This window comes from Triticum urartu, chromosome 6A (genome assembly GCF_056163025.1).
Source record: "Triticum urartu cultivar PI428250 chromosome 6A, HENAU_Tu73, whole genome shotgun sequence".
Classification (NCBI taxonomy): Eukaryota; Viridiplantae; Streptophyta; class Magnoliopsida; order Poales; family Poaceae; genus Triticum; species Triticum urartu.
Genome location: NC_141878.1, coordinates 606434844 through 606506583, shown reverse-complemented (window position 1 = coordinate 606506583; position 71740 = coordinate 606434844). Strand labels below are relative to the sequence as shown.

Sequence of the window (71740 nt, the reverse complement as noted above, 5' to 3'; positions counted from 1 at the left end):
TTTCATTTCTTTCATGCATATGTGAATCATTTTCATGGTCTAGCAAATATTGTTCTAAAGGATCAATGGGTGGAATAGCCATAGAATCAAGACCAATTAATTTGTCCTTAGTAGGCAATTCTTTTTCACGATGATTTCTACTAAACTTGGAAAAATTAAACTCATGAGACTCATCACCAAAGCTAACACCAACAGTTTGTTTCTTACAATCTATCTTAGCATTAACTATGTTCAAGAAAGGTCTACCAAAGATAATGGGACAAAAATCATCTTGTGGGGAACCAAGAACAAGAAAATCAGTAGGGTATTTAATTTTCCCACACAAGACATCAACATCTCTAATAATCCCAATTGGTGATATGGTGTCTCTATTAGCAAATTTAATAGTAACATCTATTTCTTCTATCTCAGCAGGTGCTATGTCTTTCATGATTTCTTCATATAAAGTGTAAGGAATAGCACTCATGCTAGCACCCATGTCACATAAACCATGATAACAGTGATCTCCTATTTTAACTGAGATGACAGGCATGCCAACGACGGGTCTATGTTTATCTTTTCTATCAAGTTTAGCAATTCTAGCAGCTTCTTCACAGAAGTAAATAACATGCCCATCCATATCTTCTTCCAAGAGATCTTTAACCATAGCAATACTAGGTTCAACTTTAATTTGTTCATTAGGTTTAGGTGTTCTAATATAGCTTTTGTTAACCAGAGTTGAAACTTTAGCACGTTCCTTTATCCTAACAGGGAAAGGTGGTTTCTTAATATAAGCAGAGGGAACAACTGGATCAACATTATAAAGTATAGTTTCTTCTTTAACAGGTATCGGTTCTTTAATTTCTTCTTTAATAGGTGGGCGATATCTAAACCACTTCTCCTTAGGGAGTTCAACATGAGTAGCAAATGATTCACAAAATGAGGCTACTATCTCAGAGTCAAGTCTGTATTTAGTGCTAAACTTTTGAAAAGCATCGGTATCCATAAAAGATTTAACACAATCATATTTAATTGTAATACTTGACTCTTTACCTTTTTCGAGTTCCCAATCTTCAGAGTTGCGTTTAATTCTTTCCAAAAGATCCCACCGGAATTCAATAGTCTTCTTCATAAATGAACCAGCACAAGAAGTATCAAGCACAGTTTGATCATTACGGGAAAGCTGAGCATAAAAATTCTGGATAATAATTTCTCTTGAGAGCTCATGATTGGGGCACGAATATAACATTGACTTAAGCCTCCCCCAAGCTATAGCAATACTTTCTCCTTCATGAGGCCAAAAATTATATATATATATAATTCTGATCATGATGAACTAGATGCGCATAGGATAATTTTTTTGGTGGAACTCCAATTTCAAACGATTCCAACTCCATTGTCCAATATCATCACATAGCCTATACCATGCCAATGATTTTCCCTTCAAAGATAAAGGGAAAACCTTTTTCATCACTTCGTCCCTGGGTAGACCTGCAAGCTTAAACAATCCACAAATTTGTTCCACATATATCAAGTGCATATCAGGATGTTCGGTTCCATCTCCTGCATAAGGATTAACTAGAAGTTGTTCTATCATACCCGAAGGAATTTCATATTCAATATATTTTCCGTAGGTGCACTAGGTTGAGGGGTAGCTAATTGTGGTTTTGGACGAGGTGAATATACCCCGAACAAACCCCTCAAAGGATTGTTTTCCATAGTAACAAGTGACAATAAATTTCAGCACACTATATAAATGTTTCCTTACCAAATGGGCTTCACTCCCTGGCAACGGTGCCAGAAAATAGCCTTGATGACCCACAAGTATAGGGGATCAATTGTAGATCTTTTCGATAAGTAAGAGTGTCGAACCAAACGAGGAGTAGAAGGAAATGACAAGTAGTTTTTAGTAAGGTAATGTCTGCAAGTGCTGAAATTGTAAGTAGCTGAGTAGTTTGATAGCAAGATAATTTGTAACGAGCAAGTAACGATAATAGTAACAATAGTTCAGCATGGTAGCCCAATCCTTTTGAGGCAAAGGACAGGCCAAAACGGTAGCTTATGATAAGCAAAACATTCTTGAGGGCACACGGGAATTTCATCTAGTCACTTTCATCATGTTGGTTTGATTCGTGTTCGCTACTTTGATAATTTGATATGTGGGTGGACCGGTGCTTAGGTGTTGTTCTTACATGAACAAAACTCCCACTTATGATTAACTCTCCCGCAAGCATTCACAACTACGAGAAAAGTATTAAGAATAAATTCTAACCATAGCATTAAACTTTTGGATTCAATCGGTCCCTTACGGAATAGCGCATAAACTGGGGTTTAAGCTTCTATCACTCTCACAACCCACCATCTAATTGCTACTCAACAATGCATTCCCTTAGGCCCAAATATGGTGAAGTGTCATGTAGTCGACATTCACATGACACCGCCAAGGGAATAACAACATACATAGTATCAAAATATCGAACACATATCAAGTTCACATGATTACTTGCAACATGATTTCTCCTGTGACCTCAAGAACAAAAGTAACTACTCACAATTGATAAACATGTTCATGATCAGAGGAGTATTAAATAGCATAATGGATCTGAACATATAATCTTCCACCAAATAAACCATATAGTAATCAACTACAAGATGTAATCAACACTACTAGTCACCCACAAGCACCAATCTATAGTTCCGGTAACAAGATTGAACACAAGAGATGAACTAGGGTTTGAGATGAGATGGTGTTGTTGAAGATGTTGATGGAGATTGCCCTCCCCAAGATGGGAGAGTTGTTGGTGATGATGATGACGATGATTTCCCCCTCCGGGAGGGAAGTTCCCCCGGCAGAATCACTCCGTCGGAGGGCAAAAGTGCTCCTGCCCAAGTTCCGCCTCGAGGCAGCGGCGCTTCTTCCCGAAATTCCTCCCCTTATTTTTTCTAGGTCAAAATCACTTATATACCAGAACATGTGCACCGGAGGTGGGCCGAGGAGGCCACAACCCACCAGGGCATGGCTGGGGGGGGGGGGGGCTGGAACACCCAGGTGGGTTGTGCCCACCTGGTGGCCCCCCTCTGGTGGTTATTGGCTCTAGTGTTTCTTAAATATTCCATAAAAAATATTCGTGAAGTTTCAGCTTATTTGGTTTTGTGCAGAATAGGTAGCCTGACGTAGCTTTTTCAGGTCCAGATTTTCAGCTGCCGGAATTCTCCCTCTAGGTGTGTTCCTCGCAAATTATGAGAGAAAAGTCATTAGAATTAATCCAAAAAGCATTATTATGGATAAAAATATTATAAATAACAGTAAGAAAACATGATGCAAAAATGGACGTATCAATCTACATCTGGGCTCCCCAAACCATCACCAAACCGACCCAAACGGGCACCTTAAACCAGCCTCAAACGCCCAGGCTGTCCAGCGCCCCTCATATCCAGCCCAAATGTAGGGCGGATATGGGGCAGCCCGGGCGCATCTGCCAGATCGGCTTGGCCTAGCGCTGGCGTACCTGTGCCCCACAAATATCTCCATCCAGAAAACCCTAGATAGGAGTCAATCCATAGTTCACTTCACTCCCCTCTCCGTTCACTACACATCCAGTCCCCACCAATCCAAATCTATGGCCGGCATCGGAAACAGTACGTGTAGAATCCGGTGGCTCCAATGACTGGGCGAACCTGGTGCACAAAGCGAAGCCCGAGGACACGACCAGGGAAAACCCTATGGATAGACGCTTACTAGTAGCACTCTATATTTACCAAGGCTACTGCTAATTACTAGTAGCATGCTGTATTAACCACTCACTACTAGTAAATATTAATGCTAGTGCATGGCAAAAAACGCGCTATGGTAAGTATCTTCCGTGGATATATAGGGCATAGTAGTAACATGGGTTGTAGAACCTGCGCTACTACTAGTTGAATCTAGTACCCCTATAAAAGCACGAGAGGGCAGATCTAACTAAGCATATTAGTTGTCTAATCAACGATCTAAAGGCCTAAAATCATCGTTAACGAAAACTATCGTTATGGAAATCTCTCCTTCGTTAACGAAACCTGCTACCCCGCTACTTCTTTGTCTCTCTCGCCACCCGCACGCCCCTACTGGCCAACCGCTCGACCCTGTTGTCGCCCCTTTTGGCCAGACGCTCGACCCCCTCGCCGCCGCGCCTGCTCGGCCCCTTCCCCCGTGGCGCTAGACCCCCCGCCACCGCGCCTGCTCGGCCCCTTCACCCCGTGGCGCTTGACCCCCCGCCGCCGCGCCTGCTCGGCCCCTTCCTCCCACGGCGCCCACGGCAGCCGTCTTACTCACGCTCACCGCATCACTCCCCCTACACCTGCCTTAACCCCTCCCAACCTCCGCGCTCCTGCTCCCTGCCCCAACGCAATCCTTCAACGGCAAAATCTCTAATGCCCGAGAGGAGTATGTGAGGCAATGGAGGTGGCAGAGGCGGGCTGATGACGAACATGAGCCTGCGGCGGCTGCAGTACTACTGCGTGTTGGGTGCATTTGCCGGGGGCATCTTGTTCGACACGCTCCGTTACATGCCAGCCGTCGGCAGCGGCGCGTCCCTCTCCATCACCTCCTCCCTCGCCACCGCGGCGGCGCCTACCGGAGTCGTGTCGGGTGAGCACAGGAAAAAGAAGGGCATGGCGCCGGCGCCCATGAAGGAGGTCGCGAAGGTGGTGATGAAGCTGATGGAGTTGGTGGTGTTCAACCTCGGTGACTCCAACTCGGGCACTGGTGGGGTGGCGGCACTAGTGCAGAACCGGGATGTATCACCAGTTCGTAAGGGCCTTTAGTGCCGGTTCTGCAACCGGCACTAAAGAGTGCAGACTAAATGTCCCCCCCTTTAGTACCGGTCCTGCACAAATCGCCACTAAAGGGCCACCACGTGGCACGAGCTAGCGCCGGGGGCGGGGAGCCCTTTAGTACCGGTTGGTAACACCAACCGGTACTTAAATATTTGGGTGGTTTTGGTTTTATTTTTATTTTTCCTTTAATTTTGTGTTTTCCATTTAATTCTTTTTTCTCTGCTAGTATTTTACGATATATATATATACATATATCATCGAATGTCTCACAACCACCATTATACACATACACATGTATATATATACAATTTCTCCTACATGTCGCCTTGATGCCTTCGGAGCACGATGACAATTGGGAGTGGTTCATGGGGGCGGTAGCGGGTAATATAATAGTATTCTCCTTTGGGATCTATGACCTGGTCGAGGAAAAATCCCGCTATTTCCTCTTGAAGTGCTCGTATGCGCTTCGTTGCTAGGAGCTTGTCCTGCACCTCATTGAACTGTTAAGAAGGAGATCAATATGCATGTGTATTAGTTGTGTGACTAGATATCGATAATCATGTAAAAATTGTGAATAGTGTTCTGGCAAACATACCCATTCCTATCTTTGAGATTTGCTCCTTTCGGACGCCATCATGCGAATGTTCTCGAAAACGTTCTGCTTCAGGGCCTTTACGAGAATAGAATTTAATCAGATAATAATTAATCAAGCATGATAATTAATTAATGGTATTGAAACAAGAATTAAAGAGATAGTAGCCAGTTAGTAGTACTTAATTACTGACCTTGGGTCGATGCCACAACAGCTTTTTTGCCATTTGCCTGGAGTCACCATGATGAACTTTGCCCAAGCACTGCCCTCCGGGAAAGAAAATTAATAAAGGGGTTATTAAATATAGTTGATATCAGGAAATGACGAACTAAATAGGCCAAGATATAGTTATTAATGATTGAAATTACCTGTCGAGTATCCCCTTCACAATGGTGAAGTCACCTTCTTTCTTAAGTAGTGAATCAAGTACTTCAACTTTTCCTTCTTCAACTTTAATGTCTAACAAAGACTCAGTGGTAACTGCATGCGCACACGTTTGCATGTCTTAATTAAGCGGGCATGTGCATAACACGAATGAACTACCCTAAACCATATACACTTAATTATTAACATCTAGCTAGCTAGTAAGCAAAACAGAATTTGTACTACAAGACAGTGTGACACACCTAAAGTTGTAAGGAAGTAGTATATCTTCATTGCTATTGAGGCGCTTCAAGAACTCTAGAATTTTATTCTCTACATCCTGTTTACAATGATCATTTGCCCATGTCTTTTCATTAATGATATTTGGGTCAATGAACCCAATGCCATAGCATCCAGCTTTTTTCATTTCATACATCTTGATCCTGCATAATACCACAAAAATGAATATAGTGAGGATAATTACAGGTAATGATCGATCAATGAGCACTAAATCTAGCTTGAGACTTAAATTACAGAAAGAAATCACTTACAAACAATAGCAACTGGCGAGAGATCTGTCGAGTGTATCTTGATTGAATAACAGAAATAGTTCTGAATACTCAACGCACAGAGCTAGCTTATGGAAGTAATGCTCTTCCTTGACCTTCACCATGAGGGACTCTCGATTGGAACTCTTGGTTATTTTCATGTACCAATCATGCAATTCATACATTCTCATTGGGAGGTTCTTGACCTCCTCGGGCTCGACCAAAGGTTGGCCGCTGACATATTTCCGTTTTATTTCCTCCTCTCTAAGCGGAGACATGGGCTCGATCTTGAGGAGTTGTCCAACAGTGATATTGAGGCTTTGAGCCTGCATTATATGCTCCTCAGTTATTTCCAGATTGCCTAGCTAGGGAACGTAAACGGTTTTCCCACATCTATATAGGGCGGCAGTACTCTCATGTGTTGTTGGCACAACAAGTGGAGGGATCGACTGCGCCGCCTGTTCTCCCAGCTGGGGAACGGTTTTCCCGCATTTTTTGCCAGCTGCTTGGCTCGAGCTCGAGCTCGACTCCTTCTATAGTCGTGCTCGATGTGCCTTTCTAATTTGGTGCTCATAGTCTGAGTCAATAGGCTTGGGAGCTGGTGGTCTAGCCATACGAATGAAGTGGTCAATCTTTTCCTCACGCACTTTCTCCCTTGGCGGGGCGTCCACTTGGGCCTTCACTAAGGCCGCATTTTTCTCCTCGGTCATGTCGTAAGGCCTCTTAGGAAGAGAACCGAGGCTTGGACCATATTTATATCGCTTGCCTCTGCCTGTACCTCCTATACTAGCTCGACTCGTAGCGCTACGCACCATAGCTGCGGCGGCTCTCTTCTGTGATTGTTGAGGCGGCGGAGACGGCTGACGTGGCTGAGTTGGAGCAGGAGGAGTGGCCTGACGCTGTGCCTGACTTGGAGGAGGAGGACTGGACTGACGCGTTGGTGGACTTGGAGGAGCAGGAGTCTGCTGACGCGGTGGCGGACTTCGAGGAGGAGTCTGCTGACGTTGTGCCGGACTTGAAGTGGGAGGAGTGGCCTGGCGCTTTGCCGGACATAATGGAGGAGGAGTGGCCTGACGCTTTGCCGGACTTGGAGGAGGAGGAGTGGCCTTATGCGGTGGCGAACATGGAGGAGCGGGAGTCTGCTGACGCGGTGGCGGACTTCGAGGAGGAGTCGGCTGACGCGGTGTCGGTGGCCTTGGAAAGATGATGCAATCCTTTCTCCATAGGATGATACGATGTTTGGCCTCTCCCTGTGTGTGCTCCTCATCACCTCCAGGAATGTCAAGCTCTAGGCCCGAATATTGGTCCACCACTTCATCAACCTAGACACGAGCATAGCCGGCTGGAATCGGTTTGCAATGGAAGGTTGCATCGGGGGAATTTGTATAAGCAATGGCGTCTGCCACCTTCATGGATATGTTCTTCATTTTGAAGTGTAGCTCATAGTTAGTGCTCTCCATGATGTCATCCACAGGGTATTTATCCAGCAGTGTGTCGCCCGGGGCGAAACCAATGCTGCTTCTCGGCATGGATGGGACGGTGCTATCCAATGCTGGATCATCCGCTAGCTGCTGCCACTGCTGAGACCCCTTTTTCTGGCTAAGTGAGTCGATCTGCTATTGCTGCCGCTGGAATTTGAGTGCCAAGTCGGCGTGCGCTGATTCTAGGCCTTGAAGGCATTTTGCTTCCTGCTTCCTCTGCTCCCCCTCCAGCTTCCTCTTCTTCTCCTCCTCCATCTTCCTTCTTGTATGGGTTCTGTAGTCTGTGTTCCATTCCGAAAAGCCCTCATACCACGGAACAACGCCCTTGCCTCGTGTTCTTCCCGGGTGTTCAGGATTTCCCAGGGCGCGCGTAAGCTCGTCATTGTCTCTGTTGGGCCTAAACACCCCCGTTCGAGCATCTTCTATTGCTTGAAGTAACTTATCGTCGGCTCCTTTTAGACTTGCCTTCTTCGAAACCAGGCCTGTCTTCGGGTCCAACGCCCCCCATGCGCATAGAACCAAGTTCTGCACCTGGGGGGCCAGCTCCTAGTAACTGGATCGACCCCTGCATCCTGCATCTCTTGCTTAGACTTATCCCACTTAGGCATTGCCACCACGTAGCCACCTGGCCCCAGCCTATGGAACTGCGTCTTTTTTGCGGCATTGGCCTTGTTTTTTCCTGACCGTTCCTTAGATAATTCTGATTCCTTGAATTTCACGAAAGCGGGCTAGTGTTCTCTTTGCTTCTCCAGTGTTCCCTTGAATTCTGGAGTCTTCCTTCCTCCTTCGACGTACTTGGCCCATACAGTTTTCTTGTGGGTGTTGAATGCAATTGATCTTCCTAAGAGCAGCTGTCGGTGTCAAAACCGGCGGATCTCGGGTAGGGGGTCCCGAACTGTGCGTCTAAGGCGGATGGTAATAGGAGGCAGGGAACATGATGTTTTACCCAGGTTCGGACCCTCTTGATGGAGGTAAAACCCTACGTCCTGCTTGATTTATTCTTGATGATATGAGTACTACAAGAGTTGATCTACCACGAGATTGGAGAGGCTAAACCCTAGAAGCTAGCCTATGGTATGATTGTATGTTGTCCTATGGACCAAAACCCTCCGGTTTATATAGACACCAGAGGGGGCTAGGGTTACACAAGGTCGGTTACAAAGGAGGAGATATACATATCCGTATTGCCTAGCTTGCCTTCCACGCCAAGTAGAGTCCTATCCGGACACGAGACGAAGTCTTCAATCTTGTATCTTCATAGTCCAACAGTCCGGCCAAAGGATATAGTCTGGCTGTCCGGAGACCCCCTAATCCAGGACTCCCTTAGTAGCCCCTGAACCAGGCTTCAATGATGATGAGTCCGGCGTGCAGTATTGTCTTCGGCATTGCAAGGCAGGTTCCTCCTTCGAATACACCACAGAAGAATTTGAATACAAGGATAGTGTCCGACCCTGCAAAATAAGTTCCACATACCACCGTAGAGAGAATAATATTTCCACAAATATAATCTGCTGACACGTTTTGGCAACATGACATTATGTCATGGCCCAGTGATTATTCGAACCGTTTCCTTTAACTAGCCCCACACATAACGCGAGGCAGTTTCTTGACACGTCTTGTCAAAGCAGAGATCGTGTCCCCCTTATTATGGGATTCTCATCAATACGGGCGTGGGTAAACCAACCACGCTATCGATTACGGTGCTTGGGGGATAAGTGAGTTTTACCAGGCTAGTGGGGGCGCATAGTTTTGGCCGCCCTTATAAAGGGACAAGGTTTAACCTTTTTCTACCCACGCCTTCTTCCTCCTTCCTTATCCATTCTTGCGCACTCGAGCTCCAATGCCCAAGTCCACATCCTTCTCCTCAACCTTCTCCAAACATGTCCGGAGCGGGAGGCAAGTGGATGGCGTCCTCCGTCATGGAGGGACACATCAAAAAGCTACGCGGGGCCAGATACCTAGCCTCGAATATCGTGCATCGGCTGCCCGCTGCAGGGCAGATCGTCCCTACCCCGGAACCTCACGAGAGGGTAGTTTTCCTCCACCACTTCCTCCGCGGACTGGGGTTTCCCCTCCATCCATTCGTCCGTGGTCTCATGTTCAACTACGGGCTGGACTTCCATGATCTGGCCCCAAACTTCATCCTCAACATTTCGGCGTTCATCGTCGTGTGTGAGGCTTTCCTCTGCATCCGGCCCCACTTCGGCCTATGGCTAAAGACCTTCAATATCAAGCCGAAGGTGGTGGGAGGCCAACAAGCAGAATGCGGCGGAGCCATGGTGGGCAAGATGCCCAATGTTATATGGCTTGAAGGCTCCTTCGTGGAGACCATAAAGGGGTGGTAATCGGCGTGGTTCTACATCACCGAGTCATGCGACACCAATTGGGTGGCGGCCCCTGAGTTTCGATCTGGAATCCCCATGCGGCTCACCTCCTGGAAAGAGAAGGGCCTGTCCTGGGGTTCATCGGTGGAGCTGGACGGACTCCAGAAATGTATCCAGAATATGGCAGGCAAGAAGCTCAAGCTTGTCAACATAGTCCAGGTCATGCTCATCCGCCGGATCCTCCCGTGTCAACAACGGGATTTCAATTTGTGGGAGTTCGACCCGGCCCAGCACCGGACTCTGAGCGAGCTCTTCGACACGACGCACAAGGACGTCTGGAGGGTGCTGTTCAAGGGCGCCGAGGTCCCTCCCTCTCTCACCGAGGACCGCGGGCTAAGCGCGAAGCGCCTAGCGCATTCGGTGAGTTCTACACATCTGGTAGGATATTTATTTCCCCTAGCTTAACCCTGTGCGGGGTTTGAGCTCCATGCCTTTGACAGGAATGGGTGGAGACGTCGGGGCAGATTAACTATCCGGCCCCTCTGCCTGAAGACACTGCGGACGCTCTCCTGACAGAGATGCTGACTCCGGCTCCTTACAAGGTGCGAGAGAAGACCAAGAAGGCCAAGGGAACCCGAAAGAGTTCTCGATGCCAGGTGTTATCGGACTCATCGTCCAATAACTCCGCGACGCACTCCTCCCCCGAAGACGAGGAGGAAGATGAAGGTGCTCCCCCTCCACACGGGGGAGACAAGAAAAGGAAGGCCGCCCCAACTGGGGGGCCGAAGGGTCCAAGAAGGGAAGGACCCTCCTTCCGGACTACTCCACCGCCGCCGAAGGCAAAGACGAGTGGCTGCTCAGGGCCAAGCCCCTAGTGAAGTCGTAAGTATTTGGATGCTAGAGTAACTCATAACATACCTTTGTCGCACTGCTTCTCCTAACGCCGAATTATGATTATGCAGACCGCCACGAGCCCGTATCGACGTATCGTCGGACGGCTCCCTGGGCTCGTCGGATATGGAGCGATCCACTTCCGACCGCCACCTCCCCTTGCCCTACGGACAACGCTAAGGTATTGTCTCAAGAGGCACCGGGTCGAGGGGAGACAGTCTCGGAGGTGCCTCGAGGCGACCTTTCGGATTCCGGGAGCAGAGGGAGCAAGGCTCCCGAGGGCTTCGAGTTCGGCCCTCAGCCGAACACCGCGCCGGAACCTCCAGTGGTTCCGGACTCAGGCAGGCGGCCTCCTTCCAAAAGGGGCAAGACGCCTGTGCCGATGACCTCTGTCCATCCAGAGGCACCGGACAATCTGCTGGGAGCACTTCGCAGCGCTTCCGTCGACGAAGAGCACCGCACTATTATGAGTGCGGTGATCCAGAAGGTTCAGTCCGCCAAGAGCGGACTGACTCAAGCCTGTGCCAGCCTTCTGACAGGCTTTGAGGTAAGTATTTGAAATATAGGAAAAATATTACCGCATAGACAGTAGCCCCTAATGCTCTGTTCGGGGTTCACAAAGAAAAGCCGAACAGAGGATCAAACAATATCGCAGGAGTCTAATATAAGTATATCTACATGCGTATGCAGGCTTCGCTGCTGGCCTCTGCCACACTGACTGCGGAGGTCGCCGCACTGAAGCAGGACCTCGATGGGTCCAAGGAAGAGCTCGGCCTTCCCAAGAGGCATCTCGAGGAGAACAAAGGTAAGTAGTACCTAGTCTATGGATATATATAAAAAGAATGTGATTGCAAAATGACAGGATCATCGTAAATTTGCCAGGGGCCACAACCGAGGTGGTGACCCTGAAGCAAGCGCTATCCGAGGCCAAAAACAAAGCGGCCAAGGAGCGCGCCGAGCGGGAAAGGCATGAGGCACGGGTGGGCGAGGTGCAGCAAGAGCTCCACACTCTCGTGACGAAGCACAAGGCGTTGGAGCTTGACTTGAAGACGCGAGAGTCCGAGCTTGCCACGGCCCTTGAGAGTGCAAAGAGTGCCAAGGCCGAAGCCCAAAAGGCCCTTCAGGAGATTGATGCGATGAAGAAGATAGTGGCGGGTAAGGCATTCTATATGCAAAGCAAGCATGTGAAAGTGAATTACTTGTTACTTACCTGAATCCGGAGCTCTCCAGGAGCATTCGCAGATTTCCCCCGCAGCGTGTCGGATGTCGCACAGTTTTACCAGGCCGAGGAGGGAAGCTCAACGAAGAAGCTGTTTTGGTATCAGTATACTGGGACCGAACACCCGATGCCTCTGAGCGACCAGCTGAAGCAACTGGTCGAGCTGCACAAGGCGGCCGAACAGGCCATGAAGGGCTTTATAGTCCGGATGTGGCCTGGCGACGCCCTTCCCAACAGCTACTCCGTCTTGGTGAGGCGGCTTGTGGATGCGTGCCCACGGCTGGAAGTCATCAAGCGGTCCGTCTGCATCGAAGGTGCACGCCGGGCTTTCGCCCGTGTGAAGGTACAATGGGCCAAGATGGACGCCGTGAAGCTGGTGAAGGAAGGGCCGCCGCAGGGCAAGGAGGATCGCCACCCCGAGATGTACTATGAGGGTGTCCTGAAGGGTGCCCGTCTCGTAGCGCACGAGTGTGCAAAAGATGTAATATTTGAATGAACTTGCTTGTGTAATCCTGTATTATGAAAACTTGTTCATATGCGCTATGCAACGCTTGTCTAAATTTAAAATATTACCTTTTGTTCGGTTGTTTATGAAATCTGAGAGATGGCTAGTCATCGGCTTCTGCCCCCATGCCACGAGTGCTGGGGTGTTCGGGATAAACCTGAGCACTCTTGTTCCCATTGTTGGGTCCTTCGAGGGAGGTGCTCCGCACAACGAACAAGGCAATCAGACTATAATGCGTTATCACCCTCTCTTAGCCATAGAATTCTATAATTTTAAATTTCGGCGAAGCCCCTAGTATTCGGAAGGCCGAATTCGGGGCGCGATACACGCCTTAAGCCGGACAGGGCCGACTCCTCGCTCTAAGCGGCATAAGCCTTTAGGGACTTGAAACCTCTCGAACAGCGACCAGTCTCTCGCCTTATCATGACAGTCAGTTTTAGCTTTCTCTACTGAGGTGCTTAGTCCAGCAGAACCGAGGCACAATCGCAGTAGTTCTCCCAGTGCTACCTTAGCCGATATAGCGGAACGTAAGGTACCAAAACATGGGAGCCGGGAAAACTCAACTATTGACCCAAGACATGATTCGGAGCTGATGCATATAATGCTATAAGTTTGGGGTGCCGCACTGTCGAAAGTGTTCGGACTTCTCATGCCGTATTATGGGGTATGCTTAAGCCCCTGGCGTATTGGCCGTACCAGAGTGTACGGGTGCTAGATGTTGTGAATGAACATATATATAAAAAGGAAGAATGCAATAATAGTCTTAATGCTATGCATTGTTTATTCAAAAAGGTGCGTTGAAGAAGAATGATACAAGTAGTGCGATAAGCAAAAAGTAGGACTGTTTGACATGTCCCTTCCAAGGGCAAGCTGAGGAATAGTATTAAAGCAAATATTTCACTCGTTATCGTAATCCACCTGGGAGTTCTGTGGTGTGATGTAGCTTTCTGCCTCCTTGGTTGCTGCATCATGTGTTCGGAAATCATGCTGCCGGACAGGGTTTCCAGAGATTAAAGTCCTGAAAGAGAAAAATAACAAAGCGGGAAGCCCCTAGTGCGGTTTAAGCCGCGACTTGGGGCGTGCCGCAGTCGTGCCCCCCTCCCCGCCTGTGCCCATGGTATTTTTAATGCGTAATTATGTACGCGTGGCACGGATTTCGCCGTTTGGCTGGGACCGGGGTGGGGGTCGCATTGCTATGCGAGCTCGGAACGTGCCAGGTGGTCCTGTTGCCGATTACTCCGGGCGCACTTGAAGGTGTCCGGGTCCTTAATCGGTGAACTAGTTGATTGCCTTCAGAGGCTGCTTTGTGCTTCTGCTGCGAGGGCCGCAGTGTGCTCCTCCGTGCGAAGAGAGTGCTCTGTGTTTCCATTGACTGTGATGACCCCCCAAGGTCCTGGCATTTTATGCTTGAGATATGCATAATGCGGTACCGCATTGAATCTTGCAAATGCGGTTCGCCCGAGCAGTGCATGGTAGCCACTGCGGAACGGGACTATGTCGAAGATTAACTCTTTGCTTCGGAAGTTATCCGGGGATCCGAAAACCACTTCCAGTGTGGCTGAGCCTGTGCAATGGGCCTCTACACCTGGTATGACGCCTTTAAAGGTTGTTTTTGTGGGTTTGATCCTTGAGGGATCGATACCCATTTTGCGCACTGTGTCCTGATAAAGCAGGTTCAAGCTGCTGCCGCCGTCCATAAGGACTCGAGTGAGGTGAAATCTGTCAATGATTGGGTCTAGGACCAATGCGGCGAATCCGCCATGACGAATACTAGTGGGGTGGTCCCTGTGGTCGAAGGTGATCGGACAGGAAGACCATGGGTTGAATTTGGGGCGACTGGCTCCAACGCATATACGTCCCTGAGCGCACGCTTCCGTTCCCTCTTGGGGATGTGGGTTGCATATATCATGTTCACCGTCCGCACTTGAGGCGGGAACCTCTTCTGTCCTCCGGTGTTCGGCTGCCGGGGCTCCTCCTCGTCATCGCTATGTGACCCCTTATCTTTATTTTCGGCATTTAACTTGCCGGCCTGCTTGAACACCCAACAATCCCTGTTGGTGTGGTTGGATGGCTTGTCGGGGGTGCCGTGTATTTGACATGAGCGATCGAGTATACGGTCCAAACTGGACGGGCCCGGAGTGCTTCTTTTGAGTGGCTTTTTCCGTTGGCCGGGTTTAGAGCCTTTGAATCCGGCATTGACTGCCGTATCCTCGGTATTGTCGCTGTTAATGTGGCGCTTATGTTTGTTGCGACGTGACCTGCCATTGCCGTCCTTGGTATCCGAAGTACCATGGTTCTTTGATATGTTATTACTGCAAGCCAACCAGCTGTCTTCTCCCGCGCAAAAGCGGGTCATGAGTGTTGTGAGGGCTGCCATAGATTTCGGCTTTTCCTAAACAAGGTGCCGGGCTAGCCACTCGTCGCGGCTGTTGTGCTTGAAAGCTGCTAGGGCCTCTGCATCCGGACAGTCGACGATTTGATTTTTCTTTGTTAGGAACCATGTCCAGAATTGCCTGGCCGATTCTTCTGGCTGCTGAATTATGTGGCTAAAGTCATCGGCATCTGGTGGTTGCACATAAGTGTCCTGAAAGTTGTCGAGGAATGTGGCTTCCAGATCTTCCCAACAGCCAACGAACTCTGCTGGCAAGCTGTTGAGCCAATGCCAAGCTGGTCCTTTGAGTTTTAGTGGGAGGTATTTGATGGCGTGTAGGTCATCACCGCGGGCCATGTGGATGTGCAGGAGGAAATCCTAGATCCATACCGCAGGATCTGTTGTGTCGTCGTATGATTCAATATTTACGGGTTTGAAACCCTCTGGGATTTGATGATCCATTACTTCGTCTGTGAAGCATAGGTGGTGTGCGGAGCCTCTGTACTGGGCTATGTTGCGACGCAGCTCAAATGAGTCTTGCCCGCTGTGTTCGGCCCGGCCGGACTTACTTTTACTGTATCTGACGTGACGATTATCGTCTCGCATAGTGGCGCACCCTCGTGATCCGTAGATCGATCTTGCAAGTTTTTCTTTGTCCTCCGAGACTTCTCGCAGGTCTGGCGTATTTCCCCATGACTTTTTATTTGAATGGCGTCGGGGTGCGGGCTGAGCTTTTGGCTGGAATGTTTCTCTATTGCGGCCACGAGGTGGCCAATCAGCCGCGTCATACGCCGGGGATGTAGGTTTCGATGCTTCCTCCTCCAGTCGGGGTAGCAACCTGCACTTTGGGTAACTCTTGGAGGGGCGTTCGAGTTTATATTCCTCGGCCTCCGGGGCTTCAGTCGATCTGTCGGCTAGCAAATCTTGATCAGCTTGAAGCTGCTGCTGCTTTTTCTTAAGGCTATTTGCCGTGGCTATAAGCCGGCGCTTGAAGCGCTCTTGTTCGACGGGATCCTCTGGCACGGCGAATTCGTCATCGTCGAGGCTTGCCTCGTCTTCGGAGGGAAGCATGTAATTATCATCCTCCGCCTCTCCATCTGCTACTCTCTCAGGAGGGCTGGCTCCTCCATCCTCCTGCTCTAAATCTTGTTGGAGGGGATTGTTGTTGTCTTCGGCACTGTTTGGAGTGCTATTATCTCCGGTGCCGGTATCACCACTTTTGCCTTGGCGGGACTTAGAGCGGCACCGCTGACGCCGGCGCTTGGGTTGCTTCTTGGAGGGGTCATCCTCCATTGTCTCATCAGCATTGCCTTCTTTGGGTGTGTCCACCATGTATATATCGTATGATGAGGTGGCTGTCCAGTGCCTTGTGGGCAGTGGTTCCTCTTCGACTCCCACATTGTCATCCATACCGTCAATGTCTTCAGAGTTGAAGTCGAGCATGTCGGTTAAGTCATCGACAGGGGCTACTAAGTGGGTGGTGGGTGGGCAGCAAATTTCTTTGTCATCCGCGTCCCAATCCTGCCGGACGTAGTTCGGCCAGGCCTCTCCTGACAAGGAGAGAGACCTTAATGAGTTCAGTATGTCGCCAAAGGGCGAGTGCTGAAAAATATCCGCGGAGGTAAACTCCATGATCGGCGCCCAATCGGATTCGACAGGAACGGGCGCAGGCGGTTCAGAGTCCGTGGCTGGAGAAGGATCCGGCAGTTTGGCAACACGGCTCTCGTGAAGGGTAAGGTCGATATTTGGCTCGATCACCGCTGAGGTACAGCCTCCGTGACGGGGTCCATCCACCCGTCCATGGATGGCGCAACTGGCTCCGAATTGAGGCTCGGAGCGGCTGCCGGTGCGATCTCCTGGATACGGTCCGATGGTAGAGCTAAATCGTACTCATCGTGACCGCGCGGCGCACAAGGCAGGGGCTCGAATCCGTCGAAGATCAAGTCTCCGCGGATATCGGCCGTGTAGTTTAGGCTTCCAAACCTGACCTGGTGGCCAGGGGCATAACTTTCGATCTGCTCCAGATGGCCAAGCGAGTTGGCCCGCAGTGCGAAGCTGCCGAACACAAAGATCTGTCTGGGGAGAAAAGTATCACCCTAGACTGCATCGCTATCGATGATCGTAGGAGCCATCAAGCCTAACGGCGACACAGAGGAACTCTCAATGAGAGCATCAATGTCAGTGTCAAAACCGGCGGATCTCGGGTAGGGGGTCCCGAACTGTGCGTCTAAGGTGGATGGTAACAGGAGGCAGGGAACACGATGTTTTACCCAGGTTCGGGCCCTCTTGATGGAGGTAAAACCCTACGTCCTGCTTGATTTATTCTTGATGATATGAGAATTACAAGAGTTGATCTACCACGAGATCGGAGAGGCTAAACCCTAGAAGCTAGCCTATGGTATGATTGTATGTTGTCCTATGGACCAAAACCCTCCGGTTTATATAGACACCAGAGGGGGCTAGGGTTACACAAGGTCGGTTACAAAGGAGGAGATATACATCCAGCTGTCCGGAGACCCCCTAATCCAGGACTCCCTCAGCAGCGTCCTTGACTTTCTGCACATCTGCATCAGTGAAATGATCGGGTAGGGTGAAATGTTCCATGAGAGATTCCCAAAGCATTTTTTTGCTCTGTCGTCGACCCAAGTAACATCTGGATATTTATTTTTTGGCTCATTCCATTCTTGAATGGAGATCAGTAGTTCGTCCTTCACAAGAACTCCGCACTGACGAACGAACTTGTTCGCAATGTTCTTAGGCGTGATTGGTTCTCCATTAGTTTTGATGGCATCGATGTTGTACTTTACACCGTCCTTCAACTTTTTGCCCGGGCCTCGCTTTGTCCTGCTGTCTGTAGAAGCAGATTTGCTCGATCCGGAGGGCTGAAAGAAGAAAGATCGATTCATTGATATATCTTCAAATCAAAAAACATGTGATGATCACCAGATTCCTACTTATATAAATATACCTCGCCGGTCTTTGTTATTTGAAGATTGTCTGCGTCATCATAATCATAATCATAGTTCATGACTTCATCAAGTCGGTCGTCAACATCGAATATCTTATCATCACCCTCCCCGATATTGTTCAAATATTTGGAGCCGTCATAATCTTCATTCTGATCATCTGGCCCGCGAGGGCTGCGTATGATCTCGAACATGGTCTCTTCTCCCTCTCTACCGGTATTGTCAGCCGTAGCTTTTATTTAACTAATCTAGAAGAAATATAAAACAATTTAGTATTCAAATTACAATGCATGGATGCAATCAATAAGGAAAAACTGAGTCATAGTACATAATATGCATAATATGCATCGTACATAATATGCATCGTCTCGAATAATATATAATCTCGAATACATCGTCTCGAATAATATATAATCTCGAATACATCGTCTCGAATAATATATAATCTCGAAAACATCATCTCTAATAATATACATAATCTCGAATACATTGTCTCGAATATTATATATCGAATACATCACTAGCTAGCTAGTTAATAAAGATCAAATACTACAGAAGAATCTAGGCCACTCGCGGTTCCTGAGGCACGGGCGGTGGACACCCAAAGAGAAGGAACCATCACAGGATCATATCTCCGGTCATCTGCCCAAAGAACCTGCCAGGTATTGGAGAACCTGACGTCCATAGCAGCCATGTAGAGACGGACGTGCTCGTCCTCCTCCCTGACACGGCGACGCACCACCTCCGGCGGGGCCGGCTCCCTCTGCACCGAATGTGGCCCGCGCGAACGCCACCAAAGGAGATCAGGGTCGACGACGGGACCCGGGGCCGGGTTCCTTACCAATTGGCGTGCCCCTGATGGTAGCACCTCCCAGTGCCAGCCCGATGGAGACCAGTCCCGGACATTGTTCCTCTGAAGCTGGACGTCATCGCGAACGGGTCGACGGCGAGGATGTGGGCCGGGTATCGTCGAAAACAAATACTATATGCCCGCAAAAAGTAACATTTTTTAAATGATTGGATTGTGATAACTAAAATTCTATATGCAAATTCTAAATTTTTCTATAACTAAAATTATAAGAAACTAATAAAAACATCGATCATCGTCTAACAATTTGACATTAATCTAATTTATCTAGTTAAACTAATTCTAAAATTTCTGACATTTCTATATATATAACTAACATTTCCAATATTTCTATAACTAAAAACAGAAGAAAAAAATGCTAACATTTCTATAAATATTTCTATAACTAAAAAACAGAAAATTTTATAGCATTTCTATATAACTAACATTTCTAATAATTCTATAACTAAAAAACAGAAAAAAAAAATTATAACATTTCTATAAATATTTATGTAACTAAAAAACAGAAAAAAAAAATCTATATCTAAAATTTATAACTAAAAAACTAAAAAACAATGTGTGTGTGGATATGGCGGCCGGGGCAGGAGCTCACCGGCGAGGCGAGGCGACGGGGGGCGGCGACGGGGACGGCGACGGGCAGCGCCGACGGGGATGGCGATGACGGGGACGGGGCGGCGACGATGGGGACGGGGACGGGCCGGGCGGGGACGACGGGACGATGGGGCGGGGTGCGGCGACGGGGACGGGGACGGCCGGGGCGGGGGCGACGGGGGCATCGACGGAGGCGGCGGCGACGGGGGCGTCGACGAGGGCGGCGGTGACAGGGGCGTCGACGAGGGCGGCGGCGACGGGGGTGTCGATGGGGGCGGTGGGCGATGGGGCAGAGGCGAAGAACCAGATGAGAAACTGAATTTTTTAGAAGTGTTTTCTTATATAGGATGGGCCTTTAGTACCGGTTGGAGCCACCAACCGGTACTAAAGGTCAATTTTGGCCAGGACAAGCGGCGGGAAGCGCCCCCCTTTAGTACCGGGTGGTGGCTCCAGCCGGTACTAAAGACCCCCAACCTTTAGTAATGGTTGGTGCCACGCCCCGATACTAAAGGGGGTGCGCTAGCGCGGGTGCGGTGCTGCAAGTTTAGTCCCACCTCGCTAGACGAGGGGCGTCCACACTGGTTTATAAGCCCCAGTGCGGTAGCTCTCTCGAGCTCCTCTCCAAAGTAGGCCTACTGTGCCTACCTGTTCTGTGCTGCCCTGTGGGCATACTGGGCCTTTATGGGCCTGCATCATGGCTCAACAACAGGTTGGGTTTCTAGTCGTATGCAGGCCGCTGTGGCGCAGTAGGTGGGATTTTTTATTTTCTTATTTTTTTGCTTTATTTATTTTTGAGTTGTTTTTTTCTGTATTTAGAGTTTCTTTGTGAATATTTTTGCTTTAGGTACAAAAAATTACAAACTTTCTGTTAGTGCCGGTTGTTTTCAAAATTGAATAGTTTAAATTTTGAATTATTTGAAATTTGTGTGAATCACTAGTTTGTGAATAACTTAACATTGAAAATAGATTTTTCAGTGATTCTTTTTTATTATGTTTAATATTAGTGTGTTTTATCATTATATTCAATCTGGTAATGCTTAGGTTATTTAAAAAAATGAAATGCCTTTGTAACAGATGAGTTTTCGTCTGAAACCCTGATACTTCGAAAGAGATTGTCCATTTTGTACACGAAGTGCATCCAGTTTTTGCCATAACCCTCTGTACTTTTTGCACATGCTATGTGGGTGAAATTATGATACCATGCCAACTTTCAACCTTTTCTGAGTTTATTTGAAGTGTTTTTCAATTTCAAGGTCATTTAGCTAAAAAATCAGTAAATGCATGAAACAATTTGTTTGTACATAAAAAAATTTCGCGTTTCAAATGCCAAAACACATAACTACTAACTATTACACATATTCCCTCCTGGGTGTGAAACACAGAAGAAAGTGATGATAGTGAAGCCAATCACATCCCAGATCTTTGGGTGTGAAACTTTTTCTCCGCGTGTGTCCCTTTGCGCCGTAACCATGGAAAATCTTCATCATTTAACTGGATGCTCGGGTCAATATTCACTGTGAATGGAGCAATTGCATCAAACTTTTCATAATCTTCTGACATGTCTGTCTTGTCATCCACTCCCACGATGTTTCTCTTCCCAAAAAGAACTATGTGGTGCTTTGTCTCATCGTATGATGCATTCGCTTCCTTATCTTTTTGTCTCGCCTTGATAGACATGTCCTTCACATAGAAAACATGTGCCATATCATTGGCTAGGACGAATGGTTCGTCTGCATATGCAAGATTGTTGAGATCCACTATTGTCATTCCATACTACGGGTCTTTCGTTACCCCGCCTCGTGTCATATTGACCCATTTGTACCGAAACAAAGGGACCATCAAACCACGTCCATAGTCAAGTTCCCATATGTCCTCTATGTAACCATAATATGTTTCCTTTCCCGTCTTGGTTGCTGCATCAAAGCGGACACCACTGTTTTGGTTGGTGCTCTTCTTATCTTGGGCGATCGTGTAAAATGTATTCTCATTTATCACGTACCCTTTGAAAGTCATTATATTCGAAGATGGTAACTGGGACAGCGAGTACATGTCATCTTCAATAGATTTTTTTCAAAACTGTGATGATTTTTATAGCAAATTCGGAATCTATACGTCCTCACGCACCAAAATCAAAAGTAGCACCCTGTTGGCCTCCAGTTGGCCGAAGAGGGGCTCTTCGGCCTGCGGTTGACCAAAGTGGGCTCTTCAGCCTCCCGTTGGCCGAAGAGTGCCCCAACTGGGCTGAAAAGGACTCTTTGGTCTACCGTAGGCCGAAGAGCACTCTTTGGTCAACCGTAGGCCGAAGAGTCCTCGGGCCCCAACTTTTCGCATTAACAGGAGGCTGAAGCTGCATGGTTGTGCTATTCTGCCTATGCTAGCCCTTGGGCCCCAAAGAGTACTCTTCGGCCTACGGATGACCAAAGAGCACTCTTCGGCCTACGGCAGACCAAAGAGTACTCTTCGGTCCAGTTGGGGTACTCTTCAGCCAACGGGAGGCTGAAGAGCCCACTTCGGTCAACCGCAGGCCGAAGAGCCCCTCTTCGGCCAACTGGAGGCCGACAGGGTGCTAGTTTTGATTTTCTTGTGTGAGGACGTATATATACCGAATTTGCTATAAAAATCATCACAGTTTTGAAAAAAAATCTCTTCAATAGAGGTGTCATGCATGGTACGTGTCTGTAACCAGTCGGCGAAAGTCCTCACTTATTCACGTGTAATCCAGTCATCAGACCGCTCCGGGTGTTTGGAGCATAGAAAATTCTTGTGTTCATCCATATGCGGAGCCACCAAGGCGGAATTCTGTAGAACTGTGTAGTGTGCTTCAGTGAGAGAATTTCCGTCCATACATATTATTTGATCTCCTCCTAGCGTGCCTTTTCCATCCAGTCTGCCCTTATGCCACGATTCAGGAACACCAATCGGCTTAAGGTCGGGAATAAAGTCAATACAAAACTCAATGACCTCCTCATTTTCATGGCCCTTGGAGATGCTTCCTTCTGGCCTAGCACGGTTATGAATATATTTCTTTAAGACTCCTATGAACCTCTCAAAGGGGAACATATTGTGTAGAAATACTGGACCCAAAGTGTTAATCTCTTTGCATAGGTGAACTGGGATGTGCATCATGATGTTGAAGAAGGATGGTGGGAACACCAACTCGAAACTGACAAGACATTGCACCAAATCATTCTCTAACCTTGGTATGATTTCTGGATCGATTACCTTCTGAGAGATTGCATTGAGGAATGCACAGCTTCACAATGGCTAATCGAACGTTTTCCAGTAGAAGCCCCCTCAATGCAACCGGAAGCAGTTGTGTCATAATCACGTGGTAGTCATGAGACTTTAGGTTCTGGAACTTTTTCTCTGCCATATTTATTATTCCCTTTATATTCGACGAGAAGCTAGACGGTACCTTAATACTGAGCAGGCATTCAAAGAAGATTTCCTTCTCTTCTTTGGTAAGAGCGTAGCTGGCATGACCCTGATGTATGCCGCCTTTTCCGTGCATACCTTGCTGGTCCTCCCGTGCCTCAGGTGTATCTTTTGTTTTCCCATACATGCCCAAGAAGCCAAGCTGGGTCACACAAAGATTCTTCATCACGTGCATCACGTCGATTGCGGAGTGGACCTCTAGCTCTTTCCAATAGGGCAGGTCCCAAAATATATATTTCTTCTTCCACATGGGTGCGCGTCCGTCAGCGTCATTCGGAACAGGTTGTCCGCCAGGACCCTTTCCAAAGACTACCTTCAAATCCTTGACCATATCATGTACATCAGCACCAGTACGGTGATGAGGCTTCGTCCGGTGATCCGCCTCACCTTTCAAATGCTTGCCTTTCTTTCTTACGGGATGCCTGCTCGGAAGAAATCGACGATGTCCCAGGTACACATTCTTCCTACAATTATCCAAATATATATTGTCGGTATCATCCAAACAGTGCGTGCATGCGCAGTATCCCTTGTTTGTCTGTCCTGAAAGGTTACTGAGAGTAGGCCAATCATTGATGGTCACGAACAGCAACGCCTTTAGGTCAAATTCTTCCCCCATGTGCTCATCCCACGCACGTACACCTGTTCCATTCCACAGCTCTAAGAGTTCTTCAACTAATGGCCTTAGGTACACATCAATGTCGTTGCCGGGTTGCTTAGGGAGCACTGGCATCATAATGAACTTCCGCTTCATGCACAACCAAGGAGGAAGGTTATAAAAACATAGAGTCACAGGCCAGGTGCTATGGTTGCTGCTCTGCTCCCCAAAAGGATTAATGACATCTGCGCTTAGACCAAACCATATGTTCCTTGCGTCACCTTCAAACTCCTTCATGTACTTTCTCTCGATTTTTCTCCACTGCGGCCCGTCAACGGGTACTCAACTTTCTATCTTTCTTACGGTCTTCTCTGTGCCATCGCATCGCCTTGTCATGCTCTTTGTTTTGGAACAAACGTTTCAACCGTGGTATTATAGGAGCATACCACATCACCTTGGCAGGAATCTTCTTCCTGGGGCGCTCGCCCTCAACATCACCAGGGTCATCGCGGCTGATCTTATAGCACAATGCACCACATACCGGGCAAGCGTTCAAATCATCGTACTGATCACCGCGGTAGAGAATGCAGTCATTAGGGCATGCATGTATCTTCTGCACCTCTAACCCTAGAGGGCAGACAGCCTTCTTTGCTTCGTACGTACTCTCGGGCAATTCTTTGTCCTTTGGAAGCATATTCTTTACCATTACCAGCAACTTCCCAAATTCCTTGTCAGATACACCATTCTCTGCCTTCCATTGCAGCAATTCCAGTGTGCTGCCCAACTTTTTTGTCAGCTTCGCAATTCGTGTACAACAATTTCTTGTGATCCTCTAACATGTGCTGCAACTTCTTCTTCTCCAAATCACTTGCGCAGTTTCTCTTTGCATCGGCAATGACCCAACCTAGATCATCAGCGGGCTCATCTGATGCCTCTTCTTCAGCTTCTTCCCGCATTGCTGGTTCAGCTTCTTCCCCCATTGTTGTATCATCGTATTCAGGGAACCCATGGACAGGATAGCTGTCGTCCTCCTCTTCTTCTTCATTGTCTTCCATCATAACCCCTCTTTTTTCATGCTTGGTCCAAACATTATAGTGGGGCATGAAACCGGACTCAAACAAGTGGACGTGAATGGTTCTTGACTTAGAGTAATTGTGATCATTCTTACAGCCAGCACATGGACAAGGCATAAAACCATCCGCCTGCTTTTTGCCTCAGCCACAAGCAGAAAAGTTTGCACGCCATTAATGAACTTGGGAGAGCATCGGTCATCGTACATCCATTGTCGACTCATTTTCATTACACAACACCGAAAATACCAAATTAATACAAGTTCATACATAAAGTTCATACATATATAAAGTTCATACAACACTTAAATGCAACAAACAAATAACTCTCTAGCTATAGCACTTAAATGCAACAACAAATGCGATCAAGATCGCAACTAAGATAACAATTGATCCAACAACATAATGATACCAAGCCTCACTAGGAATGGCATATTTTCTAATCTTTCTAATCTTCAAGCGCATTTTCTCCATTTTGATCTTTATATATGTATGAACTTTATGTATCGAATCTTCAAGCACATATTTTTTTCGTTGTGTGAGAGGGTGACGCATATTTTCTAATCTTTCTAATCTTCAAGCTTCGCAACTCGGGTACAACAATTTCTTGTGATACCAAGCCTCGTTTTCTCTTTCAACTAAATTTAACCTCTCGACAATAGGGTCGGTTGGAATTTCCGGTTCACATACCTCCTACATACAAATATCTATGTCAACTTGATGGGCATAATTTGTCATAAACACGAAATGCAACAAATAGTTTTAAAAGAGAATATACCACATCCGAATCATAACAAGGACGAGGGCCGACGGGGACGGATATCAAAACCATGGCACTATGTATAACAAACAACGTACGGGTAAGATAATATACGAGTAACTATATATCCAAATCATACAAACATCAATTTTTTATATAAAACATTCATGAACAAGGGGCTCGCCACAAGGTGGTGCCGGCGACGGGACAGTGCGGGCGATCGACGGTGGTTACGATGGAGATTTAGAAGGCACTAAGTAAACCACACCTACATATGCAAACTAAGTGTTATTTTTGACCTCAAATTGCATATAAATCAAATACTAGCACATATAATTCCTCCCAAATTACTAAACTCAAAAATTAATCACTATATAAAGCATTGCAAGAGCTAATCTAACAATGAGAGATGAAAGGACAAAGTTGCTAACCTTTGTGATCATTTGAATGGATGGGGGCCTTCAAATCTTGACAAAATTTGGGCAAAATGTGTGATGAGCTCGAGAGGAAGAGGGGAAGAACAGAGAGGAGAGGGGAAAGGGGAAGAACAGAGCGAGCTTGGGTGGACGAAGGGTTTATGTAGGACGACCTTTAGTACCGGTTTGTGACACGAACCGGTACTAAAGGTGCTGGAGGGGACCCAGACTGACAACATCCTGCCACCACTCTCTTTAGTACCGGTTCGTGGCACGAACCGGTGCTAATGGTAGCGGCACGGCTAGCCGTTGGAACCGGCACAAATGGTCACATTGGTGCCGGCTCAAATTCAAACCGGCACTAATGTGCTTCACATTTGACCATTTTTCTACTAATGCGGCGATAAGGGGGCTCTGCATCGCGCCGCCGGAGGGGCGCGTGCCTTCTTCCACCACCCCACTGGGCGGCACTCTGACGGCCACGTCGTCCTCGACTTCATATGTGAGTGCCTCCCATTCCCCTCCCCTCTCCTTTCGACACCAATTAAGAAGAAATTAGTTTTGAGATAATTTAGTGATGAAAAGATTAGTCAATTGGTTTTGTTATTCTTGTGATAATCTCTATTTCTAATGGTGCAGTTGGTAGGATTGCGTCCAGGTTTTTTTCGTCCCACCACTTTCGTTCGGATTTTTTTCGACTGGTTTTTTTCATCCCCTCCCCCACCTCACCGGTTTAGTTTTGCGCCACCCTCTCACACAACGAAAAAAATCTGAACGGATCAAAACTTTCCATGTTGGCGCAAATTATTTAGTAATGTCTTTACATGAAAAGAATTAATCATGATCAATCTCTAAAGATCAAATCTAAATTAATTAACATTACCTTAAATCGCTCAATCACATTAATTTGGAAACAAAATAACTGATTTTAAGAAAATTAATGTGTAAATAAAGGTTCTTTTTCCTGCCCATGACCGTGTCTTGCCCTTCCTTCGGCGACCCACCCCGCGATCGGTTCCTTCCCCCCTCGCCCCCACGTCGATGGAAAAAATCCTATGAGACCGGGTCTCACAGGCCATCACGTGAGACCCACTTTGATGGATGACATGTGACATCAATCTCAAAGCAGATAATACTACTTTGCCCATCAATTTTCATTCCCGACAGCTATTCCCCATTGCGATTCCTAGAGGTACTTAACACAGGTACTACTAAACATGACCTAGGGTTTGCCTTGTATGGCTGTCGTTCATGACGGCCACACACCTCGTCACCGGCGGCCGCTCGGGACGATGAAGTGACAAGTTATTGTCCATGGCTGCACTGAAAGATCTTGTCACCGGCGTCCTTGCGAGACGATCCTGTCAGCAGCCACGCCGTATGACCTCGTCGCTGGTGTCATTCATCCGAGTGGGTCTCACGTGATGGCCTCTAAGACCCGGTCTCATAGGATTTTTTTTTTCTCTGGCTGACCAAGCCCTATCCCATCATTGTCTGGTTTTCTTCGTCTCTCCTTCCGTCATCGTTTGGTTTTTTTTTCGTCTCTCCCGTAACCGAAAAAAATCAGCCAACGAGCCTCCCCTCCCCTCCCCTCGATCTGTTTCCTGGTTCCATCGTCAAGGACGCCCCAGCCGCGGAGCCCTTCGCCGCCTCTGAGATCCGAGAGGAACCGCCGCCGCCGCCGCCATCCGGCTCTCGCGTTGGCCGCCACCAGTCGATCCCCAGCACCTCCTCGCTGTTCCCAATCCCATCCTATGCGCGCCCCTGCGGCTAACCCTAGCCGCCAACTCGTGTTGCGGGCACTGAGTATGGGAGCGGGGCGGCCGCGTCACTGAAGGGGTGGAGCGGCTGGGGCGTCACCGCTTGGGTGCAGAAGCAGTGGCAGCGGTGGCGCCGTGCTGGGGCGGAGGACAAGGATAGCGATGTGGTGGTTCGAGCCTGGGGCAGATTGAGGTGGACAGGACTCCGGTGAGAAGCGCCTAAACAAGCTTGGTTACAAGGAAGAGCTCCGGAGGGAGATGGTACGTACATCATCATTCCCTTCATATATTTTTACCCTGCAAATCGGCTTCGTATTGCTCTGTATGTCATATGTCTGGCAAAAAGAATTAGGCACTTGCGGATTGCATCCACTTGTATTTTCTGATGAGATATGAGATCTGGTTACATTGCGTGTTTCAGTAAAACTGTGGCAACGGTGGCTATTTTCTTCGCCTGTAGAAGCTTGATGCGATTGTGCATGACCGGCTTGCGAATTGCGTTCCGTTTTGCCAGTCGTATTTTTCTGGTTTCTCAAGAGATGGGAGATCTTTTGTTGCATGTGCTGCAGACGCTGTTGAAGATGCTGGCCATCACTTTCTCCAGGATGATGATCTTCACTGGGATCACGTCTTTCTACGGTAGCATCCTCCAGTACGCGAGGCCGTCCAGCCTCGTGCGGGGCTGGGTCAGCGTCTCCTTCTTCGCCTGGTTCATCGGTGTCGTCATGTTGGGGATTTCTCCTTCCCTGTAAGCACACACCTTCCCATAACTTGCCAGATTCAAGAATCAACCCTATCTGTGATTGAAATTTAGTGCTCTGTTTATCCGTTGCTTATAACATTCTGTTTGGTTTGGTCCGTCTCAGTCAAAATGATGCCACTGATATACATAATTCTTGCAATTTAGTTCTGACTCGTCAAAATGATGCCATTTTTCCAATTAAGAAATTCAGCCTGCATCTTAAATACAAAAATGATATCTGAATTATCATCCTAAGTGTCACTCTCAGCTATCAATACAAACAGATTGAAAAAAAGATACAGAGATAATATGGCACAGTAGACGCCTTTGGTACAAGTTACTAATCTATTTCTTCATTTCTTTTGCGGTGGTGACGCTAGTTCTAGGTGTGACCTATACAACTGATGTGTCAACATGGCACCAACAAAACATTCTGAGACTCATGCACAGTTCAAATTTAAACATTGCTTCTATCTAACCCAGATTTCAATGATCACACCTATTTTTGTCGGAAGGCTACTTCTTTAGCATGTGATAGACCTTTTGATAAAAGTTCCCTAATAACTGCTTCCCAAATATGCTGGCCTCTGAAGAAGAAAGTGGTGCCTTCCTGCATTGATCACAGAGGATCATCACTCAGGATATCAGATATCTGCTAAGGAACTGAACTGTATGAAGTAGGAATTGACAAGCAAGTTACAGAAGGTTCCGCCAGCCTGAAATTCGTCTTCGACGTTTCCAGAAAATGACACACCATCACAGTATCTTCACTTTAATTATAAAAATCTGCAGGTCTAAATGACTATTTCTCAGCAGATGTGAAAGTGTAGTGCCTATATCACTACAGACTGAATCAAAAAGATCGCTCACACATAAAAAGGGATTCCTAAAATCCACCCAGAACAGCAAGATATTATTCTATCTCAAACAAAATTGAACAATAGGTCTATAGCTCATTATTACAACAAACTCGACTGCCATACAAAATAACAGGCGTGACAGAAGCTAGAAAGTAGAAATCTTACATCTTTTTCAAAGCTCTGGCGGTTGTTGGCTTGGAGCTCCTAAACCTGCTTTTCGCATACAGTGCAGGTCAAATCTCAGCCTCTTGTCATAGTCACAGTACGATCTCCCCTGAAATCCTCCTCACGGGCCACCATCTCCAAACCTTCATGGGCCAAAGAAGAAGATAATAAAACATGCCAAACAGATTGACAAAAGTGTCGTGATAAGCATATATTTTTAATTGCGGTAGAAAGATTGAGCCTAGGAGTATCTATTTTTTGTTTCTTTGTGTGTTGCATTTGCACCTGCACAAAAATTGATCACTGCAATATTCTTCCTAATCTAGAATGTGCAGTATTTGCCAATCTAGCTCATTACAAAATCATCATATAGGGAAGCTCAGCATTGAGAAAAGAAAGATACAAGAAAAAAAAAGAGGAATAGACAAAGAAGAAATTATTATTGCTATATTTTTTCTAGAAGATAACCTGGCCTATATGATTACATTGATCTAGGCAAAGATCTTTACCCAAGATCCTTATCTCTAATTATCAAATATTCATGCTTGGAGTTAAAACCAAACAAACTTGCATCTTGATCTACCTAGACTTTTTACTTACAACACCGACCGTACAGTGCACTTTATCCACAGTGCAAACTGAAAGACATGCAGTTCTTGTTTCAGAACCGAAGAGATATGCACGCATATCATGGTACTGAAAGATAGTTACTGGAAGATGATAGAGTTGTGATATGTGACATATAACAAAGGTTGCAACGTGGAAAATCAAAACACAAAATTCGAATTGATCTAGTGAGCGAATGATGCTTACACAATCTGAATCCATTGCTGTCGATGCGGGTCGGGCTCACTGCAGTAGAAGGTGCAGCCCCTGCTGAACTGGAACGGCAGCCCCTTCCACTATGCACCCATTGCACAGATCACAATCATACCCTGCTCCACCAGCTCAAGCATCTGAATTTCCAGAACAAAAATGGCATAGCTAGGTGAAGAAGGATTTAATTTGCGTACCAAGGTGGCAGGTGTCGTGGTCGTAGATGTCGTCGATGACGAAGTGGAGATGAGGGCTGACACGCCCACGAAGTCGGCGAAGAAGGCCACCAAGCACAAAATGCTAGAGTCCAGAATTACAGGCAGGTTAATTCTACTAATGTTTTAAGATATTGAAATCTTTATGGTTTGATAACATGTGAATAGAAATTTAGAAAAAATGGTGGCAAGTCATACAGCAGACAAATAAATTTGTCCAAAAACTGATCCTCCATGTCCGGAGAGAACAATCGCAGCTACATGGAAGATTTCAACATGTTTAATTGAAAAACTTTGAGCATATTAACATCCACCAAAGTCTGAAACTCTCCACCTTCTACTCTATGGGCATCGTCTTCCATGTGATAAATGTAACTACTTTGCATGAAAGGTATAATATAAACTCCCAACAGAAGGTCAGAATAAACTTGTTCAAATCCTGCACTTGTATTGATGGACAAAAGGTTCATGACTTGCACACAGACAACTCTTGTGGGCAAGAAAGGGACCCATCCGTTGCTGCTTCTTTGTTTCTCTGATCAGCTTTTGCTAGGACTGAACTGAAGAAGAGGTCATTTAGATTCAGATCCTAAAACCTTGCTTATTATAGAATCCCTCTCTGAATTCCAAACTTTTTGCAAGAGCAGTCATTGTACATCATAATTTACCATGTGATGCAGCGGGAAAAAAAGGAATGGAAAAATGTCATGCTACAAACATAATATAACTAAATATCGCATTGTCATATACAGTAGGGATTATAAGACGCATAGCTCTAATATTATCATTTTGCATAGGGAAAGGCTTTAGACTTTTAATGCATTAACATCAAAAGATAGAGCTAACAATAGAAAAGAAGTGGCTTATATTTAGAGAAGTATTACATGAATAAAAGGGAAGCAATATACATAATAGCAAGATATTCTATGATACACACACACATCAGGTTTCTGATGGTCCACACAGTATCAGAAATAACAATATATATCTAGAAAAGAACTATGTGGGGTTCTGTCTGATCAATTGAGAAAGCCACAACCTCCTTCCCACGAGAGAGCATGATCCGTGAATTGCAGCAGCTAGTCACTACAACATGAGAGGAGCATAGTAGCACGGCAACCGTCGGTGACCCAACTATAATGGAACTAACTGCTTCTGTGACCTTAATACGAATTAAATTGATGTACCAAATATGTTTGCCAAGACAAATCCGAAAACAAAACTGCTTGTGCGACCTTAATACGAATTAAATTGCTGAACCTCAGTGTAGTGGAAAAGATATTAATAACCTACAGGGTAAGACTCCCAATCCTAATGTTTGCTAGCATGCATAGCAATGTGACTCCCAGCATGCACCAACAATACGAAAAGATTAGAGCTGGAAGGCATCTGAATTCCTAATACAAAGAACATGATGAGCAAAAACTAATTCAAGTTGAATAGAATCAAATCCTACAGCTCACCCATCTTATGAGGTATGGTTTCCTGCTTCCAAAATATAATATTCTCTGCAAATTCGGATGACCATTACAAGAATAATTAATACATGGCATGGCCATAAATTATATCCGGAACAAAATTTGTTGAAGCAAGATTGAGCAACAATTTTCAACTGTGTGGGTTACCTCTGATCTCTGTGGGGATGAGAAGGTCCTCAGTGAAGGACGAAGCAGACAGAGTGGATCCATGACCTGAGATGGCATCCTGTAGGTGCCAAACCATATAATATAGACCATGTTTGCCAAAAGACCGCAGCACCTCCGATAGCTCAATTCGGTCGGGTGAAGGTAAAGAACAATTCAAACTACAATGGCGCAGCAAAGATAAACGGAAAACAAGGCACAGCAAAAACAAAAAGCATGCATATACATCTCATTATGAGCGCCCAGATCTTGTTGGAGCTGCTGTGTCTAGGCAAAGAAAAAGGTCAACACCTAACTGTAACTTCTTTATACGATTATAGAAAATCTGTAGATATATACTCCCTCCGTTCCAAAATAGATGACTCAACTTTGTACTAAGTTAATACAAAGTTGAGTCATCTATTTTGGAACGGAGGGAGTATTTGTGAAGCAATAGGAACCGGCGTACCCATGTGTCTTTAGACTCACATGATGTAAATTAATTAACTCCCACCATCATAACATTTTTTGAATCATATCGGAGGAGAGTTACTCTCATGATGTATTCATGTGGGAGTTTACCTCAAGGATCTGTGACTGGAACTGGCTCGGACAAACACACAAACACCTTGTGTGCAAAAAATAATTGAGAACATCCACAAACACATACGCGTACAAATTTGTGGTGGAGGGCAGTGCAGAGGGGACTATCAGGTGGCCGGCAAGTGCAACAACGACCAGCTGGCGGTGGCTCTGGTCGAGCGGCGAGCGCAAGCCCTCCCGAGCGGCGCACAACGAGGAGCTGGGGCGCGCGCGAGAGAGGAGGAGTTCGGGCACGCGGGGAAAAGGAGGAGCTAAGGTGTAACGGTGGTGTAGGGTGCTGCGATTGCCGTCGTCGGCCGGCGGCCGGCGCGTCACCGGATCGAGCGCCGCGCGGCCCGTGTGCCTCCTGGCGGCTGGGAGGGAGAGAGGAGAGCCCGTGCAGCCGTGCTCGTGTCTGTTCTTTTTTTTATATTTACAACCCCGAACGAAACGTTTTCTCACTTTAAAACAGGGACTGCGGGTTGATTTCTCAGAAACGGAGCGACATTTTTGCAAAATAGCCGATGACGGACGACTAGAAGCAATCGCTGGTTTATTATTATGGAAAGATATTTGTGGCAAATAGAATTAGGCATTTGCGGATTGCATCCACTTGTATTTTCTGATGAGATATGAGACCTGGTTACATTGCGTGTTTCAGTAAAACTGTGGCAACAGTGGCTATTTTCTTCGCTTGTAGAAGCTTGATGCGATTGTGCATGACCGGCTTGCGAATTGCGTTCCGTTTTGCCAGTCGTATTTTTCTGGTTTCTCAAGAGATGGAGTTCTTTTGTTGCATGTGCTGCAGACGCTGGACATCACTTTCTCCAGGATGATGATCTTCACTGGGATCACGTCTTTCTACGGTAGCATCCTCCAGTATGCGAGGCCGTCCAGCCTCGTGCGGGGCTGGGTCATCGTCTCCTTCTTCACCTGGTTCATCGGTGTCGTCATGTTGGGGATTTCTCCTTCCCTGTAAGCACACACCTTCCCATAACTTGCCAGATTCAAGAATCAACCCTATCTGTGATTGAAATTTAGTGCTCTGTTTATCCGTTGCTTATAACATTCAGACAAATTCAGTTTGGTTTGGTCCGTCTTAGTCAAAATGATGCCATTGATATACATAATTCTTGCAATTTAGTTCTGACTCTCGAGTGGCAATATGTGTGCGACAATTACTGAATCTTGAATGTACTGTTTTCCTGTATTTGTGCTGCATGAATGTGTCATATTAAGTTGGAAAGACTCATGGTTTCTGATCACGGCTGGTGTGCTCTGTTTTAAACTTTTTTATTTTTTGTTTGACAACAGACAACTGGTTCCCTCTATTTCTGGCCAACTCATCTTGCTGCCCGATCTGGGGTCAGCGTTGCTTGCTTGCTTTTCTCCCATAGCCCCATAGATGAGTGTCGACGCCGTCTTCACCTTGGCTATCAGATGCGTCAACATTGTCATCACCTGTGCCGCGGACCAGCCAGTGGACGCTGATGCTTTGGCGTATCTGATGGGGCAGTAGTACCAAGTCTGCTTCAAGTCACGCGTGCAGTAACTACCCTTTTTTTTCAATCTTCCTCCTCGTGCTTGTGCGTTGGGATGCACCTTTTGCCTAGCCAGTGACTTGAAACTTATTTGGGGATGGAAGTAGCAAACTGATGCAGATAGTTTCATAGTTTTGGCATACTTAGTGTCAAATCTGGTTTGACTGCTTCATAAAAGAGGCAACCACAGAGTTCTTCTTCTGTTTTTTTTTATTTAATACTATGTGTCTGATTGACCTGCTTGGTTGTGGCTTGTACAACTTTCTATTCTCCATTAACCCTTTGATTTATGTATGTTGATCTTTCTCAGTTCTTTGGACCTCTAACTACTGAAGCTGAAAATGAAGTTCACGATTGTTTGTATGGCAACGGTTCAGGGTACGTTTCATGACATGCTTGCATCTTGTTTGAAGCTTCCTATGTGCCTTGCTAACACAACTCAACATTGCTCCTTTTCACTTACAGTAGCAAAGTCCTGGTGCTGCATGAACCGTCTAACATTCAGGTTAGCAGGGGAAAAATCAGTGTTTGAAACCACATGGCAGGTTAAATGACGAGCTAAATATTCATCTTACATGTACTAAACCATCCTTATTGATTGCAAACATGTAAACTTTGCACTGATGTTTTTATACGTAATGGGGAAAGTGGGATCCCTTGTCTTCAGGTCATTAATATGTACCTTGAATTATTAAAGGAGAGGGGAATAAAAAAACCCCAAAGGTTCTCTAAATGCAGCTTCTTCAATACATTTTATTGACAGTTGATGGATGGATCCAGTAGGCCTTGGTAGTGCTAAGCGTGTTTGAATCCACTATAGCTAAGCGTGGAAACCACTATTGCTTGAGTCGTTCTTCCGATCTCCCATTGGTACGTGGGGCGTACCCCATGTAACATTATGTTCTCTGATAAATTTACTGATGTGCAGGTCGGACCATTCCGAGAATCAGACTTGCCAATATGAGAGGTTAAACGCAAGAAACGAGAATAAGGTGAATACGCTGACAGCGGTTTCACGCCTTTCTTTGATATTTCTGTGGTATTTTTTTCCCATTCACTCCTTGTGAAAATGAAATCTGTTATTTGAACTAAAATTCATATCCGCATCTACCATTATACTTATCATCGTGTAACATTATGGGGACAAATGCAAAAGTTGTTTCTGTTTTTCATCCATCTCTACGTTTTCTGAATAATATTTTTTTCCTTAGCATAAACAACAGAGAAGCCCTCTGCACTGAACAAAAAAGGTATTGAGTTAAAACCTATATCTGCCAAATACGAATAATTGTCATCAAATCATGTACAGTGCTTGGATTTTATTTACCGAGAAGACCGTCATTGTTGTGTATACACTTCATCATTTTTTTCATTGATGTTGGCTGCAAATGTTTGACATGAATTAAGATTTCTAATATGTATTCCAGTGATGTTTTTGTAACATTTTCAGGAAGTAGTTTTCTTTGATGACGAAGATACAAAACCCGCTGAATCCGTTGATGTCAAGGTGGCTAATAAATGGCAAATTGGTAACACGATAAGTGATAATAATTTTGCCTACTAACATTTCATCACTATATGTTGTAAAATAGTGATCAATCATAAAATGTAGTACTAATTTGCATTGTTGGATAGATAGTTACTATGAAGGTCGGTTGGTATTACAGGTGGTGGTGGATGAAGGGGAAAGTGTCACTAGAAATGGAGGTGCACATGAGAACTATTTTCATAGATTTTTTTAAAGTTACTAAATTGTGTATGGTAAGACAAGATGAGACTTTTGAACGACAATAGTGCTAGAGAATGGGCAGATCAAGCGAATGAAAGTGGAGGAAAAGTAAAGGTAGGGAGAAAGATGACGCTTTGTCTTTTTGTAGGAGGAGGATGGTTACCGATGCTGGATGACTACCGGGGAAGAAAGAAGCGGAATAGAGAGTTGTTAGTGCTCATTATATTGACGACCTGTTGTTAGACCCTGCGTCGCTGCTCCAGCCAAAGCGTGCTTCTCTTTGGACAGCAGAGAAGTCTCAAGGTGGAAGGTTGGGCTGAGAAGCACTAAGTTCTTTGTTGGCTTATATACTGCTAGCTATCAAAGGTGTTTTCATATTGGCTGCATTTTGGGGAGCCCGGACTGTCTAAACAGTTGAGGGAACTCACCGGGCGCCCTTTTGAGGTCTGAAAAAGTACATATGTGAGGGAGAAATGATCTTCGACCTTGGAGACAACCTTAATCATTTGTTTGTTTCATTTATATGCATTGTAGCCCGACCTCTTGTCGTCTTTCTCCTCCGCTGCCACCCCTCCGCACCGCTGCCGCCTCTGTCGGACTGATCGAGCGTGCCCTGGTCGAGGGCCCCGAATCGTGGGACGATGGCGCAGACCGCCGCAAGGGCATGGCGCCGTAACCCCAGGGCCGGGCGTGGCGCCGTTGCCGCCAGCGAGTAGCGCCGCAAGGGCGTGGAGGCAATCGCGTAACCCCAGGGCAGGGCATGGCGGCGTTGCAGCGAAGATTCGTTCTTGATTTGATTTGGCGGTGTTGTCTTGGAGTGGCGAGGGGGGCTTTCGATTGGGGAGATGGGTCGAACTTCAATCTGGTGCGGCCGCATATGGCCGCGTCTGAGTTTTCTCTCGCCAAAGGTGAGGCTACTTTTCCTCCCTCTTTCGTTTTGCTAGCCTAATCTCGCGTTGAAGGGAATGGATACGTTTCATTGACTGTAGATCGTGAAATGGTAGAGAGATAGATCGAGTCTGCTCAGTAAGAACAAATAAACCAACTTCATGCACATTTTTGGTCAAGCAGTCTGACAGTTGAGTCTATCACCAAAGAGCTAGCTATGGACAGGGGTGCGTGGAAGCTTGCTATCCATGTGCCAGAGCCATGAGTTGGTTGCAAGATCTTATGGGTTTCACCTCTAGCCTACCCCAACTTGTTTGGGACTAAAGGCTTTGTTGTTGTTGTTGTTGTTGTTGTTGTAGTCTTACAGTTGAGTCGTCCATGGGTAACTACATCTGATTTTTGTTGGAACTCTGGGTGAATTGCTTTTGTAGATTTGACAATTGAGATGCTAGGGAACACAAGAACCAGGTGCTATCAGCGACTGACACCTGGCGAGCAGTTGAGGTAGCCAGGAGCCATCCTTGAGAAAAGATTGGTGCTGGAATAGTGGAAGGAGCCTCTGTCGCGGGATGCCGATCAGGTGACTGGTGTGGGAATTGGCAGTTCTCAGTCAACGCAGGATGGCATGATAAAAGAAGTTGTTAGCACCGAGCCACCGATGGACGAGCAGATGGATTTCGTGATCCGGGCGATAGCAAGGATGCTTAAGAGCATAATGGACAAGGGACAGACAGAAAAGAGTTGCAGGATGGAGAAGGGATGAATGAAAAGGAGTATAGCAGAAAGCAAGTTATAACAAATATGGATCTGGTGCATCAGAGAATAACATTGCTGGAACACATATTACTGCAAGCTTACATCTTCTTTCAAAAAGGTAAAATTTATTAGAGAAGACCAATATATTGCTTGACAAAGACGATCAAGCCCTTTCCCCTTCTAAGGGTGGTGGCATATTACTGGAAGTCCGTGAATCCCCTTCTAAGCGGGTAAATTAGTGGATGAATATGTATCATGGATACATAGCTGACATGTCTGGGTCATCTTATTAAAATGTAGGACACAAAATTAACCTAGGAATGAACCTTGTTCCAGCACATCTATATTACTACTACTCAGTATCTAACCTTTTGTGTGTGGGAAAACTCAGTATGTAAACTGATACTTCGTATCAAGGTAAAATATTTGTGCACTGAATGAACTGAGAATAGAGGTGATATTATTTTTTGTAAAAATCGAAGTTATTCGATGACTTCTCCCGAAGACGCTGCAGCCATGTTAATAGGAAAACTCGATCAGACTTACCCAGAGTATGCTATTCTCTCTCTAACAATAATTAATTTTTGTAAGGAGACATTACCGGGATGTAAGGAGACTTACCCAGGGTATGTTTTCTCTCTCTCCCTCTAACAATAATTATTTTGTGTACTACTTAGAGAACTGGTTAAATGTTTTGTACTGCTCGATCACACATATCATATTTATGTGGTAAGAAAGGAATTGTTAGCTGAAACAAATAATGTTGTGTGTTGGTGTCATGTAGATGATTGCACGGCAATGGGTGTCATGTAGAAACTACATATTGTGTGTTTGATATTTTTTTTCTGAATTTAACTCTTTGTTGATAAATTTTCTTTTTATTTGTGAAGAATTTATTCACATCCTGTATCATGAGCAAATTATTTTGACATATAAAAATATATTTTCTACACGCGGATTATATTTCAAGATCTATGATAGAAACTGCTAGAGCATCTTTGACAATTGGTTTTTTTTTCAGTTACTCTTTTTATGGGTTTTGTAAGCTCTGTTGATAGTGATGGTGAGTTAGGTTCATTCGGAGGTAAATACAGAAAACTGAGATAAGATACTATCACTTCCTTTTATGGGTTAGGGTTATGGTTTTTATGTGACTGATTAGGAGGGTGCAAATTGGGACAACTTTCTTTCAACCATCTGAATGTGTGATACATGACTGTGGAAGGATCGGATACACCAGATAAACAACATGTACCTATCTGATTTCACACTTGCGCTCAAGTCCCATTTTAAAATTATGTTTCTTCACAACCTGGTTGACACCAATGCGCTCAAGTCACTTTATTTAGTCGAAACATGAAACAGCTCAACTGAAGAGAAGAACATGATTTTTCCATAAGTACAACCCCAAGCATGTATATTAATGACTGACGTTATTGGAAATTATGTTACATAGAAGATGGGCAACTATCTTTATAATCAGTATCTAATTTTCTTGATTTATAATTTATCTTATTAATCTCTGTGGTCGAGCTTCTAGCCCCCCCCCCCCCCCCCTCTTTCTCCGGATGAAAGTCTTGCCTTTTGGCAGGACGACGGAGGCGCTCTCACGTCTCGGTCCTCCCCCGAGGCGTCGTTCAAGCGGTGGTTGGGGGTTGTGGTCCTGGTGCGTGCTGGTGGGTGGCGGTGGCCGTGCTCGGCTCCTCCCCTGATTGCCGGTGTTGGTCCTTTCACAACTTTCAGCAGCTCCTCGCCTTGTTTGCTGGTTGGTTGCCGGCCGGTGGTGGGTGTCCGCCTGTTCGCATGGTCTGGACAAAGGGGAGATAGTTGTCTTCCCTCCGGCAGTGGCCCGAGGCAGCAGGCGGCGGAGTTGATGTTTTTGTTCAAGCGGTCTGGCTCTTCATGTCCATGCCAATTGATGTCGTCAGGTGGCTTTGGCCCTGCTGTTCTGGCTGCGCGAGACCTCCGGCGGCTCGATCGTGATTTCTCCTGGTGCTTTGTTCGCTGCTGCCCCTGAGTGTAGTGAATTTGGCTTGTAATTTTTCAGTTTTTGGCAAGTCTTTGCCTTTGTCATCAGCACCACTATATCCAAGCTGTTTGATGGCTTCATTAATTTGAAGTGGGACCTTCGTGCCTTTTCTCTCCAAAAAAATTCCCTCACATTCCATTCCCTCACATTTCGAATAAAAATTTCCCTCAGTTGCAGAAAGGCATTGAGCTTCTGCAGGTATGGGTTTACACCTTGTCAGTAGTACTTTTAGTATGATTCTGCATTACTTGACTACATTTTTTTTACAAAACCACCGGTTTAATTTAGCATTAGTAAGGTAACCATGTATTCCTGGCGGGCAAGGATCAGGAATTTGATAAATGTGTAGTAGTGCTTGATTGAATGTAGAGCATGCGTACTCACGGATTTGTCTCCTGCTTGTGTGTTACCTAGGATAATGATAGGCTTCTCCTACAACAAAGTGTGACTCATTTTCTTTTGTCTGATCTAAATAGGAGGGAGTTTAACCATTATTCAAGCAATTCTCGGTTAGGTGAACACTTAGTATACAATTCTATTTGCTTGTCAACATGCAACATATTTGAGGACTTATTTGATAGTATTGCAATATGGTCGAAACTGTGTTACTTCTAAGAACTGAATATTTTTAGTTGAAATACTATGTAAACATTGAATAATAATGTTGGACGGGAACATCTACTTATTCGAAAGTATGTCTTTTGTGGCTTAAGCATAATATTCCAAAATTCACCGAGTTTTATGCAACAATACGGGTATATATGTGCGATTAGAACAAAAATTAAAAAGCCCATAGCAACGCACGGGCATTCTACTAGTTAGCTATAGTTGGTCACATTTGGAATAGTTTGCAGAATCGGAAGCGTGTTGACAGTTTGCAGAATTGGAAGCGTGTTGACAGTTTGCAGTAGTTGCCGGCTGGTGGCTACTTATGTGTTTTCTGAGAAACGCATGTGAATAGCGTGACAGATCGGTGGAAGACAAGTTCAAGCAGGCCTTGCAGAAGGCTTCCTCGGTTACATCATGTGCTGCACGCAAGATGCCAACTGCTCCCTGGGCTACAAGTTTCTTGCTCTGTACCTTGGTAAGTAGTCTGCTGTCATGACGCAACAAGGAAACAGTTGCTCCTTGTTCTGTCATAAATTATATTCTAAAAGGATTACCAGTGTATTAGTGATTCAAGTTTAATCTTTGGCAATTTAGTCTGAAGTGTTTGGAATTAAACGTTCAGCTTTTTGTTACAATATCATTCACGTAATTCATTGAATTTTGAGCTCCTACCAACTACCGCTACATCCAATTCTCAGCTAGAATGAACATTTGCTAATACAAACTAAAGTTAGTAACTTATTAGCATACATACGGGAGATATACTTGCTGACAATGTTTCTGTGTGCTGCTCCTGGCCATTATATGCATCCACAGTTCCACACAATTCAAGTTTATATTCTGGATGGATGTTGATCCACCAACCTGATAGTAATGGACTCGATGTGTGTTCGTGCTTTATTACATTAACGTATGCAAGTTGATTCTTGCGTACCTGCTGTCTGAACCTGTCTAAGTGTTGCCTGTTGCAAAAATCTTCCTTTGCTGCAAATATTGCCATTGCCCTCCCCATTCTCCAGGTAAATATCTAGGTCGAGAATACTAAGGTCTCAGGTGCATGTTTCAAGGCTGATAGCAGCATCTTGCATCTTATTTTCTAGGGTCAGGCTGAGTCAATGCTATTTGTGATCCATATGGCGGGTTTCAGCTTATCAACTTGACAGATGTATGCAGTCACATCCCCATTTCCTCATTCTCTAATTATTTGGACCAGTTTCTAAACTTCTGATCGACTAATTTATTGCATTACATAGTGTTGAGGATGCTCAAGGATTAGAAGATAAACTTTTTATTATTGCAAGTGTATCTTATCTATGAAGCTAATATACCTTTTATTTTCTTACATAGTGTCGCAACCAATCCCGCTGGCAACCGCTAGCACCCTCCCTGACACCCACACAACAAGGTAAGTCGCGGCCTCCTCTGCCAGTTATGACCCCTCCTCTCTCTTTATCTTGATGTTGTTAGATTGATTCATCATGATATGACATTTTAACTAAGGATTAGACAACAATTATTCTTCTATATGGATTTTTTGGTGTAACTACAATATTTTACAAGATGAATCATTCTTGCATAGTAATCTCAGGGCATATTTGTATTTAGATAAGTGTGTATGCCCAGTTAATAGTAAAATTTGGTGTTTTTCTGTTCCTCTTTCTGCAGTTTTCTTGCTGCATTGGTCATGATTTCTGTTGCTTTCTAACATTTCAGTTTACAAAACTATTACACAAGTATGTATATGCCCCATGTCCCATGGACATACATGGAACTTCCCATCTATATAGCAAAATCTATGTGTTTATGTCATTTTCAATCTTGACATAAAGAATGCTCAATACATGATCAAAATATTTTTATGAATTAGTGAATTAATAAGCTAGACTATAAGGTGCTCATCTGAATTGCTTGATCGGTTTCGGTAAACTTCAAAATAAGAGTTGACAACAAATTATGTCCATGTGTCGTAGAACACTTATTTTGCATGAATAACCTTTAGTTTATCATGAGTTCTCATGATAGTGCCAACTCCAGTTTCTCCAATTTTTTAGCCAATCAGGAAGTAATTATATATTAGGTTGCACTGATCATTGACTTGTCGAGGATGAAGTGGGAGGCGTCATGTGCCCAAGCCATCAGGTAGTCCTATGCTTAGGTTTTTTTCCTTGGCATTGGTACTAATTATGATGATCTCAGTGCCGACAAGCAGTTATTGGGCTCTTCCCTCTGTTCGAATGATAATTTCTTGATTTGAAGTTTAGTAGTGCCACGGGCAGCTGACGTGACCTTCATGTCCATAACGGGGGTGATATAGTCAATGGCTCTTTTCACTTGTTCATTTCATAATAGCTATGGAGTAATGTGGTGCACACTATACTCAAATAGATTGGAAATTACTTGTAATCTACATTAACATATTGCTTCAGTGATTATCAGTGCGTGCTTTGCCATGCCAGATCTCTCTACGCCGATGCTTGGTGTAGTGTAGCCCAAGGTGGAAGCGACTACTCACACATCTCTCTACGCTTATTTCACATGAAATGTTATTAATAGTTGATTTTCCTATTGCCATCTATTATTTGTTGTTTGTTTGTAGATACCAATACGATGCGCCAATTGTAGTTGTTGAGAGTGAGTGCAATACTGATATACTATGATGTTGAAGAGGATATGTATCTAAAATGTTTACAAGATAAGTGAAAACCATTATTTTTCATGTGATGTTGATGTATGGGGGTAGGCACAAATCGAAACTTTGCTAAATCTGATTTTTTTAGATGGTTTAATCTGATTTATAATACTGTTCTTGAGCCAAATAAAGTAAATGATCTTTTTACATAGCTTCAGTTCTACTTGATGAATTTATGTTAGTTGAGAAGCGCATTGAATAGGATATATGACATTAGAATGTTGCTACAAAGTTTTCCTATAAAGTTATCATATTAGATATGATGAAGTAACCAATGTGCATACAAATATCGATCCACATTTATGATTCATTATCCTTGTGTGAAAATTCATCCATCTATACTTCTTTAAAAGGGGAAACAAATGTTGTGATACATTTGGTTGCATTGAAATGCTAAAATTTGAGAGCTCATATATTCGCATGAGAAAGTAGTGGGTAAGATGCCTAAAATGCTGACGTGATACATGTAAGAGAGAAATCTTATGATTTTGGCAAGTTTGTGAAGTGGTACATCTCATCAAGATTAAACTTGCAAGTCCATGGATATAATTTCAAATCATTGCACATGTAGAATTACAAGTAGCTATGTGTAGATTGAAACTATGTATTAAAATGAGACACCCCACGCTACTACTGAGTGACTGCCGCACCACCCACCACCAGATCCACTCCCACCCCACCAAACTCTTCGTGAACACCCCACCACTCGGTCGAACTCCTCTCCCCCACGATCTGGTCGCTGCCACTACCACCCACGCTGGCAACCCACGCGTCCCTCTCCCCCGATTCTCGATTCATCCTCGCGGATCAGATCTGGATGACTGACTGACTGACGGACCGGTTTCTTGTCCTCGTGATGGATGTTGCTTTGCAGGTGGCTAGGGTCTCCGCCTTCAGCGTCGGCATCCTCTACGGCTCTGTCAAGCTCGGCATCCTCAAGGTAATCCCGCCCCCACCCGCGCAGCATTCCTTCCTCTGTCGTGCCGCGTGATCGATGCGATTCTGGTAGCGTCAGTGTTGGCCGGTGGCCCCATTGGTTGCTCGGGTTAGGAGGGTTCGGTCCTAGGGCTGGATCGATTGGATTGGATGAACTACGTGTCTATTGTTTTTTATCGCAGTTCAGTATCTATTGCTACTCCTTAGCAATTAGTGCTCCACTTGCTTGTCTCTTCGTTGGCCGTAACTACATTTAGATGTGTCTTAATGTGATACTTTTGCATTTATGTTTATTTCTGTAGATTCAATGGATTTTACTCATTTTTCTTTCTTTCTATTTTACGGTTTCTGCAGAAAATTCCAAAGGCCGTAGTGTATCCAAGAAAAAAATCAGTGGTATGTGACTCTACCATGTACTACTTAAATTAGTTCGGATGTTCACCTACGTCAGTTGTATGTGATTCATCTGCTTTTTGTTACTGCCAATCACACGAACAAACAAAGATGACATTCCGTTTATGTAAATTTAGCAGTATGAACTAGTAAGAGCCTTTTGCTGAACTGAAGATGCTATTTGCTTCACTTTTTTGTCGGTTAAACTGTCCCAGATTATATAAATTTAGTAAGAACTAGTAAGAGTTAAATCAACTGTATGGGCAGCATTAACATAGGTGTTCCTCTGTCGTGCTGCTACGTACTCGGTATTCCGGCCTTCTCCACTGATCAGTGAGCTCGGCCACCGAATGTAGCTCATGTGCTGTGTTGCTGTTCTAGACAAAGGTTTTCTCTCAATTTTTGTACATCTACATCCCCTCCTATGATGCTAGCTTAAGCAGCGTGTTGAGTTATTTCGGAATCTTTTATGCACTTTTCTGTTGAGTGCCTTTGTTTTAAACTATGAGATATGCCAATGTTTAATTCTGAAATCTAAATGCAATCTTATGTTGTTCCACCGTGATTAATTTTCAAATGTGTATATCTAATGTTTTTACTGCAGTTTTAAGCTTCGCTGACATCTAACTCTGTGTAGTTAATTTTTGTTATTTGTCTTTGAACCTATAAAAATGGGTGATCATTAGACTTGTCATTTCCTACATGTGTGTCCTGAACACGTCTAAAGTTTTTATAAGAAATGCAGTTCTGAGCTCGAGCATTCGTAGGATGACTAGACACGTACTACATATGACTTCAGATGTATATGTATGCAATTTCACCCTTTGCTAAAATACATCCTATACAATGTCAGATTTTGTGAAGCCACGATGAGCTAGGGGTTGCACCGCAGGAGCATAGCGTGTACAAGTACTGAACATTGAAGATTGCATTGCAGCTCATCAGTATGCCTTACTTGCAATCTTTGAAGCCTATTAAATTCGGAAGTGTTATTTTTTCCTGTACAAGTTTGTTTGTGTCAAGTACTGCTAATTTATGTTTTTGAGGGGTGTTCATATACTTCCTCGGCAACATGGGAAGCTTTCACATTTGGTCTAGTTGTCTCTATGGGTTAGCGACTTAGCATGCATGTTATAATCAGCTTTCACATTTGCTTCTCTGACAAGTAAGGTCTGTTTTCATTCATTGGTACTCCCTCCATTCGGAATTACTTGTCGCGGAAATGGATGTATCTAGATGTATTTTAGTTCTAGATACATCCATTTTCGAGACAAGTAATTTCGAACGGAGGGAGTAGAAGGTAGCGACAGAGTGGGAAGCTTTGTGCAGAGATCTTACCTCAAGGTTATCACGGATGCGCACAATATGACACGGAATTGGCAAAAAATAGGGAGCTACAATATGAACTTTCAAAGGTTGGTTCCATTTTCTGTATATGTCCTTGTACACTCCTATATTCTCCCATGATTGAAGTCTGCAATGCTTACAGGACAATCTTTGTTTGTAGGTTAAGACCTCACTGACTGCTTCAATGAAGAGATTTGAAGAGTTGCAAAAGGTAATTTTGGGGCAAATTTCCATTGCTGCAAGATAATGAGATGTTGAAGCGGCAAACTGAATCCTTGACACCGAAGTGCAGTTGCGGCAGATTATCTATATTTTCCCTTTTTCATTTTTCTTATTATTGGAGTGAGAACAGGTCGAATGAGGAATACTGTGATAGTAGATACAACAAATGTAGTAAAAAGAAACTTATGTTTGCAATTGTTAATGACATACATACTTGCATTTTTTTTGAAGTGGTCATTCGTGAGTAGCAATGCATAATGAAGGTTTTTGGCTCATTTATGGACTGCCTGATCCGGAGGCTTTCAGGGCAAGCGTGCTCTAAGAACTCCGACCGGACGGACGGCTGCACCTCCAGCTCCAACGAAAACGCACCGCCGCACAACGACGCCTACATGGAGGAGGGCCACAGCCGCGCCGACAACCATAAGAGGAAGGGGCCGTCGAGGAAATGGTGATTTCCTCCTCCCTTCCCCATTTTATTTATGTTTTATCTATGTTTTAAGTAGTTTGTACTATGGATTTGTACTGTCCGCCGAGGAACTCCGATGAACTATGGTCCTTTTGTCCGGCGATGAAATGGTGATCCGATGAACTACGTGTTGATCGTGTTTATACGTAACGTTCCATGGATTGCATGGGTTTGGGGTTTTGGATACGAGGGATGCGGCTGTGGAAGCTAGCATATGAGGCGTGACCGGTCGGGCGTGTCCGCGGGCATTTGAGGACCCGAATTAGCTGTCATGGCTGTAGATGCTATTATAAGACAAATAACCTAACTCAATGAGATGGATGACCTAAGTGCTTATGTCAATGTCCTAGATGACACCACTGCTGATCTCATGTCCTAGGATGACATCATGGCTGATCTCACTATTTTAGACAGGGTTTAATCATACACTAACCATATATCTAGGAATGGTGAAGGGATGGACGTCTATCAGCGAGGTTCACGGAGGAGGGACGGGTCAATTTCTGTCCGTGCATGGCTCACAGTTGGGAACAACGACGGAATTTCGCTGGGGCTGGGCAGTTATGACTGCCCGCGGGCTAGGTGTAGTCACCTGCGACCATGATTTGACCCATTTCGGTAAATCGTAAATCTCAATATGGTGAATCGCTTGCTAGGGACGGGGTAAATCAATGCAAATAAGCTCAGTGCCATAGTACACAACCTGGCACACTGAACCACATACCACATTGGACCCCAAAACACCTAGCACGAACTTGCATGAATTCTGACCGGAACTGGCACCCCTTGTTTTATCCGGGAGAATTAATGGAGTGAATTGCACTATATTAATTGAAAAAGTAGGTTGCGTGTGTGTGAGGAGTGCCAAAAGAGGGTGCGTCGGCCGCGTGATACAGCTTGTACACACTACCGCAGATCGAGCGGCTGGTTGTAACGTAAGCTTCTCCTCCCACCCACCCCTCTCCATCTCCATCTCCATCTCCATCTCCATCTCCTTCTCCATCTGCGGGGAATAATCTTCTCAGTCATCACACCGCGGTAGGGCTGGACAAGTATGACAGGGCAGGCGCCAAGTCTCCTGTTCCGGTTCACCGACACGGAGGTCGCCAAGATGGAGGAGGTCCTCCGTGACCTCAACGCCATGCCCAAGCATCCTGTCATCCAGGGCCTCACCGATGATTTGAACGCCTCCCCGGACCGCTCCGGCAACGGCAAGGTCCCTGTCCAGTACAATCAGGTACTAGGCTTTCCCTCCAAAACCCAAGATCCGCATCCACCCTAGCTATTTCCTTATTCAGATCTATATTATGTGGATTTGTGTTGGGTGGTCGCAGGTGAGGAATTGGTTCCAGAACCAGATGTCCGCGCAGTCCAGGAAGATGATGGTCCCCCCAGTGGCCGAGGAACACCACCCAGTGGCCGGATCTTACTCAGGTGCTGCTTGAATCCCCATCTTAACTTAATAAGCTGTTTATTTCCTTACAATGTAATTAATAACTGCACTGATCTTACAATGTAATAACTGCACTGATCATACAATGTCATAAGCTGTCCACTGGTGGTGCAGAATTTATGCATATCAGTGCTATGCTCCTAATATATGTTGACGCCCATTCGGGAAATTGTACGACACGTGGTTCGTGCGCCATTACTCTTTTGCATGTGAAGCCTGTTGCAATGCTGTCTAGTTAACTTGTTGAAGCCCATTTTGGAAATTACAGGACACGTGGTCCGTGCGCCGTTACTCTTATGCGTGTGAAGCTTATAGTGATGCTATCTCAATAAGTTGTTGACGCATACAGTTAATTTTATGCAGAACTACGGGCAAAAATGACAACCCAGTTTATTTTGATGTGTTTTAGGACTTCATATACAGCCTAGCCTGTACTTTTTTTAGGGCCCTTCAAAACATGTCGTCCCGCTGTCCTAGTCGTTCAAGCTCATTTGGGATATTCCAGGACACGTGATTCGTGGGCCCATTACTTTTATTGAGAACCGCAGGCAAAATTTTGAACTCAAGTTAATGTTGTCGGATTCTAGGACTTTACAGCCTAGCTCATAGTTCTTTGTCTTTGTACGTCCATCAACACTTGTCGCCGTGCGGTCTCAGTCATTGAGGTTCATTTCGGCAATTGCAAGACACGTGGTCCGTGTGCCCTTTATTTAATTCATTCAGAAATCTAGGCCACATGGCGCAATTTTAGTATTTGATGTCTTTCAGAAGATTTTAGTTTTGTAACAGACCAAACATATACCATGTATCTTGTTGATTGTGGATTATTGATACTGTCGTTGCCAATCAGGGAATAGTTCTTCGGATGGTGGCCATGTCCAGTTTGAGGCAAAGTCAGCAAGAAATGGCGCATGGTATGCAGATATATATATACATATTCCATGCTTTCCTCTTTTGTGGCGTTTGATGTCTGTTTTAATTTTCCACGTGAGTGTGGGTAAGTCTGTATGGGGTAGGAGGGTTACTTGCATGAACCTTTCAGTTTTACATGCTTGACCAATTCTTGTTGTTACAGGTACGATGTTGCTGCCTTTATGTCCCACAGGTTCATTGAAACGAGGGACCCGGTAATGACCATAGAACTTTTTGTTAAATAGGATTGATGTTCGTAAATTCATTTCTGCCATTCTTTGTTCAAGTAGTTTGCTAGAGATGATTTCGTTTCTTCTCTATTTATAGCTGGATGACAGTTGATGTTATAACATTTTGAACACCTGTCTTATCCAACTTTATGGTGTACGAGTCCTATCTAACTTTATGTTATACGAGTCCTGTGTGTTGGGGAAGTATCACTACAAGATAGTACTAATAAGATATTGAACAGTTAAGAAGACATAAAGAATCTTGAGTATTTGCTACTTTAGGCTCATACGGAAAGCTGATACTTGGTGGTATAAAACTTACTTTCACAATCTCTGTGTTTTATCATGTAAAACAAAATATAAATTGAATGTTTCTTTCAATGATTATATAGCTGTGTAGACATGTCAGAGTTTTAGAAAGAAAAAAGTTAGTTCACCCCCTTCAGTTATCATCCTTGAACTGTAGAAATTGAAGCGAATCAAACTACAATGGTGGTTTTCATGACAACTTCGTCATGTACTGAGCGCATTCAGCTGCATGCCACCATGGAACCCCACTCTACCAATCTCATGATCTATAATCAGCATAGGGAAAATAATAGATTTTTTATATGGTGTGAACGTGCAATATAACATACCAAAGTGCCTATTTAGGTTCTTGTACTTGTACATTTCCTTAAGGAAAGAAGTAAGAGAAATAGTACTGCTAGTTTGCTAGACTGCTAGTTTTCAGACAGTAGATTGCGCGATTGCTGTTTTATTTATCCTCTGATATTTTACCCTATATGAAGAAGGGCATTAATTGTTAGAGATATTGCCACATTACTATTTTGTTAATACTATGGGTATATGGTTATTTTCAAAAACATGGTATCACTAACGAGGGTTCCTTGTATTTAATCTTCTACGGGGGGAAATGAAACCCAAAGAAGTGAATGGTGATTTTGTTTTATCAACCTTTTCTTCACAAGGGAAGAAAGGGTTGATACAATGTGCAGCAAAGCCAGCAAAAACATATATAATACAACAAATGTGCAGCAAGCTAGCAACAACATTCGGTACAAATATCATTGCATAAGAGTTTTTTTCAATGAATAACCAGGTGAAATTTTTCAATGGATAGCCAGGCGCAAATTCCAGACCCATACTTATGCGCATTCAAACTGTAAAGCATATGCATCTATGTTGTTTTAATTTCCAAATTAACTAACAACCATTCTCTGTTAATTTCCAAATTAACTAACTGATCCATTGACCTCTATGCTTACTACATGTCATCCACACCATGGCGGTACCGGTACTAGCTGCCAAAAGTTTGTTTCTTGATGTGTCTGCCCAAGTTGGATGATTTGCCATAATTCTAGTATTTCTTTCTTCCAATCATCCATGGAGAATCACAACAGCAGTAGTATTATTGTTTTAGACTCTTAGCCTCCACACACACCAAAGGAAGAAGTCACAGCCATAGTACGGAAAGAAGTTTGCATCATGTAGGTCTAGTGTATGTAGCAAGCACGGAAGGCAAACGTGTTTGACGGACACCAATGGGCTGGTGGGAGTTGCACAAACCATCGAGTACTAAGTGATACATGTGGTTAGAAATGATTTGAGCATTTGTTTTCACAGTCAAGGGTGAAAACTGGACTCCATTACTTTTTGAGAACTACGCAATACCCATGTTCCTCTTGTGTTTAATCACTCTCCACTGCGGGTTCAGTACGTGTGCATTACGTGAACTGTGCTTGCACTTATTTATTTTTTGTGTTTCAGGAAGTACTAGTTCGATTTACTTGGCTTGGACCCGAGGAGGATGAATGGGTTGATGTTTGTAAATGTGTGAGAGTGCGTTCTCTTCAATGTGTTGATGTGCTGCCTGGGGATCTCATTATGTGTTTTAAGGTATCCATCTGAAACAACTTCTCTTCACCTGACTTGGCAAGTTAGCAGCTCACAACTTGATAATTCATGTCTTCCTGAAACATGACAGCTGCTCCATTTTGTTGTTGTTGTGCACTTGAAAATTCTGCTAGTTAACTTATTATTCCACGGTTATTTTCTTACTGTTACTTGTTGGCGTATGATAGAGTAGTGATGGGTATGTCGTTTGGGTTTCACTCAAGTTTCTTGTTGACACTCAAGTTTCCGCAGTTTATATAGGCTCTATTTCTTGTTTGTATATACTTATAAAAGTTATGATTCCAGTTTGCGAGTTCTCAAACTATTGTGATTGACAACACTTATTAAATGGCTTTACTTTAATACTTTAAGAATTGTAAGTTTCAGTACTTTAATAATCTTTAATATGATTACATCAAGCCGGCTCCGGTAGGGGAGCGGCGACAGCGGCGCGTCGGCGGCTCGTTCTGACAGCGGTAGTGGTCGTTCGGTGGTCTCGGAATCTCGATATAATTTTATTATGTTTGAGGTGCTTTGTACTTTCGGTGAACTTTGACAATAGATATGAATCATTTTTTGCAGAAAAAAAAGATTACATAGGACATTTAACTATAACTCTGTGTCTTTCCATATTCTTGGTAATCGTATTACATAGTACATACCTGTGATGCCACTTGGTCCAACCGGCACCATTGATTTGGCTATTTATTAGTCGAGACGCGAATGACCAAAGGACCGTAAAATCAATGCATTTTATTATGTCATACTTCTGAGTACTAAAACTGATTTTCAATCTTAAATTGGGTGTGAATTTATCCAATAAATATTATTATTACTTCATTATTAAATTAAGCACTGAAAGCTTCGTGTTGTTTTTCAAAATGAAGGCTGTAATGTAACCTATCTCTGGCCATTTATAAAGTGGATAAATCAACTTTCATTAAATAAGGTGCATAAATTAGAGCATTGAGAGGAAAAATGCATGACTTTACTACTCTTTCAAGGCAGCATTATATACTCAAACTAGAGTATTGTTGAGGGTCTGAGTAAGGATTTTTGGTCGCTGGGAAAGTTGATTTAGCTGTCTCGTAATGTAGTGTTATCATTTAATCAAGTTGATTTCTGTGCTGAATTGAACAGGAAGGTAAAGAGCAGGCCCGCTATTTTGATGCACATGTTCTTCAAGTTCAAAGGCGCAGGCATGACGTAAGGGGGTGCCGCTGCAGGTTTCTTGTTTGTTATGATCATGATCACTCTGAGGTAATTCTCCTTCTCTCTACACTGTGGAGTGTCCATGCATTTACTCTGGTTCCATTGTTACATCATGGTTAGATGTCAGAATTAATTCAAGCTTGGGTCCTGGAATTATTTATCGGGCTGTTTGCCAGATAATAAATTGGATTTTGGACTTCATCTTGGACTCCATGAAAGTTATTAGCCAACTACAACCGAAGTTCCAAATCAGACCTCCAGCCCTATAATTTATATGTAGTTGGCTGTGGTTTCGTTCTTCATAACATGCCTGGACATCAATAAATGAGTAGCTCGCCACGGTCTTTTCTCTACCCATTAAAATCCATCCCACTTTCTGTAGGAAACCAAACTTACTTCAAAGTATCCATGTCATTTCATTTCCAATCAGCAATTTTTTTGGCGACCAACAAAAGAAATCTGGTTTCTATAAGATTGATTGGGAAAAAAACAGTCCCTCCATTTTTATATACAAGGCCACAAATTCAGATTACAGGTACGAATGTAAAATTTAATGTCTATTTTGCAAGTCGGTTTTTCTTTTCATTTACTAGGATCATTGGGGCATCTACAATGCAAGAGCGCTTAATCAGGTGCTTAGACAATAAAATAAATTAATTATGGAACTTGCGTGGGTGTAGGAGTTTGTTTCCCCAACAGAGGAGCCCCTACTCAAGCGCTAATCTAATTCTTTTTCGTGTGGGAAAAAATGGATAGCGCTTGTTAAAAAAGGTTCGTACGGGAGAAAAAAAGGGAAGCGCCTGATCGCTAGAAAGGCATCGACGCCAGCGAAAATCCTTCGATGGAACGGGATTTACCCATAACGGCCAGGACTTGAATCCTGGCTGGCCTAAGCGCCGGGGTTGTACATGCCCTTAATACGCTCTATGCATGCAAGGAAACTGAGTGGATGATGTAGCTGACTGTCATTATGACTGCATGCATGCAAGTATTAAATAGGTTGCTAGTACCAGAAAATATCATTAATTTTTCCTTGATTACTATTGGTGGCCTTGTATACTCTCTTCGTCTAGGTGCATAAGTCACCTTATAAAAACTAAATAATCTCAAAACACTTAGGCACGATACATTAACTCACCTCATTTCTTCTTTCTTGACATAAATAAATGAATCAACCAATAAGAGATGTGGGGCGTCTATGCTTTCGATGACCGGAGACTACCAAACAAGACATGTAGTGGTCAGTTCATTACATGCAATGCTATTAATTACCAAATAAATATTACGTTCTCTCGTTTTTCCCTCCGCCTTAGTAGCGGTGCACAACGTAAAATGACTTATGCACCTGGACGGAGAGAGTAGATGCAAAATGTATATTCCATAGTGGCCTTATATAAATAAATGAATGGAGGACTATATTTTTTGTGCTAGGCTACTTATCTTACTTCATCCGTCTAGGTGTATAAGTCACCTTACGAAAACCAAATAATCCCAAAACACTTGGACGCGGTACATTAACTTCCACCTCGTTTTTTATTTCTTGACATATCAACCAATAAGAGATGTGGGATGTGCATGCTTTCAATAACTTGAGACTATCAAACACGACATGCAATGGTTAGTTCATTGCATGCAATGCTATTAATTAGCAAATAAACATTAAGTTTTCTCGTTTTCCCCTTCTCCTTGGTTGCGGTGCACAACCTAAGATGACTTATTCACTTGGACGGAGGGAGTACTATGTAGTCAAATAAAAAGGAGTAATGAGTTTAGTTTGTTTTATGACGTTTATACCAAATAATTTATTTTTGCATTTCTTTTCACGTGACAGGAGTTTGTTCCACTGAGCAATGTATGCCGTCGATCAGTGCACCAAAAAGCCCAAAAGCCGCACGAGATGATGGATGTCAACACTGACAAGGTGACCGGGGGCGGGGTTCCCATTCCATCAGATCAAGGAGGTTCGTCTGACAAGCCGGTTGCTCCCTTACTTGACTCGCCTACTAGCACTGGCAGCAATTCAGTGGCAGATGTTGAGGCGGGGGGTATGGAGGCTACCCCAAATGGTGATGGTGCAGATGAAGCACATGGCGACAAGATTGATGTGGGAGCGTAGCTCTTTCACTTCCTTGTGAACTTTAGTCAAAAAGATGTTCGCCTAAGACAATTGAGGAAGGATGTTTGGTTGCCCAGTAACTGTAATGTGCCCATGTTGACTGGATTGATTGTGTCGGATTGGGTATCTATATCTATATAGGTATGTCGTCAGAGAAGATATTGTTGTGCTTCAGTCCAATAAAAGTTTGGCAGTTGTGTCATTCCCTGTAAATAGAATTAGCAAGGGGTAATTTTATCCCGCGGAAGGCCCTCCAAATACAGGATCCGTCTATATATATCTAGGAAGAAGGGACCCATATATAGATCCCCCTTTGTCATCTTCCTCTACCTGTACATCTCACGCTCTCCATTCATCTCCTAAGGGCTGCACCAATTCCTTTCCTTGTTTTCCTTCTTTTTATCTGTTGTCATTCGATCGGTTTGCCACCGGCGGTTGACTCCTCGCATTTCCAAAGCTGATGGTGAAGCTAGTATTGCCCTTGTAATTGGCACCATTGAGGAAGCAGTTTACATTGAGGATATCCTCCAAAACCTGAACTCTATGACATTGCAACATTGCTAGATGAGATGGGCGCTCCTTCATCATGATAATACTCCCTCCATTTACTTATACAAGGCCACTATGAAAAATACACTTTGCATCTATACAAGGCCACCAACACTAATCGAGACAAAAGTGAAAAAAAAATCAGCTTTCAATCCCTTCTTTGCATGCATGTGTTGTATTAATAATCCCACTAAACGAAAAGAAAAACGGGTTTACAGAGCAAGAAATTAAATTTTATCTTGGTATCTGTAATATGAGTTTGTGGCCTTGTATATAGAAATGGAGGGAGTAGCAGCGTAGGAATGTAAGATCCCTTTTTATGAATCAGATTTGTCAGTGTTACAAACAAACACGATTTTGTTTTTGTATAAAGGACAAAAATAATAATTGTAGGCTCGAAAAACTTATTTAGTATAACCGATTTTTTTAGGGAGTATAACCGATTTTCAGTTGCTTTACCATGGCGATCTTCATCACCGTTCCCCACCTAATTTTACAAAAGAAGAGATATAGAGATCCAAACTACAATCGATATCATATGTGCAATTGAGTTTAGGATACCAGAACCAAGTTTTTGCTCGCATCTCGTGGGTTGCTCATGTGACTCACGGGGCTAACGCCGGCGCCGCCCCAACCAACTCCTCTTTTGCTCTCCTCTCGGTCGCCATGGCCGCCGACCTTCAGCCAGGCCACGGTGGCGACAAGGCACCTCCTCCTCTTCCCCCTGCTACCCGGGCGTTCCCCCTCTATCTCACGCAAAGACGAGGCACGGATCTCTCTCGCCCAGCCGTGGCCCTGCTTGGTAGCGGCACGACTCTCGGAGCGCATGGGTGTGAGGTAGGCTACTACCACCGTGTCATGTTGGCACACCTACTCGCGGTTGGGCAGCGGTCGTGGAGGGTTTCCTGGCAGCCGCTCGAGGTTGGATCCGTCAGATCCAAGATCCAACAGGCTCCTAATCCGTCTGCTAGCTTCCTTGGGCATGGCCTTCCCATTGTTGCTGGACCTTGTGGCTACTTCTGGGCGCTCAGTACCCAGATCTAGGGTTCATTTCCATGCGGGTGCAATGTACAAGCTTTGGGGTGTAGTGAGTGGCGGAGTTGCGCCAGTGCGGCAGAGGGGTCGGACGGTTGCCTGCTTTGCGGTCTGCCGCGAGGTGCGTGATGGGTGAAGGTGGATCCTGTTGGTCGCCGGAGTGGCGGCTTCAAACGATGGGAACACCGACACCATTTCGGCAGGTCTTGTGTTCCAATTTTTTTGTCACAAAGATGGCATCTTCTATTCCAATCTTTTAATGTACCTTTAGGTGTTTCGGTGGAAGTACTATAAAAAATCAAACGCACCAAATCTTCTGGTTCTCCCTCTCGACGATTTATGTTACCTCCAAAACATTCCAAGTGATATTATGCAATACTCCTAACTCATCTACGACTCAACAAGATCAAAGGTTCTTAAGTGTGTGACCCAGTATGTTTGGTAAAATATACACATGCCTTAACCGCCGAGGAGTTATCCGAGCTACGTGCAACAATCAATAAAGATGGCGTCGTCCTTGATAAACGATCCAAATCCACATAATTCAAACTAGTCAATGAGATTATGAAATTTCAGGTCCATCCCGAGGATACATCCAAAACGGCCTTAATCGGTACCCACCTCGACGCTTCGCTAGATGAAGCGTTGCGCGGTTTTCTTTGAGAAAATTGGGACATCCTGGCACCCTTCTACAATGCCAGGTATACCTAGAGAGCTCACAGAACACAACCTCAACATCATCGAGGGGTTTAAACCAGGAAAGCATGCACTACAAAGATTCTCCAAGCTGAAGAGACAAGCAATGAGGCAATAGTTGGCCAAATTGTTGGAAGCAGGATTCATCCGAGAAATCAAACACTCCCATCTGTTGGCGAACCTAGTCATGGTACCGAAGAAGGAGAAGTCTTGGTACCTCTACGTCGATTTCAAGGACGTCAACAAGGCATGCCCAAAGGACCCCTTTCTGTTACCACGAATTGATCAAATAGTCGACGCTACAGCCGGACATAAACTCTCACTATTAGAAAATAGCTTATAGGTAGATCCTTAGCAGTAGCGCTAGGTAAGAGCCCCACGCTACTATTAAGTAGTAGTAGTGCGAGCCGAACCTTGCTACGGGTACACACTAGTAGCAGTGCGGGTGCGCACACACACCACTGCTGCTAAGTGGGCCCCATAGTACCCCCCCCCCCCCCCCGAGGATAGCCATAGTAGCACAGTCGGGTGTAAAAACATGTGCTACAACTAAACTGATAGCAACATCACGTGTTCTATACCCCGCGGTGCTACTACTGTTACACGGGGCCAGCAGGTGGGCCCCACTTAGCAGCAGCAGGTGTCGGTGTCAAAACCGGCAGATCTCGGGTAGGGGATCCCAAACTATGGATCTTGGATCGATGGGGAACAAGGGACGTGGGACACGATATTTACCCAGGTTTGGGACCTCTCTAAGAGGTAATACCCTACGTCTTGTTTGATTATATTGCTTCTGTATATGGGGATTACAGAGTTGATCTACCACGAGATCGAATGAGCTAAAACCCTAACTAGTAGGATGGCGATTATTCTCCTGGCCTCAATGGATTAAACCCCCTGGTTTATATAGACACCAAGGGTATTAGGGTTTACAGATAGTCGGTTACATCAAGGAAACACCGGATCTTCCATCTTGACTTGGGGTACACACCAAGGCACAAAAGGTCTTCAGTTTGGATTCATTGCGGCCCACCAGTCCGGCCCATGTGAGATAGGCCGGCATCCCGAGGACCCCATAGTCCAGGGCTCCCTCAGTGGGGGTTATACGCACACGCTACAACTACTGCGTTAAGTAGGAGCGGGGCCCTTGCACCGCGCTGCTGCTAAGCAAGCCTTATCCCCTCTATGCCACCCATTCCTCACTCTCTCACCGTCGTGACCGTCCTCGTCCCGCTGTCGCTGCATTGCCGCCATCCCCGGCCTCGGTAAGCCTCCCCCATCCTCCTCCTCCTCCTCCTCCATCCTCCAGCTGCCGCCCTCATCCCTCCTCCTCCTCCTCTCTCGTCTATCCGCCGCCCCTCCTCCCTCCTCCTCCTCCCTCCTCCATACGCCGCCCCTCCTCCCTCCTCCATCCACAGCCCCTCCTCCCTACTACATTTTGAATTAGTAGGGTTTAGTTGATATGTAACAATTTGTTAGTTAATAGTTTCTAGTTGATATATAACACTTATTTGGTATGGTTAACCGAAGTATTACAAAATTAGACAGAGTTAATAGTTTCTACTTGATATATAACACTTTGGTTTAGGATAGCTTCTAGGGTTTAGTTGATAGTTTCTAGTTAACTGTTTTAGTAAAAAATAGATAGAGTTAAAATTTATTATACCTTTAGTTAGGAAACATAGTAGAAAACACAAATTTCGCACCTACGATTACCCAAGATCAATATGAAGTTGCATTATGGGTTGGGATCACGATCGTTATCGACATCAAGTTATAGCATAAGCAGAACGTGTTGGTGTAGATCTTACTTGGAGTCCCTCGAACCGTTGATGAACGATCCCTCGTACCGCCTACAAACAGTCCCTCGAACCGAAGACCAAAAGCACAGCCTCTCTACTTGGTTGCAAGCGTGCAACCTCCATGATTTGGCAGCGCTTCGCCGTCTAGAGCTAATCATCCTCGGAGAATTAGAGGGGGAGATATTAGAACCACACTGGGCTTCTAATTGTGTGACCAAGAGGATTAGGCATGCTCTAATTAGTCAATGAGGATCAACTAAAACATGAACTAGAAGAACTAGAGGAGGCTCCAAAACTATGTATGCAATAGAGCAAAAAAACCTAATATATAGGTTGGAGGAGGAGGAGAGGGCAGCCACCAAGGGGGCGTCCCCTTTGGGGCGCCGGCCATGGGGAGGGAGGGACACCCTCCCCTTGTCCAATCCCCCCCCCCTCCACCCACCCACACACACAAGGAAAGGGGGCGCCTTCCCTACTTGGGCCCTTGTGGCCCAAGTTGCCTTACACCTCTTGGCCTTTTAAGGCCCATTGATATATAAATTGAATTTAAATGTTCTAAATCCTCTAGATCATTTTCTATATATTTTAACATCCCCGGAAACATTTTCCACCTATATCATGAGAATATATATATATATATCGGTAATACCCGATATTCACCGGAACTCTTCCGGTGATCGTGAAACGCTTCCGGATCCTCTCAGAACTATTCTGAATATTCATGAAACAAATCCACAAATATATTCTCATGACTCCCGTCCCACTAACACTCAGCAGATCGTGATTGTCTTAAGCTTGTGACCCCGTTGGTTCGGTAACTCATAGAGATGAACGGAAACCGTTCATTCAACGACCGACAGTGAGACTGTGGACTTCCGTATCGGACCCTATGAGAACATGAATGATATTCGAGTGAACCTTTGGTCATCATGTGGTGTTCACTTTGCTTCACGATACTAAACCCGGGATGCATCGGTATCCTCCTGAGTCATCACCATGCTCACTATACCGAAATCCTCATTACTGGTTTTGTTCTTTTTTCTCGTTATTGTGTCCCGGCATCCCCGTGACGAAGTCACCTATGTCTGGCCAGATGATGATTGACGCCGTTACACCAAGAGGGCCCTAAGAATATCTCTCCATTGTCGGAGGAGAAAATCCCTCTCTTGAGCTATCCGGCCACTTGTCAAACTTTCAGATGAACTTGTGAGTTGTCATTATGATCACTGTATTACAGGTGATGTTTGAGCAACCCCAAAGCCCATCGTATGGTAAGAAGTGACCACGATAATCTCATTAATGAAACATTTTCCAATAATATTTAGCAAGATAACCTCATGATAGATTTCTAATGTTATGATATTGTGGTTCTAATATATTTACTTGAAAAGTTTATTTGCACTGAATTTTAAATTTATTTGTCAAAGAAAAGGAAGGTTAGTCACTCCATTGCTAACAATTGGCCCTTAAGATATTCTTCCATTAAACTAATAATCCCTCTGTCTAGACGCCACAAACTTAAGTGTACCGCTAGAATCAAGTTTAGTCTGTATATTTATTTGAAGATAAATTAAAATCTTGTTTGAGAGGTCTGAAGTGCAACACAACAACCATCTACATAAATATTTCTTGTTCATGGTTGCCCATCACAAAGTGTGAGCAAATCAAACAATCTAGAATCTGTATGTTTCCTATGAAATGTATGACATGTTTTTTTTCTAAATCCTTAACATATAATAACTAAGAAAATTACATAGTACCGTTCATTACAAACTTGTCACACAGGATGGAATACCCCCAACTAACAAGCCTTCCCTCTAGAATGTAAGACAACTTGTTGTTGGGCTGCATATCAGTTTTCCAGGAACTTGTCGTTGGGACTCATAACATAGATAGTATAGATAAATATGAAAAGATATGAGCTGGAGCTAAATTTGCCTTTTATTTTCAATGAGTACAATTCGGACGCTATGCCGATGTGTGTGCCCAGATGTGCACTTAGTATACTGGATCGATGGATATTTGGTCTCAGGTTCTTCAGATCGATTTAAGGATCCAACTACGACGACTGCGGCTTTGAGGCGGTAGTCCTTAGGGGTACGTGCACGAAGACTTGCCGGGTTTCAGTGGCGCATCGGCGGCTCGTTTTGGCCATAGCAATGGTCGTTCGGTGGTCTATGGACCTCGATGTCTTTTTTATTATGTTTGAGATGCTTTGTACTTCTGGTGAATCTTTATAATAGACTACTAGAACGCCCGTGCGTTGCCACGGGCTTTAAAATATTATGATGCTATTTATGGAGCTAAAATAACCGAGAACAATGCCGCCTCAGCCAAGGGCGGAGCTATATGGTGGATAGGATTGGTCACAGCCGACCTTGGGAGGTCTTGTTTGGCAGGGCATGCCTTGCCTCAGGGTGGCCAGGTTATCGGGACTACTCGGTTTGACATGGGTGAGAGGAGCCGGGCGAAAGCCTTGTGCTCCGGCACCAGCGACGATGGTGCATGTGGGTGTCGCATTCCTCCTGGGGCGTCGTTGTGGCCCTCTTACCGAGCCAGGGCTCCGGGTGAAAACCCTTGACCGTCTCCTCGGTCTCGGCAATGCTGACGCATTGCGCAGCTACCCTCCTGAGGGCATCATCGTGGAGCCTAGGTTTCTCTGGCGCGCCGTGTCATCATCGACGGACGTTTTCAGATCTTTTCTGGAAGCTCCCTCAGTTTTGGCATGGGTGGATTCACTTGCCCCCTATTCTATTAAACGGGTTTACTTGACTCTTATTCTTTTACACAAGACCTCGTTGGTTTTGCTCACGACCCTCGTTTTCTGCAGGCAGGCTCGGTTCCATGACCCAAAGCGGGAGGGCAGGGGGCCTCTTCAATGGTAACTTGGTGTGAGCGGCTGTCGGTGTCGAAACCGGCGGATCTCGGGTAGGGGGTCCCGAACTGTGCGTCTAGGCGGATGGTAACAGGAGACAAGGGACACGATGTTTTTACCCAGGTTCGGGCCCTCTCGATGGAGGTAAAACCCTACTCCTGCTTGATTAATATTTATGATATGGGTAGTATAAGAGTAGATCTACCACGAGATCAGAGAGGCTAAACCCTAGAAGCTAGCCTATGGTATGATTGTTGTTCGTCCTATGGACTAAAACCCTCCGGTTTATATAGACACCGGAGAGGGCTAGGGTTACACAGAGTCGGTTACAATGGGAGAAGATCTACATATCCGTATTTCCAAGCTTGCCTTCCACGCCAAGGAAAGTCCCATCCGGACATGGGACGAAGTCTTCCATCTTGTATCTTCATAGTCCAAGAGTCAGGCCACAGGTTATAGTCCAGCTATCCGGACACCCCCTAATCCAAGACTCCCTCAGCGGCGAAACAAGGTCTGGCGATTTCCATTGGCGGCGAGTCTCCTTCCTTGTCGGTAGTCTAGGTTGCTTTGTGCTAAGGTGTGGTCTATCATGTATTCATGTATTTTTCTTTGGTCTGCTTTGTAAAAGGATCTCCTCATCACCATGTATCAGTTTGTTACTCCTTATTTTCGATCTCAATCGAATCCGCCTCTCGCCTCGAGTTCCAACACCCAGGGCTCCAGATTTAGGCGCTTCGGACTTTTGATGATGTCCGGCTCTGACCTTCAAGGCCGATGGATGCCTTCCTCCGTTACGGAGGAGGACGTGCTAAAGCTGAGAGAAGCCAGGTTCTTGACCGGCGAAATCTCGCATAGGCTGCCTGCTCAAGGGCAGGTCATTCCCACTCCCAAGCCTGGTGAGAGCGTGGTGTTCGTGTCTCACTTCCTTCGAGGGCTAGGCTTCCCGACGGATCCCTTCGTGAGGGGGCTCATGTTTTATTATGGGCTGGAATTTCACGACTTCGCTCCGGAGTCCATCCTCCACATCTCATCGTTCATTGTCGTGTGCGAAGCCTTCCTCCGTATTACTCCTCACTTCGGACTGTGGCTTAAGACCTTTAAAATAGAGCCGAAGATGATCGATGGACAACATGCGGAGTGCGGAGGCGCTGTTATAAGCAAGAATGCTGATGCTCCATGGCCCGAGGGCTCTTTTCAAGAGGATTTCAGCTTATGGCAACAAGAGTGGTTTTATATCACGGCTCCCAGGGGCACCAAATGGGTGGCGCCACCTGCTTTCTGCTCGGGTCCCCCACCACGACTAGCGTCATGGGTCAATAAGGGGCTGGACTGGGGGCCGGCAAAAGACGTGCCCCTGTTGCAAGGCCGCATCCGAGATCTCCTAGAAAGGGACATCAGTCTGGTCGTGGTGACACAGGTTATGCTAATTCGCCGAGTTCTGCCCTGCAAACGTCGCCCCCTCCGCCTGTGGGAGTTCAACCCGGAGGGACCGCGAGCTCTCCAACATTTTCTTGGCATGACGCCCGTGGAGATGTACAAGTTGTTCTTCGGACCACAAGTAGTGTGTCCAGATTCTACGGAGGACGCAGGTCTAAGCTGCAGTCGTCTGGATACTCAAGTAAGTAGCCCTGTGCCCGGACACACCATCCATTCCTTTATCACAACATCACCCTTAAAAGAGTTGTCCTTGAAACAGGAGTGGGTAGCGAAGGCGAAGTTAATCAGGTGTCCGTCCCCCCTTCCTGAGACCTCGCCGGATCCCGTGTTAACCAGGATGCTGGAGATCGTGCCTTTGGAAGAAAACGAAGGGGGGGACAAGGAAGCTACCGCCTCCCCAAAGGAGGCTGTCAGGGAAGGAGGAATCGAAAATTCCTCTACCCAGGGGAAGAAGAGGGCCGCCTCTAAAGACCCGGAGACCATGGTCTCAAAGCGGGGGAAGAAATCTTCGCCAGAGGGTCCTGTGCCGGGGGATACCTCGGCCGTACTGTGCCCCCAAGGGAATCAGCCCTCCACCGAGCCGTAAGTAGAGGGGGGGTTTAAAATGAGAGAAATCCCTGTTTTATTTCTGAGGAAAATAACCAAAATTTTACCTTGTAGTTCGGATCTCAGCCCTTCTCAGCAGAGCTCATCTTCGAGGGATCTTCTTCCGGAGATGATGGAGAGCCGAACGCCTTCCCCTGCCGTACCGCCTTACGAGGCGGGCGACCCTGAGGTATCGTCGCGGAGGGTTTCTCCGAGTCCGGCAGGGCCGGAAGGCAGTCATATGGCCCCCCAAAGCCCTTCGCGTCCGGCCTTTGCAAAAGGCCATCGGACGAGTCCGGCACCGCCAGGTGCACGGTCGGAGGAACTGAAGGATCTGCTAGGGCGAGCGTCTATCTCAGAGGAGCATCGTACGTTGATGGGTACGGTAATTGAAAGGATTTCATCCGCGGAGAGCGGGTTGCACGAGGCCGTCAGGAGTTTACTGACAGGTTTTGAGGTACGCGAAGTGATGTACCTTTTGACAGTTCCGCATATATAAGATGCGCCCTGTGTAGATAGTAGCCCCTGAGACTCTGTGTGTTGTCGAAGACGGCAGCACGCAGAGGATCATAGTCCCAGGTATAATTTTGCCGCCTTCCTATGCAGGTGGCGAAGTGTCCGGTGGCCAGCCGGACTGATGAATTTGCCGAGCTAACGCGGCAACTTGACGTGGCAGATGCCGACATCGCGCTTGTCAACAAGCGGCTTGACGAGGCACAAGGTATGTAATTTCTCCGGAGACACCTGGTAAGAGGAGCTTGATGCCAGTATCTTACAATGTGTGCACTTAATGCAGATGGGGCTGCCGCTGTGGAGGACCTTCGGGCAGAGCTTGCCCGAGCCAAGGAGCAAGCCAGAAAAAGTGATGCGGCTGCCGTAAAGGCAATTGAAGAGCTGAAAGCCGAACAAGCTGCTCACTGCCGAAGCAAGAAGGAAATGACCGAGATGGCTGTGAAGTTGAAGAGCGCTGCTGACCGTTGCAAGCTTCTTGAAAAGGAAGATTAGGCAGAACAGACGGACCTAGAGAAGGCCACTACAGCGGCCAAGGATGCTCGCTCTGCGATGAGAGCTATGAAGGAGGAGCTACGTCAGGCCGGAGATATCGCGGCTGCAAAGCCCTTTATGCTGCGGATGAAGTTCGGGGATCCTAAATATGCTCCGTTGGACCGGATGTGGAGTACGGCGGACACTTATCTGGATTTGGCGGCGAATGCCGCGGACGCGGCCGAACACTTCCGAGATCAAGAGGATCGCGAAGTGGAAAAGCTCTTCTGGTCGCAGTTCCATCCAGAGCGTCCACTTCCATTAACCGATCGTTTGGCCGAATGGGCCGAGCTGAATAGGTTATCCGGACTCGCCATGAAGTATGTCGTGAGTCATCTGTGGCCGGAAAGGTCATAGCCGAAAAGTTATTTTAGCTTGGTGCAGCAGTTCCTTGGTGCGGTGCCGCATATCAATGCAATGAAGAGGTCAGCATGCATAGAGGGTGCGTGGATGGCTCTTGCCCGTATCAAGACATACTGGGCGGAGATGGAGTCCATCGCTGTTGCATCCAAAGACTTGGACGGAAGCCGAGTACCTGCCGAACACTATTTTCAGGAAGTTCTGCAAGGCGCTCGTTTAATAGAGACGCAGTGCTCGAAGGATATTATGTTCAAATAACATATATTATTGTAAAACAATATTTTGATAAATTGTAGAAGCTTTTTATACTTATGTCTGCAAGTATTTGAAGGAAATATGCCCTAGAGGCAATAATAGAGTTATTATTTATTTTCTTATATCATGATAAATGTTTATTATTCATGCTAGAATTGTATTAACCGGAAACATAATACATGTGTGAATACATAGACAAACAGAGTGTCACTAGTATGCCTCTACTTGACTAGCTCGTTAATCAAAGATGGTTATGTTTCCTAACCATGGACAAAGAGTTGTTATTTGATTAATGGGATCATATCATTAGTTGAATGATCTGATTGACATGACCCATTCCATTAGCTTAGCACCCGATCGTTTAGTATGTTGCTATTGCTTTCTTCATGACTTATACATGTTCCTATGACTATGAGATTATGCAACTCCCGTTTGCCGGAGGAACACTTTGGGTGCTACCAAACGTCACAACGTAACTGGGTGATTATAAAGGAGCATTACAGGTGTCTCCAAAGGTAGATGTTGGGTTGGCGTATTTCGAGATTAGGATTTGTCACTCCGATTGTCGGAGAGGTATCTCTGGGCCCTCTCGGTAATACACATCACATAAGCCTTGCAAGCATTACAACTAATATGTTAGTTGTGAGATGATGTATTACGGAACGAGTAAAGAGACTTGCCGGTAACGAGATTGAACTAGGTATTGGATACCGACGATCGAATCTCGGGCAAGTAACATACCGATGACAAAGGGAACAACGTATGTTGTTATGCGGTCTGACCGATAAAGATCTTCGTAGAATATGTAGGAGCCAATATGGGCATCCAGGTCCCGCTATTGGTTATTGACCGGAGACGTGTCTCGGTCATGTCTACATTGTTCTCGAACCCGTAGGGTCCGCACGCTTAAGGTTTCGATGACAGTTATATTATGAGTTTATGATTTTTGATGTACCGAAGGAGTTCGGAGTCCCGGATGAGATCGGGGACATGACGAGGAGTCTCGAAATGGTCGAGACGTAAAGATCGATATATTGGACGACTATATTCAGACATCGGAAAGGTTCCGAGTGATTCGGGTATTTTTCGGAGTACCGGGTAGTTACGGGAGAAGTAATGGGCCTTGATGGGCTTTAGTGGGAAGAGGAAAAAGGCTGCTGCGCCCCCCCTCCCCTCTAGTCTGAATTGGACTAGGGAAAAGGGGGCCGGCCACCTTTCCTATTCCTCCACTTCCTTCTCCCTTCCTCCCCTCTTGATGGACTCCTACTAGGACTTGGAGTCCTAGTAGGACTCCCATCCTGGCCGCACCAATGGCCTTGGCCGGCCTCCTCCTCCTCCATCCTTTATATACAGGGGCAGGGGGCACCCCATAGACACACAAGTTGATCCACGTGATCTATTCCTTAGCCGTGTGCGGTGCCCCCTGCCACCATATTCCTCGATAATACTGTAGCGGAGTTTAGGCGAAGCCCTGCTGCTGTAGTACATCAAGATCGTCACCACGCCACCGTGCTGACGGAACTCTTCCCCGACACTTTGCTGGATCGGAGTCCGGGGATCGTCATCGAGCTGAACGTGTGCTCGAACTCGGAGGTGCCGTAGTTTCGGTGCTTGATCGGTTGGATCGTGAAGACGTACGACTACTTCCTCTACGTCGTGTCATCGCTTCCGCAGTCGGTCTGCGTTGGGTACGTAGACAACACTCTCCCCCTCGTTGCTATGCATCACATGATCTTGCGTGTGCGTAGGAAATTTTTTGAAATTACTACGAAACCCAACAGTGGCATCCGAGCCTAGGTTATTTATGTTGATGTTATATGCACGAGTAGAACACAAGTGAGTTGTGGACGATACAAGTCATACTGCCTACCAGCATGTCATACTTTGGTTCGGCGGTATTGTTGGACGAGACGACCCGGACCAACCTTACGCGTACGCTTACGCGAGACCGGTTCCCTCGACGTGCTTTGCACATAGATGGCTTGCGGGCGACTGTCTCTCCAACTTTAGTTGAACCGAGTGTGACTACGCCCGGTCCTTGCGAAGGTTAAAACGGAGTCTATTTGACAAACTATCGTTGTGGTTTTGATGCGTAGGTGAGATTGGTTCTTGCTTAAGCCCGTAGCAGCCACGTAAAACTTGCAACAACAAAGTAGAGGACGTCTAACTTGTTTTTGCAGGGCATGTTGTGATGTGATATGGCCAAGACGTGATGAGATATAAGTTGTTGTATGAGATGATCATGTTTTGTGGAAGTTATCGGCAACTGGCAAACGCCTTATGGTCGTCTCTCTATTGCATGAGATGCAAGCGTCCAATAATTGCTTTACTTTATCGCTATGCGATAGCAATAGTTGCAAGAGCAATTGTTGGCAAGACGACCACGTGACGACACATTGATATAGATCAAGATGATGGAGATCATGGTGTCATGCCGGTGACGATATAGATCATGACAGTACTTTGGAGATGGAGATCAAAGACGCAAGATGATGATGGCCATATCATGTCACATATTTTGATTGCATATGATGTTTATCTTTTATACATCTTATTTTGCTTAGTTTGACGGTAGCATTTTAAGATGATCTCTCACTAATTATCAAGAAGTGTTCTCCCTGAGTATGCACCGTTGCGAAAGTTCTTCGTGCTGAGACACCACGTGATGATCGGGTGTGATAGGCTCTACGTTCAAATACAACGGGTGCAAAACAGTTGCACACGCGGAATACTCAGGTTATACTTGACGAGCCAAGCATATACAGATATGGCCTCGGAACACGGAGACCGAAAGGTCGAGCGTGAATCATATAGTAGATATGATCAACATAGTGATGTTCACCAATGAAACTACTCCATCTCACGTGATGATCGGACATGGTTTAGTTGATTTGGATCACGTGATCACTTAGAGGATTAGAGGGATGTCTATCTAAGTGGGAGTTCTTAAGTAATATGATTAAATTGAACTTAAATTTATCATGAACTTAGTCTTGGTAGTATTTTGCAAATTATGTTGTAGATCAATAGCTCGCGTTGTTGCTTCCCTGTGTTTATTTTGATATGTTCCTAGAGAAAATTGTGTTGAAAGATGTTAGTAGCAATGATGCGGATTGGATCCGTGATCTGAGGTTTATCCTCATTGCTGCACAGAAAAATTATGTCCTTGATGCACCGCTAGGTGACAGACCTATTGCAGGAGCAGATGCAGACGTTACAAACGTTTGGCTAGCTCAATATGATGACTACTTGATAGTTTAGTGCACCATGCTTAATGTCTTAGAATCGGGACTTCAAAGACGTTTTGAACGTCATGGACCATATGAGATGTTCCAGGAGTTGAAGTTAATATTTCAAGCAAATACCCGAGTTGAGATATATGAAGTCTCCAACAAGTTCTATAGCTAAAAGATGGAGGAGAATCGTTCAACTAGTGAGCATGTGCTCAGATTGTCTGGGTACTACAATCGCTTGAATCAAGTGGGAGTTAATCTTCCAGATAAGATAGTGATTGACAGAATTCTCTAGTCACCATCACAAAGTTAGTAGAACTTCGTGATGAACTATAATATGCAAGGGATAACGGAAACAACTCCCAAGCTCTTCGTGATGCTGAAATCAACGAAGGTAGAAATCAAGAAAAACATCAAGTGTTGATGGTTGACAAGATCACTAGTTTCAAGAAAAGGGCAGAGGGAAGAAGGGGAACTTCAAGAAGAACAGCAAGCAAGTTGCTGCTCAAGTGAAGAAGCCCAAGTCTGGTCCTAAGCCTGAGACAAAGTGCTTCTATTGCAAAGGGACTGGTCACTGGAAGCGGAATTACCTCAAGTGATTGGCGGATAAGAAGGATGGCAAAGTGAACATAAGTATATTTGATATACATGTTATTGATGTGTACTTTACTAGTGTTTATAGCAAACCCTCAGTATTTGATACTAGTTCAGTTGCTAAGATTAGTAACTCGAAACGGGAGTTGCAGAATAAACAGAGACTAGTTAAGGGTGAAGTGACGATGTGTGTTGGAAGTGGTTCCAAGATTGATATGATCATCATCGCACACTCCCTATAATTTCGGGATTAGTGTTGAACCTAAATAAGTGTTATTTGGTGTTTGCGCTGAGCATGAATATGATTTGATCATGTTTATTGTAATACGGTTATTCATTTAAGTAAGAGAATAAATTGTTGTTCTGTTTACATGAATAAAACCTTATGTGGTTACACACCCAATGAAAATAGTTCGTTGGATCTCGATCGTAGTGATACACATAATCATAATATTGAAACCAAAAGATGCAAAGTTAATAATGATAGTGCAACTTATTTGTAGCACTGCCGTTTAGGTCATATTGGTGTAAAGCGCATGAAGAAACTCCATGCTGATGGGCTTTTGGAATCACTTGATTATGAATCAGTTGATGCTATCGAACCATGCCTCATGGGCAAAATGACTAAGACTCTGTTCTTCGGAACAATGGAGCGAGCAATAGATTTGTTGGAAATCATACATACTGATGTATGTGGTCCGATGAATATTGAGGCTCGCGACAGGTATCATTATTTTCTGATCTTCATAGATGATTTGAGCAGATATGAGTATATCTACTTGATGAAACACAAGTCTGAAACATTTGAAAAGTTCAAAGAATTTCAGAGTGAAGTGGAGAATCATCGTAACAAGAAAATAAAAGTTTCTACGATATGATCGCAGAGGTAAAATATTTGAGTTACGAGTTTGGCCTTCAGTTAAAAACAATGTGAAATAGTTTCACTACTCACGCCACCTGGAACACCACAGTGTAATGGTGTGTCCGAACGTCATAACCGTACTTTATTGGATATAGTGCAACCTATGATGTCTCTTGCCGATCTACCACTATCATTTTGGGGTTATGCATTAGAGACAGTTGCATTCACGTTAAATAGGGCACCATCTAAATCCATTGAGATGACACCGTATGAACTATGGTTTGGCAAGAAACCTAAGCTGTCGTTTCTTAAAGTTTGGGATTGTGATGCTTATATGAAAAAGGTTTCATTCTGATAAGCTCAAACCCAAATCGGAGAATTATGTCTTCATAGGATATCCAAAGGAAACTATTGGATACACCTTCTATCACAGATCCGAAGGCAAGACTTTTGTTGCTAAATTCGGAAACTTTCTGGAGAAGGAGTTTCTCTCGAAAGAAGTGAGTAGGAGGAAAGTAGAAAACTTGATAAGGTAATTGTACCTTCTCCCTTATTGGAAAGTAGTTCATCACAGAAATATGTTCTTGTGACTACTACACCAATTAGTGAGGAAGCTAATGATGATGATCATGTAACTTCAGATCAAGTTACTACTGAATCTCGTAGGTAAACCAGAGTGAGATCTGCACCAGAGTGGTACGGTAATCCTGTTCTGGAAGTCATGTTACTAGACCATGACAAACTTGCGAACTATGAGGAAGCGATGATGAGCCCAGATTCCGCGAAATGGTTTGAGGCCATGAAATCTGAGATATGATCCATGTATGAGAACAAAGTATGGACTTTAATGGATTTGCCCGATCGGCAAGCCATAGAAAATAAATGGATCTTCAAGAGGAAGACGGACGCTGATAGTAGTGTTACTATCTACAAAGCTAGAATTGTCGCAAAAGGTTTTCGACAAGTTCAAGGTGTTGACTACGATGAGAGTTTCTCACTCGTATCTATGCTTAAGTCTGTCCGAATCATGTTAGCAATTGCCGCATTTTATGAAATCTGGCAAATGGATAAACAAAATTGCATTCCTTAATGGATTTACTAAAGAAGAGTTGTATACGATGCAACTAGAAGGTTTTGTCGATCCTAAAGGTCTTAACTAAATATGCAAGCTCCAGCGATCCATCTATGGACTGGTGCAAGAATCTCGGAGTTGGAATATACGCTTTGATAAGTTGATCAAAGCATATAGTTTTATACAGACTTGCGGTGAAGCCTGTATTTACAAGAAAGTGAGTGGGAGCACTACAGCATTTCTGATAAGTATATGTGAATGACATAATGTTGATCAGAAATAATGTAGAATTATTCTGTAAAGCATAAAAGGAGTGTTTGAAAGGAGTTTTTCAAAGAAAGACTTCGGTGAAGCTGCTTACATATTGAGCTTCAAGATCTATAGAGATAGATCAAGACGCTTGATAAGTTTTTCAATGAGTACATACCTTGACAAGATTTTGAAGTAGTTCAAAATGGAACAGTCAAAGAAAGAGTTCTTGCCTGTGTTACAAGGTGTGAAGTTGAGTAAGACTCAAAGCCCGACCACGGCAGAAGATAGAAAGAGAATGAAAGTCATTCCCTATGCCTCAGCCATAGGTTCTATAAAGTATGCCATGCTGTGTACTAGATCTATTGTATACCCTACACTGTGTTAAGCAAGGGAGTACAATAGTGATCTAAGAGTAGATCACTGGACAGCGGTCAAAATTATCCTTAGTGGAATAAGGAAATATTTCTCAACTATGGAGGTGACAAAAAGGTTCGTCGTAAAAAAAGGTTACGTCGATGCAAGTTTTGACACAAATCTAGATGACTCTAAGTCTCGGTCTAGATACATATTGAAAGTGGGAGCAATTAGCTAGAGTAGCTCCATGCAGAGCATTGTTGACATAGAAATTTGCAAAATACATGCGGATCTGAATGTGGCAGACCCATTGACTAAGATTCTCTCACAAGCAAAACATGATCACACCTTAGTACTCCTTGGGTGTTAATCACATAGCGATGTGAACTAGATTACTGAATCTAGTAAACCCTTTGGGTGTTGGTCACATAGCGATGTGAACTATGGGTGTTAATCACATGATGATGTGAACTATCGATGTTAATCACATGGTGATGTGATCTAGATTATTGACTCTAGTGCAAGTGGGAGACTGAAGGAAATATGCCCTAGAGGCAATAATAAAGTTATTATTTATTTTCTTATATCATGATAAATGTTTATTATTCATGCTAGAATTGTATTAACCGGAAACATAATACATGTGTGAATACATAGACAAACAGAGTGTCAGTAGTATGCCTCTACTTGACTAGCTCGTTAATCAAAGATGGTTATGTTTCCTAACCATGGACAAAGAGTTGTTATTTGATTAACG

General features: G+C 44.9%; 3 protein-coding genes and 1 long non-coding RNA gene across 16 annotated transcripts; 3 read left to right on the top strand and 1 right to left on the bottom strand.

The window, feature by feature from the left end:
* The first annotated feature begins 4437 nt into the window (after positions 1–4437).
* Positions 4438–4782, top strand: LOC147967230 (uncharacterized). Its single transcript, XM_087531073.1, has one exon. The coding sequence runs from the start codon at positions 4438–4440 to the stop codon at positions 4780–4782; it is 345 nt and encodes a 114-aa protein (XP_087387199.1).
* A 22587-nt stretch (positions 4783–27369) lies between these two features.
* LOC147967229 (uncharacterized) lies at positions 27370–39000 on the top strand. 12 transcript variants are annotated; one of them, XR_015609184.1, is made up of 12 exons: positions 27370–27810; positions 28119–28297; positions 33360–33526; positions 34403–34470; positions 34558–34669; positions 35021–35084; positions 35304–35342; positions 35543–35621; positions 35760–35799; positions 35970–36265; positions 36356–36729; positions 37141–39000. It is a non-coding gene; the product is annotated as an uncharacterized LOC147967229 (long non-coding RNA). The 12 variants fall into 12 exon arrangements; XR_015609176.1 differs by lacking the exon at positions 35304–35342 and having other exon boundaries at positions 34558–34597; XR_015609175.1 differs by lacking the exon at positions 35304–35342 and having other exon boundaries at positions 34558–34597; positions 35760–36265.
* Positions 28292–32315, bottom strand: LOC125521449 (uncharacterized). The gene is made up of 6 exons (XM_087529356.1): positions 31973–32315; positions 31811–31855; positions 30330–30432; positions 30130–30251; positions 29317–29459; positions 28292–28901 (listed from the first exon to the last, which is right to left on the bottom strand). Exons 1-4 carry the CDS (start codon positions 32081–32083, stop codon positions 30166–30168), a joined length of 345 nt encoding a protein of 114 aa, XP_087385482.1. The 5' UTR covers positions 32084–32315; the 3' UTR covers positions 28292–28901; positions 29317–29459; positions 30130–30165.
* Positions 39001–46995: 7995 nt separating the features above from the next.
* LOC125513165 (protein SAWADEE HOMEODOMAIN HOMOLOG 2-like) lies at positions 46996–54180 on the top strand. Of its 2 annotated transcripts, XM_048678197.2 has the most exons (8): positions 46996–47094; positions 47202–47396; positions 47494–47593; positions 48463–48526; positions 48688–48739; positions 50525–50653; positions 51791–51910; positions 53694–54180. In XM_048678197.2, the coding sequence occupies exons 2-8, from the start codon at positions 47214–47216 to the stop codon at positions 53976–53978; spliced, it is 933 nt and encodes a 310-aa protein (XP_048534154.2). In that variant the 5' UTR covers positions 46996–47094; positions 47202–47213; the 3' UTR covers positions 53979–54180. The 2 variants fall into 2 exon arrangements, with proteins under 2 accessions (XP_048534154.2, XP_048534153.2); XM_048678196.2 differs by lacking the exon at positions 46996–47094 and having other exon boundaries at positions 47101–47396.
* Positions 54181–71740: the final 17560 nt, after the last annotated feature.

Bases quoted from the DNA above. Each gene is read 5' to 3' on its own strand.
- LOC147967230 (XM_087531073.1), top strand. From the start codon at position 4,438: ATGACGAACATGAGCCTGCGGCGGCTGCAGTACTACTGCGTGTTGGGT.
- LOC125521449 (XM_087529356.1), bottom strand. From the start codon at position 32,083: ATGGTCTATATTATATGGTTTGGCACCTACAGGATGCCATCTCAGGTC. The intron at 30,433-31,810 runs GTGAGCTGTAGG...TCTGGACTCTAG, and splicing joins AACCATACCTCATAAGATGG to CATTTTGTGCTTGGTGGCCT. The intron at 30,252-30,329 runs GTACGCAAATTA...CTGGTGGAGCAG, and splicing joins CCACGACACCTGCCACCTTG to GGTATGATTGTGATCTGTGC.
- LOC125513165 (XM_048678197.2), top strand. From the start codon at position 47,214: ATGACAGGGCAGGCGCCAAGTCTCCTGTTCCGGTTCACCGACACGGAG. The intron at 47,594-48,462 runs GTGCTGCTTGAA...GTTGCCAATCAG, and splicing joins AGTGGCCGGATCTTACTCAG to GGAATAGTTCTTCGGATGGT. The intron at 50,654-51,790 runs GTATCCATCTGA...TGAATTGAACAG, and splicing joins ATCTCATTATGTGTTTTAAG to GAAGGTAAAGAGCAGGCCCG.